Raw genomic sequence first — 65,673 nt, forward strand, 5'->3', positions numbered from 1 at the left:
TGTGATTCTAAGCTATGTAAGTAATTGAAGATTAAAGTGGCTTGTAATAATGCACTAAAATATGTTATAAGTAATAATTGGTCTAGACTTGTAATGGGCATATTATTGGCATATGAGTATGAAAAGTGGAATTATTAAATGATTAAGTCGTGGATATGACTTGATTAATTAATATGTAATTAATGATGTGGATGGTTCTTACTCTAGGTGTGCCTAGAGAACCGTGCACTTGAGGACTTTGTTGGAGCATACGTATTATATTGAAGTGTGGGATTGTGTTAAGCTCCCTAAGGTAAGCTTCTAGTTCTAGTTGACTCCTCTCTCTTGTGGCCCCACCATGATGATGTGAGTTATGGTTGTTTTGTATGAAATTATATGGTATGATGTATATGTGCATTCATTCACATTCATATAGATGTTATATGATCTTGATGTTATGATGATGCACTGATGATATATGTTATGAGGATCCTGGCCAGTGATCATGGTATGTAGGCTGCCTATGACTTGACTCTGGGAGCTATTTCATACTAAGGTTGTGTTGACTGTCTATGGCTTGATCCTGGAAGTCACACATGTGTCACCGTCTATAGCTTTAACCTTGGGGTTGCACAAGGATGATAGAATGATGCTATGTTTATGCTGTATGTCTGTATTTTATGCTTTATATCTGACTTGTCATGCAGGAAGTGGGCTCAGGGGTTAGAGGATCCTCTATGAACCTTGAGCTTATTGATATGTGGATATCTCACCCATTTGGGGACATCATTTCAGGTACCCATAGTGGTGGTGATACTTCTAGGGGCAAGGCCCCTGCATTGGAGTAGTTGATGACACAACTGATGATTTTATATTATGTTTAGACTTGATGTTGGCATGTAGACTTGTTAACATGCTTAATTATTTTACGGAGATTATTGTATGTATTTATTTAGGCTCATGATTGTATTCGTAGAGCCATGGATTATTTACTGATGCTTTTATACTTTGAGTTAATATAGACTTGATGCATATATTCAGTTAATTTGGACATGGAGCCTTATTATTCGTATTGACTCATTGAGGGGATTGTAGTTCGTGTGGTACTTGCAAGCCATGTGTTTAAATTACTGTATTAATTAGGTGATCTGTATGTGTGGGAGCATGTTCCCACTTATCCGAAATACAGACGTTATGCTGTCCGTGAGACTCCGTCAGGAATGACACTTGATGTCATATCTTAATGGTCAATGGCCACTAATACTGGCTCATGGGATTATTTAGTAGATGTATGTTTAGATTTACGCTTTTGCAGTATCTCACGTGAACGTTTTTAGAAATGTTTTCAGAAAAGGTTTTGGAAAAAGTTTGCTCGTATTTGTGTAAAACGCTTTATTATTTTTTTTAAATTAAGTTTTCCGCTGTGTAGGCCTAATATCATGTATGTTAACAACAGGAGTACTACGGGGTGTTACATTTATGGTATCAGAGTAGTTTCACCGAGACGTTCACTGATTTATTGCTTAAGTGTTAGAATTACCTGTTGAGTATCTCTTGAGCATCATGATATTGCATATTTCATCACTTGATTGAGCGTAGCTAACTCATACCTTGTGTAGTTGTGTGTAGATATCATGGCTCCTCGAGGGAGACCTAGACGGGTAGTTCAAAACCCACCACCGGACCTCGTTGTTGTTGCTGTAGCGGCACTATAGCAAACTTTGAACGAGACAAGGGAAGCTGGCCTGAAGAGGATAGAAGAGGCCAGAGAGCGCAATAGAGAACGGCTGAGAAAGGCCAGTGAAGACTTTATAGCGCAGAATAAGCTGGCCAGTGCTGAGATGATCTGACTACTGTTGACAGAGGTACGAGGAGGACCTCCCCCACTGCCAGTTACACCACATGTGCAGCAGCAGGCTGCACATGCTGCTGGTCTCATACAGATTCTTGAGCCTATCGTGCTGGGACGGGAAGGGGAAGGAGAGGTCCATCAGGAGGCGGAGGCATCGGTCCATGGGGGACGAGTGAGGCAGCCAGTTGTTGAGATTGATAGATCAGCCATGCCGCCCAGGTTTGACGAGAGACTAGAGAGCGTATGCTGAACACTTTCAGGAAGCATTCTCCACCTTACTACAAAGGTGGAAGAGACCCCATAGTAGCATTGGAGTGGATCCAGGAGATGGAGCGCATCTTTCTGGTCATGGAATGTGATGTCGAGACGAAGCTTTTGTATGTTGTGTACATGTTACAGGGAGATGCAGCAGACTGGTGGAGCAATGTCAGACACCCTTTGGAGTGCCAAGGTTATGCTATTACTTGGCCGTTATTTGAGAGGCATTTTCTGCATAAGTACTTCCCTGAAGAAGCCAGGAAAAAGAAGAAGAGTGAGTTTGAAGACCTCTAGCAGGGAGGCATGAAGGTGGATGAATATCTGAGCAAGTTCAACCGCTTGGCAAAATATTCTTGTTATGGCAGAGTTCCCCTCAGTTCAGAAGACAAGGCCTTTCGATTCAAGAAGGGTTTGAATGATATGATAGCAGAGAAGCTGACTGGTCATTGTACCAGAGATTTTGTGGAGCTGATCAAACAGTGTCAGAATATTTAGGAGTACTATCATACCAGGGGAAAGGAAGCAGCGAGAAAGAGCTTCAGTGAGAGGACTACGCCCTGGAAGGGTAAAGGAAAAGGTTTGCAAGCACAGCAGAACACCAAGTTTAAGAAGACTTCCTTTGTGAAAAATGGAAGCGGCATGTCTGGTGCAGGGAAGATTCCCACTTGTGTCAACTGTGGGAAGATGCATATAGGTGTTTGTCGACTGGAACAGAATGTTTGCTTCAGTTGTGGTCAGACAGGACACTATTCCAGAGAGTGCCCCAAGAAGACGGGGCAAGTTGCATCTATTCAGGCGATCCCGATTCAGTCTGTGCCTACTCAGAGAGCCATAGAAGAGCCTATGGCGCCCACTAGTGCCAAGGTATATACAGTGACACAACAGGAGGCTGAGAGGTCTCCAAACCTTATCAGAGGTACTATTCTTATCAGAGGATATGCATTTGATGCCATGTTTGATTCTGGAGCTACCCACTCCTTCATATCAGAATTTGTTGCTAATGGATTACATTTGCCCATTCATGAGTTTACGCCTCCCATGGTAATGAAGACTGCCACCGGAGACATTGTTTCTACTTCTTTGAAGTGCTAAGAAGTCAGATTCATATATGAGCAAAAAGAGTATATGGTGGATTTGATAGTGCTTGAGGGCATGAACCTACATATTATATTGGGTATGGATTGGCTGGTTCGGTATGGTGTGATGTTCAACTGTTGTAGCAGGAGGATTTTCTTTTCTTCAAAAGGAGAGAAGCCGGACAGTTTGTACTTGACGGTACCACAGTTAAATAAGGCTCTAGATGAGGGGAGATGCAGGATACATTATCCTGGGAGGACTCGTGGGAGACTCCAAAGAACCTACTGTTAATATTCCAGTCGTGTGCGAGTTTGAAGACATATTTTCGGAAGAAATTCACCATTTTCCACCTGAGAGGGAGATTAAATTCTCAATTGACTTAGTACCTGGTGTGGGGCCTATCTCATTGGCTCCATACCGGATGTCACCATTGGAGCTAGCAGAGCTTAAGAAACAGTTAAAAGAATTGTCTCGCAAGAATTTTATCAGACCGAGTGTATCTCCTTGGGGTGCACCAGTTATCTTTGTGAAGAAGAATGATGGGACGATGAGATTGTGCACTGATTATCGTCATTTAAACAAGGTGTCAATAAAGAACAAGTATCCTCTACCATGCATAGATGATTTGATGGATCAGCTCGGAGGTGCTTCTGTGTTCTCGAAGATTGATCTTCATTCCGGATATCACCAGATCCGGGTAAAGGCCGAGGATATTCCGAAGACGGCTTTTCGATCCAGATATGGGCACTATGAGTATCTAGTGATCCCATTTGGGCTTAATAATGCCTCATATGTGTTCATGAGTTATATGAATAGAATTTTCAAACCACATTTAGATCAGTTTGTTGTGGTATTCATTGATGATATTCTGATATACTCCAAAAGTAAGGAAGAACATGCAGAGCATTTGAAGATAGTCCTACAGATTTTAAGAGAGCATCAGTTATATGTCAAACCATCCAAGTGTGAGTTTTGGTTACATGAGATCCAGTTTCTTGGACACATCATCTCATCTACAGGAGTGGCTGTTGATCCGAGTAAAATTGAAGTTGTGCTGGATTGGGAGAGACCCAAGAGTGTTATTGAGATTCGAAGTTTTCTGGGTTTAGCCGGATACTATAGGCGGTTTATTAATGGATTCTCCAGAATCGCCTTGCCATTGACTAGGTTGACCCGAAAAGGGGTGCCATTTGCATGGACCCTTAGGTGTTATGTAAGTTTTCAAGAATTGAAAGATAAGTTGACTATCGCACCGGTTCTGATTCTTCCTGATCCAGAGAAGAGATTTGAGATCTATTGTGATGCATCCAAGTATAGATTAGGGTGCGTGTTGATGCAGGAGCGAAAGGTAGTGCCCTATGCTTCTAGAAAAATTGAGACCACATGAAGAGAACTACCCTACTCATGATCTTGAGTTAGCGGCCGTGGTTTTTGCATTGAAAATATGGAGACACTTCTTGTATGGTGCTACCTTCACAGTCTTTAGTTATCACAAAAGCTTGAAGTATCTAATCGATCAAAAGAAGCTTAATATGAGACAAAGGAGATGGATGGAATTCCTGAAGGATTATGAGTTTGACCTTCAGTATTAAGGAGATGGAAATTCCTGAAGGATTATTGTATGTATTTATTTAGGCTCATGATTGTATTCGTAGAGCCATGGATTATTTACTGATGCTTTTATACTTTGAGTTAATATAGACTTGGTGCGTGTATTCAGTTAGTTTGGACATGGAGCCTTATTATTTGTATTGACCCATTGAGGGGATTGCAGTCCGTGTGGGACTTGCAAGCTATCTGTTTAAATTATTGTATTAAGTAGGTGATCTGTATGTGTGGGACCATGTTCTCAGTTATCCGAAATACATCTGTTATGCTGTCCGTGAGACTCCGTCAGGAATGACACTTTATGGCATATCTTGATGGTCAATGGCCACTAATACTGGCTCATGGGATTAATTAGTAGATGTATGTTTAGATTTACGCTTTTACAGTATCTCACGTGAACGTTTTAGAAATGTTTTCAGAAAAGGTTTTGGAAAAAGTTTGCTCGTATTTGTGTAAAACGCTTTATTATTTTTTTAAAATAAAATCTTCCGCTGTGTAGGCCTAATATCATGTATGTTAACAACCGGAGTACTACGGGGTGTTACATGTTACATGTCTTATATTTAAGTATATTAATTTTAACTTCTAGCATAATTAAGCTAAAAAAAGTAATGTTGTATAACTCTAATAGATAGTCTACTTTTTAAAATAATTTAGCTAAATTCAAGTGTTCATTTAAAAAAAAAATTAGTTTTAGTACTGTGTTAACTTTTAACATAGTTCAGCTAAAAAGAAAGTTCTATAACTAAAATAAATCACACCACTTCCAATTTGTTATTGCCATTCGGCAAAGGCTAGGTGATGAGATGAAAGTGTTGTTTGATAGATAATGGGGAAATAGCCAACACATTTGAATCTGTGTGTCAAGAAGATATTGTAATTAATCCTACAAGTAAAGTGCATTAAAAATAAATAACAAACTCACAGAATGTAAAAACTAGATGTTAGTATGCAAAAAAAATTAAGCCCAACGTGTGTTGTTTGTTTAAGACAAAGGAAATAATTATCTCATGTTGCATGAGATAAGCAACAGAGACAAAATAGTGGAGTCCATCATTTTTTCTTTTTTTCAAAAAAGTAGTGGACCCCATTATCTTGTCTCTGTTGCATGAGATAATTATCTCATGCAACATGAGATTAATAGTTCCCATAAGATAATTTGTCCACTCTAGTCATGCCAAGGAATACGGACAATCATATTTCAGTATAGAGCGGATTGCGTCTCCAGAATGTGATGACACTATCAATTTGAAGCCCCAACGAACAAAACTAAATGCTTGAGGAATCACATTTTCTAACTATGGCAGAATACGGTGCAAGCATGCATGGACACGCCGAAAAAAATTTGATTAGTTTTTTCTAATGGTGTAACATGAATATATAGACACCGATAGAACACGATAAACCGCCAGCGGCGAACCGTTGGGACTAACAACATCGAACCATTACGACTGGTGACCGATTCGGTTCAAAAATAACTGAACAGACAGCTTCGGTTCAAAAAACGGAAATTAAGAAAGAATTAGTTCGGTTCAACAGGTAAATCGGCTCGGTTCAACAGGTACTGTTTGGACAAAAAAATTAAAATTAAAGATAATTAATAAAAAATTAATTTTTATCTCACACATGACCGACTGTACTATACATTGCTGAGCCGAGCCGGCCGGACTGACGGCGGTGGCAGTGCGCGCATGTGTGTGGTGGACCAAGGTCCATCTGCGTCCTCCCTCTTCCATAAAAGTGGAGTTCCCCAAGGGAGAAACTAGAAAGGTGATGTGGAGGCTTATAAATGTTGGATAAGTGGCTTCACTACTCAAGAAGGGGGGTGAACTGAATTTTATAAAATCTTTTTGCAAAGTGCCTCCTTTGATATTTTGAAAGTATTTCCTCAATTAAATGATTTAACAAGGAGAAATCCAGGTGTAGGAACATGTATGTGATCAACAAAATAAGCAAGTGAATAAATGAACACAAACTAAAAATGCAATTTCAAGACTAAAGTAAAGAGTTTAAGGTTAGAGAAATTGAAAACTATATATATCCTGGTTTGGTCACCACCACTGTGACCTACGTCCAGACTGAAGCCGCTCGATCAAACTTTTTCACTAGCTATCAAACTTGAGGGTGCTTGACAGACCACTACAATCTTTCTAGAAGTGTTCGCGGTCTAAATTGGATCGATTTTGAAAGCAAAAATATTCAATCCAATCCCTTCGGTTTAATCATGAAATCATCCATTCAGTTTGAATTTTTTTCAAATTCGATCCGATCCAATCCAATTTTATTCAGTTTGGATTAGATCGATTTTTGATTTTTTGAAAAACGTAAGATTTGTATGATGAATATTGTGCAAATAACTTATCTTTTGTATGTTTCAACTTTGTAAAGTTTGTATGATGATTATTGCGCAATTTAGAAGCATTGTACAAGAAAAAGTTGAATTACCATCTTTTACCTCCAACAAAAAATTTATAAAATGGTTGCTTAAGATACGAAGTAACCCAAATTTTCATCCTATAAAGGAGTTGTTGTACAATAATAACCCATGTAATAAATAAATAAATATATATATGTGTGTGTGTGTGTGTGTGTGTGTGTGTGTCTTACAAAAAAAAAAGCATAACATGGATAAGCACAACCCACTTTCTCCAACATGATGGGTTAATGGGTCTTGGATTTAGAATTTTGCTACATGATTTTTGGACTATCATTGGAGAAAGAACCAAGTAGGTAGATGGTAAGGTTGGGGAATCATTAGATCGGTTTGGATTGGATTGGATTTCACCAACCAATCCAAAAACCGATCCGATCCAATCCAATTAAATTTTGCGATTTTTTTACGGTTTTTGATTTTTCAATTTTCGGTTAATTTTTGGTTTTTCAGTTCGGTCACCGCGGTTTGAATCGATTTGTATCGGTTGATGAACACCCCTAAATCTTTCAAGACTTCGGGCTTTTAAGGCCTTACAATTTTTCACTCCAAATTTTCTTAGGAATTTGGTGACCTCTCAAGTATAAAGGGTTCACTCCCCTAACTATTCAAGAAATCAAATGGAAGTGTTTAACAAAGGCTAAGTACTCTCAAAGTACAGATTATACAAGTTGAAGAACTACGTGTGTTGATACTTTCACAAGAATGAAGCTCAAAGAGTATTTATGATCAAGATAAATGAGAATAAGCAAATAATATGATTTAAATGAAGAATAATGATCAGGAAGAAGTGTCTGATCGATGGAACTGTGATTCCTATTTGTAGAGGCCCCCATGAGTGTTTATTCAGCCATTTTGGCAAACTAGCCATTTTATGGCCATTATTTTTGTCTTCTGCATAGTGGGTAATCGATTACCATGAAGGGTAATCCATTACCATTGCTGGGAGAATCGATTACAATGAAGGGTAATCGATTACCAACCTGTTAAAAGGCTAGATTTCGTCCCAAAATGGTTTTCTCATGATCTAAATCAATTTCTAATATTTTTAATCATTTGATAAATATTTAAAAGTAGATTTTCATGCTAGGAATGAATTTAAATGTCAAATGATGATTTAATGCATGTGTTTGAAAAATGCTTTGAGCTTTGTTCACGCAAGAAATCAATTTCCCTTTCAAATAATTTTAAGTCCTAAAATATATTACTTTGAGGGTGCTTGGACTTAGAGTCTTGTCTTGAAGCTTGAGTCTTGATCTTCTTTTTTGCTCATTGTCTTGATGGACTTGGTAGATGTTGATTGATTCTTTAAGCTTCCTTTTTATTGTTGCACTTTGAAGCTTTCTTTCCATACTTGTTTGTTATCATCAAAATTCTTGAACTTTTATATTATTTTCATTGAGTGCATTGGTTCCACAATAAACTCTTTCACTTCTCATTTCTTGTCCAGTGTGGGACTTCTACCTACACACCCTTTTCAACTTCTCTCTTTCTCTTCTTCCTCAACCTACTTCTTAATTATAACCTACAGGATTTAGACACAAAATCAAACAATTCCCCACATGGATAAGAAGTCAATTCACCGTGACCAAATGCAAATGAGCATGAATGCAAAGTGTGATTCCTCGACGAGAAACAATTGCATCGAGATAGGTGGGGGGTCATCTTTGAACCTTCTCTAGTGAAACCTATCGGGTGTACTTGGTCAATCTATGGTCATGATGACTTGAACCGTCAGCCTTTTGTGTACACCAAGATAACAAGAGTCACACAATTGCTTCCCTAACATTGTTTGTCCTCATTGTTGTGCCCATTTTGGACTTGAACACCTACTTGGTTCTGTGAGTGTTATAGAGAATCGGCTTTTATAAATTCTCATAGAAGCGGCCCTCACTTCACAATCACATAGGTGATTCCTTGTGATATAACTCAACATACATCATCTAAATACATCATATTAAGAAACCATTAAAAGTCTAAATGCTTACCCTCATATATATATAGTCATGTCATAGAAATGAATATGAGTTTAGAAACTCCATAGTGTTAGCAGTTGATAATGACTTAGTTGTCTCTTTGAACCTAGTTCATGGGATCTCCATTCATCAAGGTAGAGTTACCGCAATGATCAATCACACAAATTAATGTTCTAATTGCACAGTAAACAATAAACATTATATAATACAGAAATATAAAATATAATAAACACATATTCAAAGCACCAAATTGTCTTAAGATTTTTATTTGATAGACAACGGAGAAATAATCGAGAGATTTGAATTCGTGTGTCAAGAAGATATTGTAATTAATCATACAAGCAAAGTGCAAAAAAAATAAAGAATAAACTCACAGGATATAAGAAACAGATGTCAGTATGTAAAAAAAAATCTGAGCTCGACGTATGTTGTCTCCTTAAGATAATTTGTCCCTTCTAACGGTGCCAAAGAATGCGGACAATCGTCTCCCGGGAAAGAATGGATTTTGTCTCCAAAATATGATAACACTATTAATCTAGAGCCCCAACGAACACAACCAAATGATTGGGGAATCACACTTTCTAACTATGGCAGAATGCGGTACCTATGGATCCATGGTGCACGCATGCATGGACACGACGTAAAAAAATTTGATTAGTTTTTTCTGATTGTGTAACATGAATATATAGACATCGATAGGACACGATGAACCGCCATTGGCGAACCATTACAATCAGTGACCAATTCGGTTCAAAAATAACCTAACGTACGACTTCGATTTAAAAAATAAAAAGAAAAAAGAACTGGTTCGATTCAACAGGTACCACATAAAATAATTTAATAAAAATAGGAGCATCTACTATTGAGAAACCATGCCAGACTCAGAGTTGTCAAATTGAACAACATCTTTTGTTGCCAACGCGTGAAATCAATTCCATTGAATTTTTCAGGCTTCTCAGTAGGAGTCGAAACAGAAGCAGTAGCGTTAACCAAACTTGTACTTGCCGAAGTCATTTCTGTTACACAAACAGAAACTCCGATCAACCACACAAATTAATGTTTTAATTGCACAGTAAATAATATATAATACAGAAATATAAAATATACTAAACAAAGATTCAAACCACCAAATTGTCTTAAGATTATTGTTTGATAGACAATGAGGAAATAACTGAGAGATTTGAATTCGTGTGTCAAGAAGATATTGTAATTAATCATACAAGCAAAGTGCAAAAAAAATAAAGAATAAACTCACAGGATATAAGAAACAGATGTCAGTATGTAAAAAAAAAAAATCTGAGCTCGATGTATGTTGTCTCCTTAAGATAATTTGTATCTTCTAACGGTGCCAAAGAATGCGGACAATCGTCTCCCGGGAAAGAATGGATTTTGTCTCCAGAATATGATAACACTATCAATCTAGAGCCCCAACGAACACAACCAAATGATTGAGGAATCACACTTTCTAACTATGGCAGAATGTGGTACCTATGGTTGCACATAGACACGATATAAAAAATTTTGATTAGTTTTTTCTAATGGTGTAACATGAATATATAGACACCGATAGACACGATAAATCACGTAGGTGAACCATTACTACTGGTGACCTGTTCTGTTCAAAAATAACCGAATACACCACTTAGGTTCAAAAAATGAAAAAGGAAGAAAGAACCAATTTTGTTCAACAGGTACCATATAAAAAATAATTTAATAAAAATAGGAGCATCTTCTGTTGAGAAACCATTCCAGACTCAGGGTTGTCAAATAGAACAACATCTTCTATTGTCAACGCCTAAAATCATTTCCATTGAATGATTCAGGCTTCTCAACATGAGTCGAAACAAAAGCAGTAGGGTTAACCAAATTCAAACATGTGTTCAGCATATTTTAGGCCAGACTTGGCCTATTACAAATAGTAAAACAAAATAGGCCTAGACTTTTAAAAAAATCTATTTAGAAAATAGGTCATAGGCTCTTTTGTATATGTCGGGCCTATAAGCCTACAGGTCGGTGGCCTATATCATATTATTTATTTTAAATAAAATAAATAAAATTATTATTTTAATAATTTTGAATAATAAAGTAATATTATTTTAGTTATTATTTTAATTATTGAATGTTTAATAGACTTAAACAGGCTAACAGGTCTAGGCAAATGCTTTTATTTTTTAAATGTAGGTCAGGTCAGACTTGTAATTTGGGGCCTACATAGGCTAATAGGCCAAACCAGATCTAATATTTTTTACACATACCTAATCTATTTAAGTCAAAGCCTAGCCCAACCAAACCTATTTACACCCCTAGTAACAACCTATTTTAATATTTTTTCATTCTCTTCTTTTATCACCATTGGTCAATCTTTACGTGGTTATGATTGTCCATATGACATTATCATGTCTTTTTCAACATGAGACAATCCACTCTTATATCTTACACATATAAAAATATGTAAAACTTATGTAAAATCATATAATGATAAAAAAGAATATATAAATTTTACATATTTTTACATGTGTAAAAAATTATATCCTCCTGTATAAAAGATATTAAACTCTTATATAATATAGGTTCTCAATATTTACGAATGAAGACAGTGAAAGTGAGACAAAGGGTCCCACTGTTCCCTTTTATTGAGCAATCAAACGTGTTTTGGTTGGCTGAATTTAACGGTGAGTGACCGACAACTTGTTCATCACATCACATGATTTTTGTACTGTCCACTCCAAATCAAGGTACAGTCCGTACTGTGCCGTAATACCTTCCTCGAAACATTTTAGGCACACTTCCCTTCTGTCTATCTGCCAATTTAAAAAATAAATTTATGTTTCCAATGAATTAATTTAAAACTTTTTAACTATCTAAATAAAGATATTGAATATTCCTTTTGTATTCCAAATATTATAAGTTTCCTTTTAATATTTAATGGTTAAATTTATTAAAATTAGTTCAGAAGAATCTATTACAAATTATAATATTATTTTGTCTCACCGAGTTATAACTCTCTATCTGATTTGATAGATGGATTGCCTTTCTTCTCAAGATCGATTCCGACCTGAGTTGTGGTGAAGGTATAAGTTAATTGGGTTAGATTCAAATTTAATAACGAGAGTCTTAATTTTTGGTTGGCATTAGGTCTCATTTCACATTAATCAACCTAATTTGATATCATATATATATAAATATATATATATATATATGAGAAAAATTATATTTATAAACTTTTTTTCTTTCAAACTATATTAAGTATGACTGGTCAGAATTTAATCAAGAATGAATGACCGGTCAGATACAGTATAATTTGTAAACAAAAAATTTGTAAATATAACATTTACATATATAAATATATATGAATTAATATTATATTTAGAATTAATGATAAATTATACTATTTTAAAATTAAGTTAATAATTTTTTAGTAACATGATAATATTTTATATTGATATAATTTTCTTGGATTCAATTAGGTAAAAGACCTTTGCAATATTAAAAGTTGGAACTTTAAGCCTGCGAAAAATCACTTATAGGGAAAGGCAAGCCCAGTTCTCTAAACGGGGATTAGTCTCTCACCTAAAAGTGTAATAATATCTCTAAGATCGTATAATTTTCTTCAAAATATAAAACTATAAAACATGTCTTCATTTTTATATGATTGAATAATATAATTCAAGATGATATTACATTATCATCGTACTAAATTTCATGTATCTGATTGTAACAATTAGGTAGCCAGTGCTGACATTATATGAGCTTTATGTAGTGTCGAAATATTGTTGCTTAAAAATACAAAAAATATCTCCTTCTAAGTTTCTTATTTAAAATTTTTTACGACTTACTTGTATAATTGTGAGAGAAACTTTATTACGAAAAAGGCATTTGAATGCTTAAGTAAATTTTTTTTAAAATATACAAGGGATAAATCATTTTTATGCTATAAAAAGGATTAATCTTTCAAGCGGAGTCAAATTATATACTTAACACGCGAAAGTACGTCAAGCAAAGTAGTAGAACGCCAACAGATACGAAGCCAGTAAAACTACTTAGCCCGTATTAAAAGAATGGGAAATTATACTCTTATGCTATATAAGAGTCCTATCTCATTTTATACTCACATAAAAAGACGTGCCTCTTTTTTTTTTCTTTTTTGTTTTTTTAAAAATTGATGGGTCCCACTTAATTTATCTCACAACATGAGATAGCTTCTCTCATACAACATGAGAGAAGTAAAACCCTAAAAGAATTTAGTTGGTATCAAATATTATATTCTATCCGTTTTATGTACTACAGTCTAACTATGGATATTTATTTGTGGGAAAATAGGCTCTCTTACTATATAGGAGAGATCGTTCTTCTGCCACACTCACATCAATACAGGAGATCCCACCATCTTTAAATAAATTAACAAAAAATAAACTTAAAAAAAAAAAAAAATCTTGTGAAGATAGCTAGAGATGATTTTTTTCAATAACATGAGAAAATCATCTCCCTTTATTTATAGGGGTTTTAGTTTGTCTTTTAATATGACAAGAAAAAATTTCATACACATAACATTTTGTGGGACCTGCACTTTTTAAAGCAACAAAAGAAAAATTAAGGCACGCAAAACGAATCTCTATAACATTACATGATCATTTTTTCTACAACATAACTCTCATAAAACCCTTATTTATATCGACTAATTTTTTAAATCCAACCAGTATAGTGGTTGGAGCCAACATGGCTCCGATAAAAGAAAAAATGAAAAGTAGAGAGAGCATCGTCTGTATTCCACTATTCCATTATGGTAATCTCCAATTACATTTCATTGGGCGGATCAGTTGACTCGGATATATATAGATATATAAAAATATATATAATATGAACATATAAATTCAATTATATTCTCCATATTTAAAATAAATTAAACAAGGTTCATTAAATAAACTCAAAAACATGAAGTATAAATAAATAAAAATACATGTTATATTACTATGTCAATTTAAATTCTAACTCAGAATCACCATAAACATACCTCTCAATGACATTGAACTTATATTTTTTAAATTCAACTACATTAAATGACATAGTTATATTCTCTTAATTTATTATTCCGCAAATTACTTCAGTATTATAAACTGAAATTTAATGTCATTATACTAGCAAATAAAATTACACAAAGTTTTTAAAATGGGTTATACATTTTTTTCTGACAAAATGAAACAATTTTAATTTTTTTGGTTTTTTTTATTAAAAAAAATGCATGACCTAGCCGGGTCACCGAGTTTGGCTGGTTTTGATTGAATTTGACCGGATCGATATAACATATTCAATACTTAATTCGAACCGATCCAGTAACCGATTTACCGAATTTTGAGTCAATCCGACTGAATCAGACCGAATATTATAACAGTGCCAAAACCAAAACCAATTTGTATGCACTGAATAGAGATAGAGGCCTACCTCTCTCCCTTATCTCTAATAAATGGGGGCCTGGTTCAACTCATTTCTGCGTTCAGCAATTAATACTAAGCTATCTCTACCACATGGTGAGCCTGGCTCCCACACATCTGCAAACTCAGATGCCATAAATAAACCTGCAATTAAATAATGGATCCTATGATTTTTTCTTTTTCCTTTTTAGATGCAATGCCACGAGTCAGTTTTTCTTTTCTTCTTTTTTCAGTCACCCAATATGTATCAATCAAAGAGGAAGATATATTTTTTTTTTTATAAATTTATAAATTATATTATATTTTACCGGTCAAACTTCATTCAAGAATATCTTATCAGTAAAATATAATATAATTTATAAGATTTTATAAATAAAAAATTTATAAATATAATTTTTCCCTCAATCAAATAAGAATTGTTTTAGGAGTCACCTCATATATATTAATCAAGTAAATGGTTAGATATAAATATGATCAATGATTAAAATTGATAATATAACTTATATCAATATAAAATTATGACTAACAAGTCTTTACATTCAATTTTAACTATTGATCTGACTTGCATCTAATGATTTTAATTTATTAATCTCATGATTCATTCGATGCAAATGAAATCAAACACTAAGATTAAAAATATAATTTATACTCATTTAAGATGATCTCCTTTCCCTCCCACATCTCTCTTTCTCTCTCTCTCTCTATATATAAGATTATTTTTGTTAAATTATAATTATAAAGGAAAAATGTTCTTACTTTTGCTATGTAAATTTCTTTTCTTTGTTGTTATATTCGCATAAAAGTGGTATGTTTTATTGTAAAAAAAAAAAGAAGAAAAAATATTGAGATTCGCTAATTTTTATGTGAATGGTAATTCAGAGATTTGGAAAAAGGTTTGGAGATGGGAAGGTCATCAAGTGGTTAGATTGTTCTTGTGAAAAGTCCTTCATAACAGATTGTCAACTAAAGATAGATTGAGTTCATTTGACTTAGGCCAATCTTATTGTCCAATTTGTTTAGTTGAAGCCTAAACCTCTCTGCATTTGCTTAGGGACTGTGTGAAAATGAAGATGCTTTGGACTGAATTAGTTCCACTCAGATTTGGTAATTATTTTTTTACTGATGATCTTCATGTTTGGCTGGAAAAAATTGTATCTTGTATGGACAAGTTTGCAAACAATATCCCTTGGTGTATTGTGTTTGGAACTACCTGCTGGTTGGCTTGGAGATGGAGGAATGATTTAGTCTTTGGCAATTCTGTTTCTTCCCATTTTTATAAGAAGAACACGGTTATTAGTACAGCTGAAGAATACAATTTGGCTTTTCAATTTGCCTCCTGTCATCAATTAGTCAAAGTCAAAGCTGAAATTTTCATTAGCTGGAAACCACCAGAAGAGAATTGGATTAAATTAAATACTGATGGAGCTGCTAGAAGATCTCAAGGTTTAGCAACCTGTGGTGGAATTGCTAGAAATCAAGAGGGTCACTGGCTTAAAGGTTTCTCATACAGGATTGGAAATTGCAATGCTCTAAATGTCGAACTGTGGGGCATGCTTAAAGGTTTGGAGATGGCTTGGGAGGAAGGCTGGAAAAATTTAATTGTTGAATCTGATTCAACATCTGCAATCACCATTCTTTCTAGAAAGGGTGTTGCAGCCCGTGAGTCCCACTTGGTGGTTCGAATACGGGCTTGGTTTCAAAAAGATTGGAGAATTTAGCTTGTCCATGCTTACAGAGAAGGAAATTATGTTGCTGGCTGGCTAATTATCCTCTGGACAATCCTACTGCTCCTAATATGTCTAGTTTTTGTTTTCCCCCTTTTCAGATTCAGTCTGTTTTTATTGCTGATTTAGCTTCTGTTTGTAGAGCTCGAACTGTTGAGGAATCTAAGTGTGAATGATTGAGTGAAAAAAGGTCCCACATTGGTTAAGAATGGACTAAGTGAGCACCATATAAGTAGAAGGACCTATGCACCTAATGCCTTAAGGTTTTGGGTTCAGACATGGTGTCAGATCCACTTGCTACGGTTGATGTGGCCTTAGCTCATTGGTGGTGGTCCCCCGCCACGGGCTTCCCCCTGGATCCGCCTGACATTGGTATCAGACCTAATGGTGGATTCACCTGTGGTGATCCGAGTATGTCTTGATGGATAGCCAAGCCTTGATGAGGAACCCCATGAATACTCGAAGAAAGAATGTGGGCCTTGGATTCACACTTGAGGGGGAGATAACGAGGAATCCAAGTGTGAATGATTGAGTGAAAAAAGGTCCCACATTGGTTAAGAATGGACTAAGTGAGCACCATATAAGTGGAAGGACCCATGCACCTAATGAGTGATTGTTTTGTAGTTTCTTTGCTGGGTTTCTCCTCAGCATACCAAAAAAAAAAAAAAAAATTAAGATTACCAACAAAAAAAAAAAAGCAAAAATATTAAACCCAAATTTTAAAAGCATAAAAAAATCCGTATTTTATTTTTAAAATATTGTAAATGATAAACTGATAGATGTATTTTTTATTTTTTTGTCGGCATTCACAAACTTAATAGAAAATTTATAGGACTGGGTATTACATTTATCATTATCAATCAACAGAATAATCGACAATTTTTATCAGTAGATTTTGGCTTTCCAAATGTGATTCATTTATCTTTAAAAGATTATGACAACAATGTTGTGTATCTTTTCCCATCGATTTTTTTTTCAGTGTTATTATGAATTTATGATTGTTGTACCTTCTCTTAAATACTTTGCATAATTGAATTCTTGAGGGTGAAGTTAATTTCATAACTCAACTTATTTATGCCTCAAAGTTATTCCTCGTGGATTCTCCAGTAGTCTTACTTTTATAGAAACAAATGTTGCTTATACATCATCACTTTCATCATATTATTTTTATATTAACTTTGTATACTAAAATAAGAAAAATATATTATTTAATATGCAATACTTTTTTATTTTCTCTCGAGTAGGTGTAAGCAATGTTGTTAAAACCAGAAAAGGATTAAAAAATCGTAAAACGTAAAATCGTAATGTAAAAAAATTATAAAAACGTAAAAACGTTTGGAATATTGGTAAAATCTTTTTGATGAAAAAAAATCGTAAAAACATAAAATCGTAGTGATAAATCGAGATTTTAACAACTATGAGTGTAAGAAAAAGACGTAAAAAAGTACTAGGTAATAGTAATTTCTCTTATGGCAATACTTTCCGCAGCACCTTTGTTTTTCTTTTCTCCATAATTGCTAATAAAAGAAATAAAATATGTTTATCCTATTTCACGAAATAATTTTATCTTATATAATACATAAAAGTCGATAGAACTCATTTTTTTTTCTCGCTTTCTCTTTTGTAGTGAATCCTATCCGTTTTTTGTGTTAAATTATCTCATAAAACGCATAAAAGAAACGTGGAATCGTGGAGCTAACTTTCTCGCATACGATATACTTTCCATGCACAAAGGAATCGTTCTGCAGAAAAGTCATTTGAGTAGGGAGAGAATCTCCACCAAAAAGAAAAAGCTTTGCTTTCCACAAGTGGAATCGTGTGTGGACGGGACGCCTTTCACTTTCAACTAGATCCTTATCATACTTCAGTTTTGCTTTATCACTTATTAAATAGTATGATATGATTTGAGGGATAATCTCCACCTTTATTCCAACTACAAAGAAAAAAAGAGGAAAAGATATAGCATCTTAAAAGTTAAAAAGATTGATTTCCCATATCACACAACTATAAGAAAGGGGGGGGGGGGGGGGGGGGGGGGTGGATATAGCAACGGTGGTTTGTCTTTGTATTTGCATTTTTCCACCACCAAATTGTTAGAAAAATATAATACAAATCATTAATCTCACATTCACTTAATAATATAAGTTTTTGGATTTAAATGATTTTCGACATAGTATAATAATTTTGTGATAATTCTCCAAAAAAATTATTATATATTTTGTGATTAAGTGATCATGAGTTTAATTTTAATTCTATTAATAAATAATTAAATATTATAAAATTTCATTGTACAAGTATGTGGGCATGTGTATTATTTATTTTTCATTTAACATAGCGCAAGGAATAAACTAGGAAATTAAAGAGAAATAATGATATATAAACGGGCTAATGAAATAGTATATATTCACCATCCCTGTCAGATATTATGACCTAGTCTATTTCTTGTCGTTAAATAAACTTTTCAGGAATTAATTGTCTTTGTGGTTAACATGCATATCTTATCTTATCTGTTATTTTTCTGGGTGTGTGGCTTTGTTTTCTTCTGCATATATTGAATCTACAAATACATACGGCAATAACGGTACATGAGAATATTAAAAATAAAATATATTGCGACTTAAAGGCTAAGAAAAAGAAAAAGAAAAAGGGAAGAACTTAACAGTAAAATAACAGAAGTGAAAGGGACGAGTGAGCATGTGACATGAGAATTGCTTTCAGAATATTATTGGCATTTTATGGCCAGTGGTCCAGGCAGGGAATCAAACCAAATTTAGTTAAATTTCTTGAGACTGAGACTGAGCAATGCCAATAAATTATACATCCTGGCTACCTAAACCTTCACTGCTAGTAACATGTAAGGATAGTACACCTGTAAATTATATAAGAATGGAAACAAAGCACCAATAAACTTCCGAAAATTAGGTTTATTTTTCCAAAAAAATCATGTGAGCTGTATTTTATGAGAAAAATATTTCTGCTTTTACTACAGAATTTTTTTTATCACATTCATATAAAAGTTAGTGAGTTCAATTGTAAAGAGAAAAAGAGAAAAAATTAGTAAGATTCATTCACTTTTATATGAGTGTGGCAAAAAATTTTTTTGCAACAAAACTAAAAATATTAAACCCATATTTTATTTTATTCTGCTAAAATAATGAGTTAAATTACAGTACCCACGTATTTTAACAATTTTATGTATAATTAAAGGGTTCGCTTTTTCTGTAGTTACTACAGATAAATTGTCTGCAGTAAACCCAATACGACGTCGTTTTGGGGAGGAAATTATGGTATTTTTATAATTTTAATTTATTTCAGGGTTATTATAGTCTTTATAATTATAATTTTTTAATCTTTCAATTTCAAAACGACGTCGTTTTGAAAGTAAATGCAGATAACTTATCTGCAGTAACTGCATAAATATTTTTCTTGATAATTAAATTAATAATCCATTTTCAGCAATTAGTTAGTTTACGATGAATTAAAAGTACAACTAGAAGATAGAAATAAATTTAATTATGTTAAAAAAAATTATTATAACATGTATCTGTAATAGTAGCGCTAAATTCAAATTGCATATAACGGAAGCTAGTTCAGTTTTTTCTTGTTGAAGATTGTTTCATTATTATCTAGAGATAAATTATTTTATCTATTTTTTTCATACTTACTTTACCTACTATTCTCTAACATCATTAGATCAGAATTTCAACTAACCTTTATCATTTTTCTCTTCTCTCGAGATAAGGTAAGCATGAATAAAGATAGGTAGAATAACACATCTCATTTATTTAAGGGTTATATTTATCTCATTTTACATAAGATAAACAATTTTCTTACACACTCAAAAGAGGAGTGAGTCTCACCACTCTTTTTTTCTCTTTCCTCTTACCTGTGGGTTCCACTTATTATTTTATTTCTACAATATAAGATAACTTCTTTCCTACTGCATAAGAAAAGTATTTCCCTTTATTTAATATGATTTGGTAGACCATCGGACGGAAAGACGGGCCCAAATCCATTTACCTCGACCTATATCAGAAAAGGCCCAAGAAGTGAACTATCAAGTATCATAGCAAAATTGATTAAACCACGGACCTGAGACAAAAATACAGTAAAAACTCGAACCTTGTTAAATTATTCAGCCGAAAGTATAGCACTATAGCAGAAGAAATATAAAAATTAATCTCCCACATATATGATGGTTAGTCGCAACTAATATAAATTATGATATTGAATAAATTTTATTTCTAATATTAGATATTTAAATTTTAGAGGTGTTACTCAAACAGACCTAATTATTATCCCTAACTTAAAATTATGTAAATAATTGTTTACAGGAAAAAGGAAAAAAAAAATATGTATACCCCTATATTTTGTGCTTATTACGTAAATGAAAAAAATATTTATCCTTTTAAGTGATGGTTATTTTAATTAAAATTTGTATTTTTTACTTAAAATATAAATTAAAAAAAACTCTCATTTCTATCCTTATGATTTTCATTGTGTATATCTTTTTTCACTTCAATTGACACAATTTTATATCATTTAAAAGGACAAATATCAATCTCTATGTAAATTACTTATTTGGTCATCAAAACATACCCATAAAATCTAGCCGGCACAAAAAATAATCTTCGTATTGATAAGAATGTCACTCCAGGTAATTTAAAAAGGGAAAAATGTTTCTGCAGTTAATGCAGATAAGTTATCTGCATTTATTCTCAAAACAATGTCGTTTTGGTATTGAAATCTCAAAAAATTATAAATATAAAGACTATTATAACCCTAAAATAAATTAAAATTACAAAAACATCATGGTTTTCGCCCCAAAACGACGTCATATTGGACTTACTGCAGATAACTTATTTGCAGTAACTGCAAAAAAAAAAGCAAACCCTTTAAAAAACCTATCGAGATTAATAGTTTTGTCAACTTAACTATTAGTTTATGGGTTCGCTTTTTCTGCAGTTACTGCAGATAAGTTATCTGCAGTTACTGCAGATAAGTTATCTCCAGTTAGCCCAATACGACGTCATTTTGGGCAAAAATCATGGTGTTTTTGTAATTTTAATTTATTTCAGGGTTATAATAGTCTTTATATTTATAATTTTTTAAGATTTCAATACGAAAACTACGTCGTTTTGAAAATAAATGCAGGTAACTTATCTGCTTTAACTGCAGAAACATTTTTTCCTTAGTTTATACAAGGTTCATGATCAAATGTTAGTCATATCCTTATTTTTCCATTTAAAATGACAAAATGCATTCATGTGGAGTGTCAGGTTAAGTCCGGCTTTGACTTTGATAGTCTAAGCTTATATAAAATATTTAGAGCCTATATTGGCCTATTAGCTTATTAAATGCTTAATTTATAGTTCTAGCCTGACTTATTATATAAAACTAAAAAGCCTAACACGGTATGTAAGGCCTACCAAGTTACAAACTAAAGTTTATAGACACAAATCAAATTGAAATATAAAAGATACTATACAAAAAAAAATAAAAATATAAAAGATAAAATTTCTTATTCACAAAGATCACATGAAATAATATTTTCATTATAACACATGAAATAATATTCATAAAGATCACATGTAAATATTCATGAAAATCACATGAAAATTTTCATAAAGATAACATGAAAATTTCATATATGTATATATACATATAATTCGCACTTTCTTTACAAATTTAATTTAATATTATATTTTAAATTTTAAATAAATATTTATTATTTGTTAAAATAACATCAATCCTATTACTTTGAAAATTAATGTTACAAATCATGATCATATGTTTTTAAATGAACAACATACATCATAAATATATTATATTATTAAAAAAATTAAAAGACTGACCTACAAGCTTCTAGACCAGGCTTTTTAAAGTTGGTTTATGTTCTAATTTTTAAATGAACTTTTTTAAAAGCCTAAACCTGCTTTATTTACTGCCCTAGCCATAAATATACATCACGAAATGGATGTTTATACATCACATTTTTTATAGCAGAATATATAAGGCCATAATAACAACATAGATCATGATCCCATGTTGTGCTTTAAATTTTAAAAAAACTGCATAACGAAAAAGTAACCTCCATAGAATAAACAACCAATATATACAATTTTAATGGTATAAACACATTACTCATTCTGGTCCTATGAAGACTACAGTAGTAATCAATATAATATTCTGCCATGAATATACATCACGAACTGGATGTTTATACATCACATTTTTTATAGCAGAATATACAAGGCCACAATAACAACATAGACCATGATTTCATGTTGTACTTTAAATTTTAAAAAAATTGCATAACCAAAAAGTAACCTCCATAAAATAAACAATCAATATATACACTTTTCATGGTATAAACACATTACTCATTCTGGTCCTATGAAGACTACAGTAATCTTTGAGTTTAATTAAAAGGCAAAACAAGCTGAAGCAGAACGATGAAAACTCAGTAGTATTTCCCTATATGTTTGAATAAGATAGAATTTTCCACTCATTTCCAAAAAGTCATTTTTGTTTCCTACCCTGAAAAAAAGTCCAAATTTTAAATATGGCTCACTGTATGTTAGCCCATAATACTCAATTTCACCAGAGTATGCCTGTTATTCACATGCATCCACTGCATGCACATGATATATCTACAATGTGCATTCACCAGTGACGCCAGACACAAAGCCCCAAACTCAAATATTTATGAGCTTCCACCTAAAACTCTCCTCAGATCAGATTTCTGTTCTGGAGTTAACCTTGAAGGATACTTAACATCAAGCTTGATTCTCAAATTCCCCTTCCTCCCAGGCTCTTTTGATATGGGCATTCCTTCATTAGGGACAACAACCTCAGCACCAGGTTTGACTATATCTGTCAATGGGATCACGAGACTCCTTCCATCCAAGGTGGTGAGGTCCAAGGTTTTACCTGTAAGCGCATCCAGAAGAGTTATCTCCTGGTTGATCACCAAATCACTACCATCCCTTCTATAAAGAGCATGTGGTTTCTCATCTATCACAAAAATAAGATCTGCTGGGATCACGCCAGGCTGCTGGTTACCCTTTTCTGGGAAGGTAATCTTTGTTCCTTTCTTCCAGCCAGGTTTAATCTCAATAGTCAAAATCTCCTCCACATTCCGACATTTCCTGAAACGGAATTGCATGTGTCAAACATTGTAAAATGACATCCATATACATTTCTTTAGATGAAAAAAAATCAAGGCAGAATTTTTTCTAAAAAAGGTGATCATGCCTATAGTATAATAAGGAAGTTCTTTCCCTGTTTTTTCAATGTAACAGAGTAGTTAAATTTACTATCACAATAAAATTTTCAAGATATTCTTTTGAACTTTTCATCTTTGGATTTTAGAAGACCTCCATGTATAAAGTATAAACCGATAAATCGGGATAAGAGAGGCTCCTACTCTACAAAAACAATAATAGGTTAATCAATCAAATTACTATATACTACCATAAAATTTTGTAAGAGAAAAAAAGGAAAGAAAACAGGCTTAATTACACTTTTGGTCCCTTTAGTTTCATGGAAGTTTGATTTTGATCCCCAAGTTTCAATTGCAACAATCGACCCCATAATTCCAAATTGATGCAATCAAGCTTCGTACTTAATAATATTGGTTACTCTTTTTTCTTGGTCAAGAAGGGCTTACTTTAAATATAAAGTAGAGCCCAAAAGGTGTCAGGTAAAGTTAGCATGTATAGTATTTTAACTTTCCAGAGTATATAATACTTAAGTAGTCGATTTGTCATAAACCGGAAAAGAAATAGTTGATTTGTCTTTTATTTGAATTTTCTGCTCAAACTTGAAAATTTATATGCGTATACATATTTTTTATGCACCTATAATTAGCATAAATTCGTGTGTGCGTCAGTGCGTGCGTTATATCTTATATTTTTTCAAAATTTTCCAAGATTCATGCAGTACTGAACATGATACACATAACAGTATCATGCTACCTTGACTTGCGTCCAAAAAGTGGCGCAATGCACAAGAACCCCATTTCGGTGGAGTTAAGGGAGGGTTGCCAGTATGCAACCGTACACTTGAGAGCAGATAGATAAGCTAGAACTCACGATGAACAGGTTACAAGGCAAACAACCTTATAATTGGGCCAAGGTAAACAACCATGCATGGTTTAACATTGAATGGACAAAGAATATGATATGCAGATTAGTTTCATATAACAATCTATATGATTATCTGCCTCCTCCACCTCCTTTCAAGTTTCCCAATCCCTTAATTAAACACCAATGTAAATACACCAAAATAGATTTAATTTGCAAGCTTACTTACTATGAAAAAGCCTTCGTCTGTCAAGCAAACCAAGTTAAATTTCAGGATGACAAATAAAGACACAGAACTGTCTCAAGTCATCTAAAAAATGTAAGAACATCTAGCAGATGTAGACTTCAATTTAACCACTTCATGTTTATTGAAACAGATATGCTTTAGTTTAATTTTTATTTTATATTCTTGCTCCCATATTTTAAGGGCAAAGTAGAAACCTCTTAGCTTGCCATGGTGGACCTAAGACTTCTCTTTCTTCTCCATATATAGTCATAGAAAAAAAGAAAAAAAAAAGTTATAAACTAAATACAAACTTAGGGGGTGTTTGGTTCGATTTGTTTTCATTTTCAATTCACATGTTTTCATTAATAATTAAAAAAATGCCACGTGTCTTCAGTATGCTTCTTGTTTTCAAAAATTTGGGAATGAAATGGTGAAAACAACATTTTCTTATTTTCACCATTTCCTTCACAAAATTTTGAAAACTAAAAACATAATGAATACAAGGTGGCATTTTTGTAATTATAAATTACATCAACTTAAAGCGAAAACAGAAAACAAAGCATACACCCCTCCTAATTGTTTTACTTTCACTATTTAGCATTCATCATACTACCTTTAATTGACAAAAGAAAGCTCAATATGTTATCCCAGAGTTAGCATATTTCATCTAGATAAATTCTGAAGAAAACGACCAGGTAAACGTTTGTTTCAGAAAACCATTTAGGCTACCAAAATTTAAACATTCTGAAAATGAACTTACACTATTTCAACTGTGCTTATGTTCTACAGATAGAATAACATAATTTCTCTAGGAAAAATACAAGAAAGCTCAGTGAAATGAATTTATAAATCCTTAACACTTCTAAAAATTAGAAGTAATAACCTACATAGAATCACGCAAGAATAAAAAAGAATCAGCTGCTTAGCAAATCCCGGATCAAAGTCCATTCACCCTTAAAAATGGTGCACAAATTCGATATATCCCGCAGAAAATGCCAATCAGATTCTCAAGCATCAGAAGAGACCAAAAATCATAATTGATAGCAGATTTGAAATTTATCACACTCAAGTATGTTTAGAGATAATCCTCAAAGCACATGAACTAGATATATAAACCATTATAAATTGTCTTTCAAAAGATAGGCAAAGCCAGGGCTGTGTCTATTACAAATGGAAGGTGATGAAATTGTTTTTGAAATCTAAGTGGGGAAGCCTAAAGTTCCTCATATAAGCAAATACCGACAGCAATTTGTTCAAATCAAAATCTCAGTCAATGCATTAACAAAATTCTAAGGTGGTACTGATAGTCTTAACATGAATACTCACTCTATCAAATAGGTCCAGCTCAAGCAAGTGCAAAGGGGGCACGACCCTCATTACCAACCTCTCACTGACAAATGTAAAGGGCACATCCTACTCCATTCCCTTTCACAATAATTTATCACGTCCATATGGCACAATCATAACAAATGAACACAGGGATAAGGTATACTTAACAGTTAACACTTATGAATTGCATCCTTTCATATGTAAATTAGAAACAGATTAAGAGGAATGGCTCATGAAATATTTCTGCTCGCTAGAAAAATTAGCTCTCCTAAGGTAGATGGTGGCGTATAAATAATAGATTCATTATGGCATTCATATTTTTTATATACATATCTCATTTATTTTGAATGATTTAATGACTTACAAAACCCACTCTTAAATTTCATGTTCATTGGTTAACCATGATTTGATGAAGCCACAAAGTCCACTTCAGACCTTAGTTAAAAGGTAGATCAAATACTCTGCAATATCTTTACACTCAAATATAGGATAAATGACCCAAGCATAGAAAGTTGATAGACATGAGAGAAAAAGTGAATGTTATCAGAGAGCAAAAGACAAAGAAAAAAAATCCATGAGGTCATATTACCTACCAAATCAAGTAATTGGACTTCAAGAACAATCAACCATTAAATTGCTCAGTAACCACTATAGTTAGGTGTAATATAGCTCTATTATCAATCAAGCAAAGTCAAAGGGGAAGAGGAGCAAGGGTAACTTGGGAGGAGAGGGTTGAAACTTGAAGGGCGAGACTTCATTTTCATAAACAGAATTTGACTTTTGCAACTAGAACTTACTAATGTACTTTATTTTTAACACTTGGTTGAAAATTAGTTTCAATCAACCACATCCTTAGGCTGATTAATTAAATTTTAGCACATTAAACGATGAAGAATCCACGAAACAATCTCAAAGAAGCACAACATTTCAAACATGCAACGTCATACTAGGTTAGGTTAGGGTTTAAAATAGATTTACCCAAAAGCATCATAGACATTCCTCGAGATCTTCATCTTCTTCTTGACACCTTTATAAAGGTCTTCCAAGCTACACGGCAACAGGTTCTCCACCGCGGCGGCCTTCCTTCCCGCTCCGCCAAACGCGGAGCCATTCGAGGTCCTAAAGAACGCGTCCCTGCGGGGACCGCCGCCGGCGTCGGCGCCGTCGGGACCGAAGAACTCGGCGTAAATGTCGTCGGCGTCGCGGGGGTTGAAGCGGAACGAGGTGGTAGGGTTCTGGCGGTGGTGGTGGTTCTGGTAAACGCGTGAAGACGAAGACGACGAAGAAGAAGAAGATTGCGGAGGTGGCGGGAACTGACCGGACTTCAGTGCCTCCTCGCCGTAGAGATCGTAGATCTGACGCTTCTGCGGATCGCTCAAAACGTCGTAGGCTTCGGAGATTCGTTTGAATTTGGCTTCGGCTTCGCTCTTGTTAACGGGGTTCTTGTCAGGGTGCCATATCATAGCGAGCCTCTTGTAAGCCTTCTTCAAATCTTCATCGCTCGCGTTTCGATTCACTTTCAATATGTTGTAGTAATCCATGCCCATCTCTCTCTCTCTCTCTCTGTCTATAAAGCTCCGGCACGGTGGCGGTGGTTGTGGCGGCGGAAGGAAAAAAAAAAGGAGAGGACCGTTGGAATGCGCGTAACGGCAAAAGGGGATCCGCGTGTGGATCCGACGGTTACGATTGGTGACTCAATCAAGATTGGAAGAGGAAAATAAAATGAAAATCATAATTATAAATGTGGGTCCCGTGCGATTATACCTACCCGGATTTTAGTTTCTGTTTTTTCGGGTGATTGATTTTTAATTATTAATATATATTTATTTTTTCGACGTGCAGCGCAGGAAACAACTGGGGAGGGATTTATCTGCGTTTAGGGTTTTCCGTTGATTGTGTCGGGTCTGACCCTGACCCTTTGGCTATTATGGAAAGGAGGAAAAAGAGTGTTTTACAAGAAACTCAATTTTTAATATGAAAAATCAATTCAGAATCTTAGTTTTGATTTTAATGTGGTATTAGATTTGGTGGGAGAATATTTCGGTAATATATACAATCAGAACGAGTTGAGATGGATTCTATATAGTATATAGCATGCGCTTTTCTCATATTTTAATATTTTTGGATATGATATATTGGATTTTCTTTTATTTGCCAGCATTTTTTTTAATTATTTTGAAGATTCTTCTTCAACCCTTCATGATTTTTTTTTTCGTGGGCCCTTAATTAGTTTATTGTAAAAAGTTTAAGATATGATGTGACAATGAACCTTAGAGGTTGGGAAAGTAACGACAGCATCACACACAACATATATAAAAATAGGGATACGTTATTTTGGGTATCTTTTTTTGTTACATACTTTTTTTTTTTTTTGGTAATCATTTTTAGCTTAATTCCACTTGTCTCTCAGTTTTTTGTTACATACTTTACCTACACTTTATCTCTTTATTTTTGAATCATAATTTGAAGAGAAGAAAAAGAAAGTGAAATTCTAATACAATGATATTAAAGATTATTAAGTAAAATAAATAAAATTAAATAAAAAAATAAAATATCATATCCCTTGAAATTGTGAAACATGTAATATTGAAAAAAAAAACATGCCAGAAAATTGTTTAGCTCCATTCACTCAAAATAATTTCCCAAAAAAAAAAATTGAAATTAAAATTAAAACACTGAAGATCCTACGATAAATAGTAAGTTACTCGTATCTTTTATTTTACCTTTCTTTTTCAGTAACATATGAGAAAAGACAGAAAAAAGTATAATTTTTTATTTGGTGATTGATATTTTTTAACTTAATTAAATTTCGTTTATATTACTGTGATTAAAATATCTCCCTATAATTTTTTTAAAATTTAATCCATCAATTTTTTTAATTACTACAATCAAATCCTTTGGTTAGTTTTTCCTTTTTTTTCTTTTTAATCTGTAAACCTCAAAATCTTTATTTTCTACTCTAATTCTTCACAAACTAAATTAATTAAGTCGTTTTAAACCATATTTTCTTCAAGCTCACCACTTAAAACATTTGATTTACCCGAAATCATAAATTTCGAAAATCTCCTCGACTACGAAACCCTAATCTCATTTATTAAAAAAAAAAAAAAACTAATTTTTTTAAATTCTCGCTATATTTTCATATTTTAAACTATTCAAATCACTTTTCATTCCGGATTCGTTATAAATTATTTGAGTAGAGAATGAGGAGTTGGGGTTTTAAATAGAAGAAAACTAATAAAAGAACTTGATTGTAACAATTAATAAAACGAGAGATTAAATTCAAATAAATAACTACTGAGAGTCTAAAATCCAACTTTAGCTACTCTAATAAAAGGAAAAAAAGCTAATTAGCAATATTAAATTTGCATACAAATCATGATTTTTATGTTATGTCATCATGATTTGTTTACATTAACTTAACAATAAACGGTAATTTTTGAACTCTTTGTTTACATTAACTTAACAATAAACGGTAATTTTTGATCTCTTTTGAATATATATATATATATATATATATATATATGGCAAATTATATTTACAATCTCTTTTCTATTATAATTAATTATAGTCATTTTTATTGTTTGATTAAAATCAAATTAATATTTATAAAATAACATCAAGTGAGAGTCGTTGATTTAATTTTAACAAAAAGCTTTATAAGCAAAAAGATGTTAAAAATATAACCTGCATATATATTAGACTAAGAAATCTTACGACTCGTCTCATTGTTGATTTTCGTCCATCTGACGATATTAATTTATTGTTTATAATTTATTTAAAATTATTAATTAATTAATAAATATAAACGTTAAATAGATAGAAATTAATGATTGAGATAAAGAATAAGATTTCATAATCTTACGTTAGAGTCGAAAGATCATGCATATATATATATATATATATATATATATATATATATATAAGGCTTGTCCTTTCTCAAGCTGCTTTAGATAATTTTATCTCCGGCTACTAAATCATAACCGTATAAAGATGGATCAATGGTGATAAAGGAAGAGAGAGAAAAAAAGAATCATAACCATTCAAAGGAGAATCAATTAATATAAGGAAATAAATAAATAAAACGACGTAGTTTTGGGGTAGCCGGAGATAAACTTATCTCAAGCTGCTTGAGAAATATTTTTCCCATATATATATATGGGGAAGGATATTGTAACAACCAAGTTGTGTTACTACCAAGTTACTACCAATCAATCTCACCGTTAGATCGATTATGTTGATCCAACGGTTATATTTATTTCCATCTTTGTATGGTCATGATTTTCTAAATTTAATACTTTATATTTATTTCCACCTTTGTATGTTTATGATTTCTTATATTTAAAGCTTTCACTTTAAATATGGGAATCATAACTATACAAAGATGGAAATAAATATAACCGTTGGATCAACATAATCGATCTAACGGTAAGATTGATTGGTAATAACATGGTACTAACACAACTTGGTTGTTACAATATCCTTCCCCTATATATATATATATATATATATATATATATGAAAAAAATATTTCTGCAGCCACTTTAGATAATCTTATCTACAGCTACCCATTTATAACTATGTTCTCCCGGGAGAACACAGTTATAACACTAAAATTGCTTTTTTTTTCCTCTCTCCACGTCAGCAGGTTCTGAAAAGTAAATGAGAAGAGAAAAAAAAAGCAACTTTAGAGTTATAACTATGTTCTCCCGGGAGAACATAGTTATAAAAGGTAACTGCAGATAAGCTTATCTAAAGTGACTGTATAAATGTTTACCCCTATATATATATATATATATATATATATGGGCTTATCGTTTCTCAAGCTGCTTGAGATAATTTTATCTCGGCCTACTAAATTATAACCGTACAAAGATGGATCAATGGTAATAAAGGAAGAGAGAGAAAAAAGGAATCATAACCATTCAAAGGTGAATCAATTAATATAAGAAAATAAATAAATAAAACGACGTAGTTTTGGAGTAGCCAGAGATAAACTTATCTTAAGCTGCTTGTGAAATATTTTTCCCTATATATATATATATATATATATATATATATATATATATATATATATATATATATATATATAGATAGGTAGGATCTTTTGACACCAGTGTCAAATTTAAGGTTTGACACCTCATTTAAGAGTCGTTAGATCAAAAAAGATCAACAACTCTGATTTGTAAGCATGTGACACCATTGATTTTTTTTATCTAACGACTCTCAGATGAGGTGTCAAATTTTAAAATAATCCTTATCTATATATATATATATATATATATATATATATATATATATGGGGTAAACATTTCTGCAGCCACTTTAGATAAGCTTATCTACAGCTACCATTTATAACTATGTTTGCCCGGGAGAACATAGTTATAACATTAAAAGTTGCTTTTTTTCCCTCTTCTCATTTACTTTTCAGAACCTGTCTGCTGACGTAGAGAGAGAAAAAAAAGCAACTTTAACGTTATAACTATGTTCTCCCGGGAGAACATAGTTATAAATGGGTAGCTGTAGATAAGCTTGTCTAAATTGGCTGCAGAAATATTTTTTCTTATATATATGGGATAGGTTATTTTGCCTACTCCCAATTTGCCTACCTTTGCCTACCTCTTTCATTATCGTTCGATTACGATCTCATCCAATGGTCAATATTCGCAATATAAAATAAGTCTTTTTTTCTCTTTCTTTCTCCTCACTTCCTTACACACCATTTCTCTCTCCTTAGCTTTCTCTCTTTCTCGGTGGTCAATTTTGAAACCTTACAATACTCTGATCAAAAAAGAACAAAAAAACACATATCATCGACAACTATCAGGAGCATCAAGAGCCATGGGCACGCCAAGGAGCATCAAGAGCCATGGGCACGCCAACACCCACTGCAGCGGTTGTATAAAAGCAGCACCTCACGTTTGGTGCCCTAATTCTCAAATTCCAATTCTCGATTTACCACCAAAAATTGTCACTAGAAGAAAGCAGAAGCAGAGTTTCATTTTCGTTAACTCTCTTCTCTGCAGCGTAGCTGTTTATCTCCATTGTTACCACATGATTAAGAACTCCCAAAGATCAAGAATACTGTTAAGAAAAGTTTCATCATAAAACAATTGATCACATTGTGCTCTTCCTTATTTAATTCAATTGAAGATCAACTCGCTGCAAACATATACTGTTAAGTAATTACTTGTTGCGAAAAATAAAAATCAGACCACAAATGTGTAGACAAAAATGTGGATGGATGCAGAGGTGCCGATGGAAGATAATATGAATAGGTATAGGTATATGACTATAGCTGCTAATAACAGTACCTAATTAGATGTGAAATTCCCATAATTTCTTTCGTTCCAAACAGGTTTTGATCTTTGGGAAATCGAATTATGGACAGTGGGAATTTTGAGGTTTTGGAGGAAGTGAGGTTTCAAGATTGATGGTTGTCGATGGTATGTGTTTTTTGTTCTTTTTTGATCAGAGTATCGTAAATTTCAAAATTGACCGTCGAGGAAGAGAGAAAGCTAAGGAGAGAGAAACTGTGTGTGAGGAAGTGAGGAGAAAGAAAGGGAGAAAAAGACTTATTTTATATTTCAAATATTGACCGTTGGATGAGATCGTAATCGAACGGTAATGAAAGGAGTAGGCAAAGGTAGGCAAATTAAGAGTAGACAAAATAACCTATCCCTATATATATATATGTGTGTGTGTGTGTGTGTGTGTGTGTGAGATAATTTATTCTACTTACCATTTCTTTGCCTACTTTTGCCTACCATCCTAAAACACCGTTAGATGAGAATCTTAAGAAGAGAGAGAAAGATAAATGTTAGTTGAGATTTTGATCTAATAGTGTTTTAGGGTGGTAGGCAAAAGTAGACAGAAAAAATAGTAGGTAGAATAATTTATCCCTATATATATATATATATAGGGATAAATTATTCTATATATATATATATATATAGGGATAAATTATTCTACCTACCATTTTTTCTGTCTACTTTTGCCTACCACTCTCCAATACTGCTAGATCAGAATATCAAGAAGAGAGAGAAATATAAATGTTAGTTAAGATTATGATCTAACGGTGTTTTAGTATGGTAGGCAAAGGTAGGCAGAAAAAATGATAGGTAGAATAACATATCCCTATATATATATATATATATATTTGAATAAATTAATATATTAAGAATCTTCTAATAAAAATAAGGTTTACTCAAGAAGAAATAAATAGATGAGTAAATATTATAAATCAATGTGCAGTGTGGATATATATTAAATGCACTCATGGCATACTTCTAAATGACCTTTTCTACATTATCTTTTTTTTGTAAGGAAAAAAATGACCTTTTGAACTTCCTAACAATTAAATTATTATAATAATCTTTTAATAAATAATTTCATATTTTAAAAGTCTTCTAATAAAAGTAGAGTTTACAAGAAGAAATAAATAGACGAGAAAAAATTGTAAATCAATGTGTGATATATATTCAATGCACTCTTGGCACACTTCTAAATGACCTTTTTTACATTATTTATTGTTTTTTTTTTTAGAAAATAATTGAGAGTGAAACCTTTTATGTGTTAATTAACATGATCATATCATATAAGAAAATTCTAACCATCCAAGATTGAATAAATTCTCCTCTCTTCTCTCCTTTACTTTTTTCTTTTAACATTCTTCACCTTCCTTCTTCATTCTTCTATTCTCCCTTATTGTTCGCAACTTCTCTGTTTTGTTATTCTTTATTTCGTTCTTCTTCATTGTTGTTGTTGTTTCTCACTTTGCTTCATTTTTCTACCGTGATTACAGGTAAATCCACTATCTATTCAATTTTTTATTTGATTAATTTCGATTTCTTGTTTTGGGTTTTTTGGTAGGAGTCGATTTAATCTTTGTTTTTGTTTTGATTTATTTAATTCTTATGTTGGTTTGGGATTAGGATCAATTTGATTAGGGTTTAGGGTTGTGGATGTTATGGTGGTGCTCTATTTTCTTGAGATTAGCTGTTGGATGTATTGCTAGTTGAATTCTAAAGCTATATGTGGCTGGGGTCATTTCTCGTTGGTGTTTTGGTAATCAAATATTACTTAAGGATGTGTTAATTTGATTGGTTTTGTGCTATATGTGATGTTGATGAGCTATATAGTTTACGAAGAGGTTAAAGGATTATACATTGCTTCTTAGACCATTATTCACTAGGCTGAGTATGTGCATTCCTAATTTTTGGTGTTATGGTTTATTTTCTAACATGTTATCAGTAAGGAGAATGGCATCCGAAGGATTAACAGCAAAATGGACTGATAAAAACACAAATCTTTTGGGGGATGTTTATGCAAGTCGAGATATGCTGTAGGAAATGATTAGGAACACCAAATTTTAGATGGAGATGGTGATAATATTGGCATTCCTATTGAGATGCCTACATAGACAAGAATATAAAGAAGATGAACATATGCTTAATAAAGATTTATTTGCATCTGATCCTGTTGAGACGCTCAATCCTATACTACATAGACAAGATAGGACTCCAAATACAAAACGTAAAAGAGGTAGTGGAAATTCAGATATTGCAATGGCATGTCAAGCCATTCAGGATCTGGTTAAGATTAGAATGCCACCATAATTTTGCTAATTTTGCTACTACAAAAGTGAATGAGGATCCATACTCAGTTAATGTTGCAATGGATGTATTGAATGACATGGTAGGATTGGAGAATGAAGGATACCGCAAAGCAGTTGATCGAGTGGTTAATAGCCAAGCATGGAGAGTAGCTTTTATAAAGACTCCACCTGAGAGAAGAGGCATCCGAAGGATTAACAGCAAAATGGACTGATAAAAACACAAATCTTTTGGGGGATGTTTATGCAAGTCGAGATATGCTGTAGGAAATGATTAGGAACACCAAATTTTAGATGGAGATGGTGATAATATTGGCATTCCTATTGAGATGCCTACATAGACAAGAATATAAAGAAGATGAACATATGCTTAATAAAGATTTATTTGCATCTGATCCTGTTGAGACGCTCAATCCTATACTACATAGACAAGATAGGACTCCAAATACAAAACGTAAAAGAGGTAGTGGAAATTCAGATATTGCAATGGCATGTCAAGCCATTCAGGATCTGGTTAAGATTAGAATGCCACCATAATTTTTCTAATTTTGCTACTACAAAAGTGAATGAGGATCCATACTCAGTTAATGTTGCAATGGATGTATTGAATGACATGGTAGGATTGGAGAATGAAGGATACCGCAAAGCAGTTGATCGAGTGGTTAATAGCCAAGCATGGAGAGTAGCTTTTATAAAGACTCCACCTGAGAGAAGAGTTTCACTCCAATAAATTTTTTTTTTTTGGTAAGCTTCACTCCTAAAAATTTTTAAATGAATGAAATTGTGTTGCAACTTTTTAATTTTGTCTTGTTTAATGGCATTGAAGACCATATTTTCATTTTCACATGACTATGATGAGAATACTTTTTAAATTTTCAATTTTCGACTATGATGTGGATATTTTTTTATAAATGTGATTTGTTTTTTGAAATATGTTAGCACATTATACGAATCCCAACATTGCATCATCAACTCATACATTTGTAACTATAAATGATGAGGACCCCTCAAATAAAGTGACCGAAATAAATATTATTAAGAAAAATATTGCAAACGAATTAGCTAGAGACTAGGGGTGTTCGCGGTCTGGATTGAATCGGTTTTGAAAGCAAAAATCATCTAATCTAATCTCTTCGGTTTGATCATGTAATCATTCATTCGGTTTAATTTTTTTTCAAATCTGATCCAATCCAATTTTTTTTCGGTTTGGATTGGATCGGTTTTCGGTTTTTTGAAAATCCTAAAATTTGTTTCATGATTATTGTGCAAATAACATCTTTTGTATATATTGGCTTTGTAGTTTATTTATTTTTTAAATATAAAAGCATCAGTAAACGATAATATAGTTTTTTTTTTAGCAATGAGAGATGAAGCTCTACACATGAAATTTTGTTGATCAGATGTGACTAGATTTTTTCTTGGGTTTAGTTGATGGGTCTTGGGTTTAGAAATTTTTGGGCTATGATTAGGGAACGGCCCAAATAGGTAGAGGGGAATTAATATATTGGATCAATTTTCATAAATCAATCCGAAAATCGATCCAATCCAATTAAAATTTGCGATTTTTTTCGGTTTTCAGTTTTTTGATTTTCGATTTATTCGATTATCGATTTTTCGATTCGTCACCGCAGTTTGAATCGATTTGGATCGGTTGATGAACACCCCTACTAGAGACAATCACTTGCCCTTAATATAATGTTGACAAATTAAGAGATATATTCAAAATACATTGGAGACTTGTCACATTTTTTGTTCAATGCAACATCAATTATTTTTGCTTTAACTCATTATAATATCATGCAAATTAGTTGAGCCACGTGACTTATGTATACGTATTTATTTATTCATTTGTATCATTAATATTAAGGTAATAATATGATAGAAATGGTCAAAGAAATAAGAAATAAAAAAAAATATGAATTGAGCCGAGGATGAAAAATAATGGTTAAAACTATATTTAGCATTTATTGTAAACAAAATTACACAATTAAATATGGGGTGTTTCTTTCTCCTTTTACATGAAAAAGAAACAATATTCCTACCCAAACATAATATGTGCGACCCACACGAGTCAAAAGAATAAAAAATATATATTAAACAACAACATTAAAAACCCATAAAATATTATAATTTTTTTTTAATATAAAATGTTAGCATTTTGGTTAAAATCTATTGCAATTTATTATATACAATTGATGAAATCTGTAAACAAAAAGTAAAGAAATAGATTAGTATTGTGTTATCAAACATAATTCTTATTCTCGAAATAAAAATAAAATATGTTAACAAACGTAATTTTAATTCTCAAAACTCTATCAAGGCACAGAATCATAAAAAATTGTTTAACAGTGCTTGGGAACAGAATGTTTGCCATGCACAAACTAAGAGATAATGTCTCCACCTCGTGCAAATTAACCATAATTGAGGACAAGAGATGAGATAGTGTCAAAACAAGAAAAAAACAGAAATGACAATATTGAGGGCTTAAGATAGCTACATTTTCAGACAAATTAAATTGCTTCAACTAGCAGATACCTAGACTTTCTATAAACTTTCTCGGTTCATGTCGCCAATGAAACAAGCCCTAACTAGTTTTCTGCACATAAGTTAGAAAAAACACATTTACCAATGGAATTATCAAGCACAATATAACAGGAAAAAGATATACAAAGAATATGCAACTTCTTTAGGGCATATAGGCTGTAGCACGTGCCCCACAGTTTTTGCTGACAAGCTATAATACATCTTTGGTAAGCAATTGCAATCCTCCAATGCATGCTTCAAGCATCTAACATCCAATCCAACCCTGAAACCTAAGCTAGCCAACACCAACTCAAGATCATTAGTATGCTTCAAATGCTCAAACACAAACCTGCCCGAAACTTGCTTTCATGGAGAGATTCCTCAAACGATATTTTAATCACAGTGAGTGGTAAAAGGGAAAAAAGAGTAACCAAGTGACCAGAAGGTTACAGAAAGAAATTACTTTGCACTCAAACCACTACAGCTTCACCACTAATTCCATCATGAAGCTGAAGTGAGCCGTCCTTCATTAAATTTAGGCTCAAACTCTTGAATCTCTCCCTTGAATATTGCCTAGATGCTTTTCTCCAGTCAGTTCCAGTTTTCATCATGGCCACAAACTCCTCATAACTGATGCAACCATCCTATGGAGTGAAAACAGAAAATTAAAAAACGTTGGTGATGTAACATGAGAGGCAGCAAATAACACTAATTTCACATGAAATTTCAACATTGTAAATACACTAACTAAACATTAGTCATTCCATATTAGTTTAACTAATAAAGTAAGCATCTGCAGAAAGGAAAACTAGAAACAAGTAAACAATAAATAACGAGCATGGAAGTCAAACCTTGTCAGTGTCAACTTCGCGCATGATGTCATTTATCACATCAGCATCAGTTTCTCCTGACTCATCTGTTAATGCTTCCTGTAGCTCACCTAACTCAATATACCCACTCCCATCTTTGTCAAAGAACTTAAATGCTTTGTGGATATGCTCATCATTCTCCATTTTTTGCAAGTGAATTGTTACAGCTACAAACTCTCCATAGTCGAGTACTCCATTCCCATCAACATCAGCCTAAGTAATTCACAGCAAAGAAAACCATTCTTGAATCACAAATTTGTATTATAAATACATTTGACAAGTCCAGGATTAGGGTATGAAAGGCAATTTAATTTATTCTCCTTTTAGATATATAAGTCTCACTTCATATGAAACAAGGAGTGTTCCACCAGCTTTATAGAAAATTAGGGAATGTTTCTAATAAGCCGGTGCCACTTTCCATAATTGAAAGAACCTCATTATTTTTTGAATACTAAATATTACTGTCAAACAAAGTCCCTATAAGTAGGTTTTAGACATAATTTACACCACACAATGACATTAAAAGTGGCATCTAATATTATATGATGTTATGCTACACCAGGTCCAAAATGGTGAGGTAAGTCACATTCATCATGGTGTATGCCGCATATGGATGCAGTGGGGTAAATAGGAAAGAAAAAATCTTCATTACAAAAGAGCCTTGCCCTGCTTGGTATAAAAGTGCATACTTCTAAGAAATCATGCAGCAGAAGTCCAGAAAAATGGTTCCAAAGAGCTCCATCAGATTGATTTATGTCTTTATCACGATAATGATCAAAAGAATTGATATTGTCTGAAGCAATTCCATTATAAATGATATACAAATATAGAAACTTACCACTTCCATCAGCATCTTTATCTCTGGCTCAGCCAATTGTGAACCAACTTTCTTCAACCCGGCCTTCAGTTCCTCATATGTTACTCTGCCATCTCTGTCAGTATCCATCAATGTAAACATATCTTTGATTATTTCTACCTCTTCAACAGATAAATGCTCCGCAATGACCTGTAGCATTAATTCATAGAAACCCAAATCACCAACATTCCAACTTCCTTATTATTTCAATCATACAAAGACTTGACTCAACAATCAAGCATAAACCAGAATAGATGCTAACCCGCAGAGCTTTCTTTTTGAATCTATTCATCACAGAAAACTGTTTAAGCCTTGACCTCACAATATCTCCTAATGGAACATTTGGAGCTTTCTTTGCATTTTGCAGCCAGGGATGTCCTGTAAGCATAATTAAGGACGGTAAATATTCACATGACTTTCTTCATCAGATAGATTTGATGTAAAGTTCAGCTTCCCAACCCAAGCCACAAGGATTCAAATATGTAACAATTTATTTTCCTTTTATAAAAGGAGAGGGGGCAATGGGGCAAAGGATCCAGGTGAGAATGAGAATATTCCTCTTAAAACAAAGAAAAAGTTGCAAGGTATGCATAACAATTTCAAAATGCTTAAACATTCTGATTTTGAGGCCCATGAGACACCGGTTTAGTTATCACAAGGCAAAACCTCCTAGGCACAAAATAAAACATAAATGCCACCACTGTTTTTATCAAAGAAAAAAAAAAACAATAAATGCCACTATTCAACTTCAGAGGAGTGAATGTTTCTTTCCTCCCCCACCCATATCTGTCTTATTCAGACAAACTGCGTGAACAATGTTACATTTCGAATCCAGAAACAAATACAAAATGAATCCATCTTAACTTATGAAGGATAGTTAAAATCCATCTTGTGCAAAGTTATAGACTTACTAACCAGCCCAGGAAAAGCAACAAGTAGGAGCCTCTTCAATATAAACCAAAAATGAAGAGTATGCTTGGTTGGGTAGGTGGAAAGTGGGAATGTGTGAAAATGATTTTTAACTGAAGTTATGACCTAGAAAAATGGACATCTTAGTTTCCCCCTTCTCATTATTGTCATGCAAAGAAAGTGTGGAGTGATTTTCATTCCAAAATTTCCACCTTCCCACTATCCACCTACTCAACCAAGGAGGCCCTAAAGGTCCTCAATCTCATTCTAGTACCTAACAATGCAACCTACTCTTTCCCCACTAATCCCACGACAAGGAATAAATTTCCCCAAGCCTAACTGTTGTGGAATAGTGTCATGTATAGCAGGCACATAGGATGAAATAAAGGTTAGGGATCACATTTTAAGGTTTCTTTCTTATATCTCCCATTTCTTTTTACAGCCTTTCCGCTGAAGATTTTCTCCACCATTTTTTGAAGTCCTAATACATGTAAGAATCTGACACAAAGGAGGAAACTAATGTTTATTAAGCATCCCTTATGGATGGATACTGATATCAATGAAGGAAAGTTACAGTGGTGCCTACCAGATGATTTATTGAAAGTCTATAAAACACATCAATATCTCAAACACACAATTGTCATACTCCTGCATTAAATCCCAATTCTAATGAAACCATAATCAACTTCACTGTTCTACTCACTATAAGTTAATCCTCTAGGATGATGACAAGCCAAAAAGAGAAAATGCTAAAACAACAAAAACTCACTCACTACAAAATCCAGCCTTCACTAAACAGTAATGCACTGTATTGTGAATGACTTACCAAGCACCTGTTCAGCCGTCAAACGCTTCTTAGGATCGGGCTCCAACATCTGCCGCACAAGGCTCTTAGCACTATCCGATATCTGAGGCCAAGGTTCCCTCTTGAAGTCAATCACACCCCTCAAAATTGCCAAAGCCACACCTTGTTCAGTCTCTGCCACAACCAAGCAAAACCCAAAATCAGAAGACAAAACACAAACCCTGACACACACACAGAGAGAGTAACAGTGTAAGAACACTACCTGCCCAAAACGGAGGAACCCCACATAACAAAATATAAAGAATCACCCCAGCACTCCACACATCAACCTCTGGCCCGTAATTCCTCTTCAAAACCTCCGGCGCCATATAGTAAGGACTCCCAACAATCTCCGAAAATCTCTCTCCTAATAAAACCAACCAAATTCATAAAATTACAAAAAATAAAAAACATAATTAAACACAAAAAAGATTAAAATCCAAATATTATATACCAGGCTTGAAAAACACAGAGAGGCCAAAATCAATGGCCTTAAGAGCAGAGTTTTCTTTCTTATTAGCAAAGAGAAAATTCTCAGGCTTGAGGTCTCTATGCATGACGCCGTTTGCGTGGCACATCCTAACAACCTCGGCGATGGTCCGAGCGACGGCGGCGGCGGCGCGTTCACTGTAATGACCCCTAGCGACAATCCTGTCGAAAAGCTCGCCACCTTCACAGAGCTCCATGACGAGGTGGACGTTCTCGTTGTCCTCGTACGTTGCCTTGAGCTTCACGATGTTTGGGTGTTCGGGCAGCGTGGACATGATCGCTACCTCGCGCCTCACATCGTCGATGTCGACGGCGGTTCGAAGCTTCCGCTTCGAGATCGACTTGCAGGCCAAGGCCTCATTCGTCTCACGGTCCGTGCAAAGGTACGTGATGCCGAACTCTCCCCGGCCCAGTTCACGGCCCAGTATGTACTTGTCGCTGATTCGGGTTCGGTGGCTCATTGGAATCACGTCCCTCAGGACCCGGATCGGGGCCGCAGACCGGACCGGTTCGTCCGAGAATGGGTTCGTTTTTTTGTGGTTCGTTTCCTTCTTCCGACCACGGTTGGTGTCGCTCGACCGGGTGTTGTCCTCCACCACATCAGCTCTCGTGCAAGCGTTGCAGTTTCCCATAGTGGGTTTTCTCGAACTTCACAGCATCAAAGAGTTTCTATGGTTTTTGTTCGACAAAAAAGAAGCGAGGTTTTTGAGTTTTTTATGTTGATGGCCCCGCCGGTGGGTTTTCCGGCGAACAAAGTGAAGGAAGGAAGAAGAGAGAGAGAGAGAGAGAGAGAGAGAGAGAGAGAGAGAGAGAGAGAGAGAGGGCCAGTTCAGTAGAGGAAAAATATGTCATATTGATTACTGGGAGTAATAATAATACTTATTATTAATTACCATGCAACAATTTTGTATCTCAGTCTTTCTTTAATGTATTGTTCGGTGCTAATATTTATTGTAATTGTAATTTTTTTAATTTTTATTTTTATCGTCTCAACCGATTTACCTTTGAGATTAGTCCAGTTCAAGTATTGTACAACTAAAGTGAAAGTTATTCTTTCAAAATTATTTTTTTGATTATGAGGGTCAAGGGACATAAGTTTCTTATCGCTTGTGTCAATGATATTTGATAATTTTTTTATTTTTTTATGAGTAATGTAATTGTATTTTACTTGCAATATATTCATGCAAACTTATATATACGTATTTTTTATATATTTTATATAAGTAACTAAATATTTTTTTTGAATTGTAGTAATATATTGAAGGAATTATTATTTGTCACATTATAGGAGATAATTTTATTTTTTATACATATATAAAAATATATATGATCTATATTTTTTTTCTCTTTTCTTTTCCTATGACTTCATATAAAGCACGTATAATTTTATGTGTGTAATAGATAAATTTATTTCTTAAAATACGAAAAATACATAATATATAATTGAAACGAAAAGTTGTGTCAATATCAATTCTCACTAACACACTTTTAAGTTTTAACCAATGTTATGAAAATTGAATCGGATCGGATGATCCGAAACTCGATGAATCGGTCATCTGACCGGTTCGATTATCATATTAGATCGGTCAAGTATCAGACCCGGGACGACCCGGCCGGTTTTAATGAAAAACCGCTGACCCGGCCCGGGTTTTTTCGAAAAAAAATCATAATTGACATATTTGAGTGATCTGTTACTTATTGACTTACATAAGTTATGTACCTACAATCTTAATATTATCTCAGTTATGCACTATGCAGAAAATTTTGATTTGATAGTTAAAGATGTCATTTACCGAACCTGAAACACCAATGTAACAAGTGTTATATGTTTGTTTGATCCTTTATTAGACAATAATATATAATTTATTATTTTTTATATTAAAATATTTAGAATTTATATTATTTTTTTCAACTATTTGAGTATATTTATAATTTTATTTAATATAAATTATAGATTTATATATAATCACCGGGTCATGCGGTTCAACCAGTGACCCACTGGTTGAACCAGTAACTCAGTACCTCAACCGGGTCATTGACCGAACCGATTTTAGGGTCCGTTTGGATGAGCTTTTTTTTCTCCAAAAGCTGCTTTTTTTTCTTGAAAAAAAGCACTTCTCAGTTTTAGTTCATTTAGATGTCTGCTTTTAAAAAAAGTAGAAGTCACAAAAAAAGTCAAAAACCTACTTTTTTCATAAGCTAAAAATTTTAACTTCTAAAAAAAGCAGAAGTCAAAAGTTAAATATTTTTTTTTAAAATTAAATATTTTTATAAAAATAAAAATAGCTCTAACTTTTGTAAAAAGAACTTCTAAAATAAGAAAGAGATAAAAGTTACTTTTTTCAGAAGTGTAAACAAACGGGCTCTTGATAACATTACTTTTAACTACAAATTAGCTCAACCAAAAATATAACTTTTTTTTATATTTTGGAGATCTATGTTTACTACTTTGATTTTGTCATGGACCATATTAATGTGAAAAGAAGTAAGTGGTAAATAATCGTATAAGAAGCATTATTCTTAAATAATGTATTGTTTAATTATAATTGATTAATTCATCTTATACACATATTTTTTATTTATTAATTTGTTCAAGTATACTTTTTTTGGTTGTAAATTACAAAGATATAGATTTGGGGTTACAATTTTTTTATTGTAGGCTCGTTGCATTAAGTATAGATTTATTTGCACGATGATTATAAGTTTTTTTAGGTATTAAATTTTTTTTTTTAAATGTTGAAATAACATAATAAATATGAATAAATGGAATTGTTTCAAAAAAATAAACTCTTATGGAAGAATATTAATTTACAAATATAATATTTCATACAATGTCATATCAAATATTATAAGATAATAAAATTTTACGCGCTTTGGATAATCGACCCTTATTATAGTACTATTATACATCCCAATGACCCTTGATGATTTTCAATGGGATGTGGAGGAAGCCGAATTTCAATTTGCCAACTCACCATAGCTTAATAATTGCCTGGAGCTTTGACACTTGGATATTCTTTTTTAATTTCAATTTAAAGAAAAATATAATTTGGCTAATGAAATTATTAGCCTTTGTTTATCGCCCCAGAATATAAAATTATAAGGCCCTTCAACGGTACAAAAGATCTACCTTGTTACATACTTTTGGCTGGGTCGCATGTACACACTTTAGACAAAATAATATACAGGTATAATTATTGATAGAAAAGTTAATAGTTGAAATTATTATAAAATATATTCATAAGTATGATTTATTATAATTTATTTTTTAGTCAATAATTATGAATTTATAGTTTTTCTTTTAAAGTATATCATTTAGTAAAATTTAAATCTTGCTTCATACATTAATGCAACTTTGCAAGTATGCAAGTCCGAAACGTATCTGGTGTGACCTAAATGCGAAAAAGAAGCTTCTGTTTGAACTCATTATTGTTTGTTTGGAGAGAAAAAATTCCATTAAGTACCAAAGAAAATTATCCACCAAAATTTAAATGATTAGGATTTAGAACTGCGTATGAAAATTTGACTCGAGTTAGCTCACGACGGCCCTTTTGGATTTGATGGATATATTATTTTAACTTCAGCGGTCGAATTACTTAAATAGACATTGTTTTTAAAATCTACGTATCTTTTGTATAAATATTTACATTTCATTAATTTAGTTGCTCACACGTGGCTATTATGGAGCCCGTTTGTTTGCGCTTTTATAAAAAGTAACTTTCATCTCTTTCTTATTTTAAAAGTATTTTTTACAAAAGTTAAAGCTAGTTATATTTTTATAAAAATATTTAGTTTTTAAAAAAATATTTGATTTTTGACTTCTGCTTTTTTATTAACTAAAATTTTTAGCTTCTAAAAAAAGCAAGTTTTTTGCTTTTTTGTGACTTTTATTTTTTTAAAAACAGACATCCAAACAAACTTAAAATGAAAAGTATTTTTTTCCCTAAAAAAACAACTTTTTAAGAAAAAAAAGTAACTTTTGAAGAAGAAAAAAGTTCATCCAAACGAGCTCATGGTGTGAGTGTTATGCATGAGTTTTCATGAAGTAGGCTTCATGGTGGTTGTTATGGTAAGCTTCTCCACATATTGATGAAAAAAAAAGGTGGTGAGTTTAGCACACATTTTGATGCTTAAGTCATTAAGGGGGTGTTTGGTAGGTGGTTTATTGTGGAATTGATGGATAAATGAGAGTGGGTATTTAATTACACCATGTTTAGTAGAAGTTTAGGAAAAAAATACTAGACAACTGTTTTCCCCATGTAATTCAGTTTTGTGTGTAAAGTGATGCAAAAGTCACTGTTTGACAAAACCACCTTGGAGGTGGTATTTGCAGATAACAAGGCAACTGAAAAAATGCTCACGATGGTCAGATAGAAATGCCATGTACATGGAAAATAGTATTTTGTAAAATTATCTATGAATCTTTGTGATCGAGATTTTCTGCTAGAAGCCTCTCCAACAAATTTTGACATTTTTGCCACCACTATGTCATTTGCCAACACTGTAGTTTTTACACTTATATATCATGGAATGATAAGTACCCAAAATCATTTTAGGGGAAGTATTGTTTTAGGAGACAAAACAAAAGAGATGAAAAATAACTAAATACTTAACCATTCAGATTAATAGTTCCAGCCCAGACTACTGAATCTGACTCTTTAGTAACAGGGAATGATTCTCCTGTTAACATTTTTTCATCAACTTCAGACTTTCCTTCCACCACGACTCCATCAAGAGGAATAGAATCTCCAGCCTTGACTGCTAGGATGGTATTGATCTCAACATCACTGACAGCTTTATCATGCTTCCTTATTGTGATGTATTTTTAAGTTTTTGATGACTGCTTCTTCTATAAGATGCCTTTTCCATCTTCTGTCGTGAACAATTATCTTTTACTTGTACCATTTCATATTTTACAAGTGTAGTACTCCATTTTTTTGATCTTCTGTATTTTTACCAAGACATCAGAAGAACCACATCTAAGTTGGTAGCTATCTCGATATTTTAAATCTTAGCCAATACTTGTAATCAACCAATAATGTAGTTATGTCTATAAAATCTCTGAACCACATTGGGCTCTTCGTAATGCGTACTGTCATACTTATAATTGACCCTCGATCCTAATGTCCAACCTTGTATATGGGTGTTGACTTACACTTCTCAAACCACCGCCTGACCGGACCCCGAGTGATGGTGCCTGACTTCCAAAGGAGAGACACACACAAACACAGATAAATGGAGAACGGAAGGTGTCCAACGAATGTTGCCTCCACGGGTCTATTTCAATTCAGATTCGAAATCTAAAAGGGGTATTTTCGGATTTTCAATAATTTTCCCATCAATATTTTAATTTCAACCAAACACAGACTTAGTAAATTTAAACAAATTTTCATGGTAATATTTCAGCCTACCAAATAACTTTTTTAAAACTTTCCTTCTGTTTTTCCAGTAATTATATTTACCTGGTTAAAATTTTTTACTCCTCTACCAAACGCCCCTTAAGAACTATAAATGCAATATGCAAGGTAAAAGAGATACCTTTATTACTTAATCAATGAGGGTGTAGCCCTTCCTTACATATAGCGGCTACCCAAGAATCCTCCAGGGATCTAGGATTTCTCATTTGATGAATAGGCTCAAACTATGAGTCAATAATAAATCATGTAGTAGCATGTATCACGCAGGAGTTGGCAGATATTTGTGGTTAATAATTAAGGAACAAAGCGACACCTCATACTTATGCAAATATTAGTCTTACTTGCTCTACGGTCTCTAAAGACCAAACGACACAACATTAATTACTGGAAGTTTAAGAGACTTATTTAAAAGACAAACTAAACAACCATCTTTAATCCTTCTTCGAAAAACAGAAAAGATACACACAGTTAAGACTTAAGGAGATTGAAGAGTCATTTTAATTCAATGGAATATCAATACACATGTCATTGCAGTGGAATTTAAATAGACACATGAAACAAAATGTGTTGTTTATTGCAAAAATTGAAAAATTTATAACGATTAAGTGCAACTTTAAACGATGTGTCTGCACTGAACGAGTACCAGAATATAATATATACAATTTCTCCTATTCCCTTTTTCGTAAACTGCACTTCAATCCGACCAAGAATTATGAAAATTTTCGAACCAAAATATCATGAAGAAAGCAATGGCCAACATCAAAACTCTTCCCGTGGAGTTGTTATTGAAGATTTTTTAAAATGTGGCGATCCATTCCATCGAGGACATTAGCAACATTAAAGTCAGTTGCAAAGATTTTTTGAATCTTGCAGAGCATGATTCAGTGTATAAACATGCATCGTTGGAGAAATTTGCATGTTTGCCAATGACTTCGGCTACCACGTAAAGACTGTTTCTCCACGAAGTAGTCAACACTTGTCACGGCGACCCTTAAGAGGAATACAAGGGGTTGTTTAAGTGGGTAATGACGCCAGAGGAATGGTACAATAGAGACTGCCAATTATACTTTTTGAAACGTTGCATGGCAACGCAAAAATTTTGTACTGTGAAGGAATAGTACAATATTACCAACAAAGTTGCTGTTCTTTGCGCGATAAGGTGGCTATTGAAAATTTCAACACTGCGACACTAAATGGTCACAATGAAGCCAAGTATGTTTATTGTATGCTTTGATGATTGGTAAAGATTAGGATGAACAAAATGTTGTATTTAAAATTTTTCGTTCTTTGAAAACGACGACGGATTTAAATCAAATCAGACAGCGCGTCAAATCTGTTATCCAAAGTATGTGGGTGCGTAAACATCTGGTTCAAAATCATGACAAATCTTGGTGCAATTCCAGAACCATGAAAAGGTTTCAAATAAACAATTAGAATTGGACCGAGATGAAGATGTCAATAATAATGATATTACATGTGAATATTGTAGTACGGATTATGAAATGAATGAATTTTGTAATATATAAGGTTTATTTTTATTGGTGTTGTTTGTAGTTTATGGTTGTACTAAGTTTTCAAATTTTTTATTTTTGTTGTCATGCAAAATATTGTTATTATATTTCGTGTTGCATCTTTGTATTATTTTATGAATTAACCCCTTCAAACCTTGATTTTGTGTTCAAACTTAAGCCAACTAGAAATGTTTCCTGAAAAATAATTTATCATTGCCCTTTGTGTTCACTCTTAAACAAAATGAGTTTTATCACTTTTGCAAGTGCAGATGTAAGTTAGTTATTGACACTTAAATTTGTATAAATAATTATTTAACAATTTCTCATTATTTTTGTACGTTACATGATACAATTATATGTTTTATCCTACAAAATTTTATTTATTTTTATTTAAAATTTACGTTAACTTTTTGTGTGAACACTGTAGCCTTTTCAAGTTCAAAAATAGCACAAAATAATAAGACAATTTTTTTTATTTCAGATATTTCTCGAGTAACAGATTTAGTTTTTTGGTTTTTTATTTCTTCATGTTTATACTTCCACCATAATACCGTTTAGAGCTTGATAGAAAGATGAAAATGTTGATTTAATGATGTGATAATTAACCATTAATAACAACAACACTTTCATTTTTTTCGCACAAGTAATTCATTAGTTTTTTTCATTAAAGATTTGGCCAACTGCCAACCTTGAAAATTGCATCAAGATTGGCGCGTTTCTATTTCCACGCGGAAGGTCTTTGACTCGCAGCAATAAAATGACAGCGCCTCAATGCCGTCCATTAATTTGAACCTTTGAGTCTTTGACCTTTTTTCACTTATATATTCTTTCTTGAGGCAGGATCCTTTGATACCGGTGTCAAATTTGAAGTTTGACACCTCATCTGAGAGCCGTTAGATCAAAAAAGATCAACGACTCTGATTTGTAAGCATATGACATCATTGTTTTTTTTGTCTAACGGCTCTCAGATAAGATGTCAAACTTTAAATTTGACACTGGTGTCAAAGGATTTTATCCTATATATATATAGGCTTTAATGTTTCTAAAGAGAATGTAGATAAGTTATCTACCTTCGCTCTCAAAATGACGCCATTTTGGGTTAAAAAATTATAATGAAAAAGACTATTATAACCCTGAAATAAATTATAATTACAAAAATACCTTGATTTCTGCCTCAAAACAACGTCGTTTTGGACTCACTGTAGATAAGTTATCTACATTAACCGTAGAAAAATCGAACCATATATATGGGAAAGTGACTCTACTATTACAGAAGAGTTCTTGTCTTCTGTCACTGAGAGAAATTTTTTTGTGGGATCCACATATGACAAAAAAGAAATAAGAAAAAATATTTGGCACAAAAATCAAACTATCAGCTGGAGATTGTTTTCTTTCCTGTGACATAAGACTAGTTTATCCTATATATATATATATAAAATTTACCTCAAAATAAAAATAATAAGTTTTACATCAAATTTTAATTGTTAATTTTGATATATCTAATGATTGTAATTATTTATTTGGTCTTATTAATTATTAAATTTTAATTTATTATAATCATTAAATATACAAAAATCAACGATTAATATTTAATATAATATTTATTATTATACTGACATAAAATTTGGTTGTTGAAGTTGTTCAACGGTGGAGGGGATACGTTAACAATACTTTGACTTAGTAGCCGGGCCATGTATGAATAATATAATATTGGTTATGTTGCAGGGTAGATTGTAGATTCTACACAACCAAAGATTCCAAACTAACCCAAAGAAGCGTTCCTCTCCATGGGTAAATTTTAGTGTCCAAGACCAGAGAAGTGTAATGAATACAGTAAATCTAACTATTGATAGGCAGCAACATTAGCACAAAAATATATCAATTGTATTACCAAAAAAAAAAACATATCAATTGGTTCAACAATCCAACTATTACTATAAAATCCGACAACCTTCTTGATATGAAACTATACAGCTTTCTCAATCAAGTGTATTATAAAAAAAGTATGCTTATACTTGGAACCATTTTATCTTGATTATTGGAAACCAATCGTGTGAAAGGAAAGGATTGAGGTCTAGAAAATTGAATTTGCGGTCTGGTTGGGGAATGCTTTCCATTGTTGACGTGGTCAACATGGAGAAGCTAAAGTCCTAAAGTTGCTTTTTATATCTAAAAGCTATGGGAAAACGATATTAAGCTATGACCCATTTATAGAGGAAAATGTTGAGATTCCTCGATCCCAATGTCAACAAATTACAATGACTTTTTGAAGAAAAAAACAAAAGAGTGAAAAAAAAAAAGGTTTCAACTCTTTTTCCTCTTCAAAGTCCGAAACTCTGGACAGTTTATAGAACCCTATAACTCAAAATTTATTTCGTCCAGGTATGATTTATTTAATAAGTAAATTAAATTTATGCTTGTAGAATGACCTATTTCATTGTATAGGTTATTCCGTTTTAGAGGGCAATTATATATTAACTGTACTAATTTATATTGTATTATGTTATTTATTAATATAGGAGATATTCCATTTATTGTGTTGATTTTCTATTGAATGAATATAATAAAACCTTTGAGTAGTAAGTTGAACGCCATGTGATATTAAGTGGGAGATATTATTGGACAAAATGAAAACATCATTCTTTAATGTCCATAATCAAGTACTATTGTAAATTGTGACAACAATACAAACTAGGAACTAATAAGAGTGAAATATTTCAAACTTTTTTTTTGGTGATTACAAAAAATTATCAATTGTTCAATACTTTTATATATTATGATAAAATAATTTATATATATATATATATAGGTAAAATCATTTCTGCAGTCGCTTTATGTACAACAACGACAAGTGTATGGTTATGATTTTCCACATTTAATGTTTTCAAGTATATATATGACAAGTATTTGATTGTGCACGTATAGCAGCTGCAGAAATGTAAATATCATATATATATATATATATATATATATATATATATAGGGAAAAGTATTTCTCCAGTCACCGGAGATAAAGTTATCTCCAGTGAGCTCAAAACGACATCGTTTTGGGTTATAAGATTAAAAATTTATAATGATAAAGACTAATATAACAATGTAATATATTATAATTACAAAAATACTTTAATTTTTGTCTCAAAACGACGTCGTTTTGGGCTCACTAGAGATAACTTATCTCCGTTGACTGGAGAAATCCTTTACCTATATATATATATATATATGTATGGGAAAAACATTTCTCAAGCAGCTTGAGATAAGTTTATCTCCGGCTACCCCAAAACTACGTCGTTTTATTTATTTATTTTCTTATATTAATTTATTCACCTTTGAATGGTTATGATTTCTTTTTTCTCTCTCTTCCTTTATCACTAGGGGTGATAAACAAGCCAGGGGCCTTTGGCTCGGCTCGTGAAGGCCTGAGCTTACATGTCTAATATTGATTGTTGGAACCAGGCTTGGACTTGTATAAAAGCTCGTTTCGTAAAAAGGCATCATGTTCCAATTCAAAAGCTCGGCCTTGGAGCTAGGGGTGTGCAAAAAAACTGGTTCACTCGCCCTGCCCTTGATCTGACCTTAACTTGACCCATAAGTACCTACTTTTTTTGAACTAGTTTAAATACTGACCCATTTTTATTTGGGTCAGTTTTAGACCTGACTTGTTTTAATAATGACCCATTGACCCATACCCATTTTGTGAAAAAAAAATCACAATTACATTAAAAGAAAAGTTTTAACGTAAAATAATTACACCAAAAATTTGTACGAAAAAAATTTTCATCAAAATTTTTCGCAAATTTTTTTTTGTCAATTTTTGTTATGGAATCTAAATCTCGTCAAAATATTTCACCAAAAAACAAATTCATAAATTTTTTTGACAAAACACATTTCCATCGAAATTTTTTGACGAAAACAAATTCCATCAAAATTCTTTACAGTATTCAAATTTCGACGAAATTTTTCGACAGAAACATTTTCGTTAAACTTTTTGACAAAAAAAAATATTTCGTCAAAATTTTTAGCGAAACACATTTCCATCGAAAGTTTTCGACTAAATATTTTCGTTAAATTTTGACAAAAAACATTTTCATCAACTTTTTTGACGGAAAAAAATTGTCATCAAAATTCTTTACAGACTCAAATTTCGGCGAAAGTTTTCGACGAAATCATTTTCGTTAAACTTTTTGACAAAAAAAAAATTCGTTGAAATTTTTAGCGAAACACGTTTCCATCAAAAGTTTTCGACTTAATATTTTGGTCAAAATATTTTCGTTATATTTTGATGAAACACATTTTCATCGAAATTTTTTGACGGAAAAAAATTTCATCAAAATTTCTTATAGAATTCAAATATCGGCGAAAGTTTTCAACGGAAACATTTTCGTTAAACTTTTTGACAAAAAAAAAAATTCATCAAAATTTTTAGCGAAACACATTTGCATCAAAAGTTTTCGACTAAATATTTTGGTCAAAATATTTTCGTTAAATTTTGATGAAACACATTTTCATCGAAATTTTTTGACGGAAAAAAATTTCATCAAAATTCCTTACAGAATTCAAATTTCGACGAAAGTTTTCGACGGAAATATTTTCGTTAAAATTTTTGACAAAAAAAAAATTCGTCAAAATTTTTAGCGAAACACATTTTCATCAAAAAATTTCGACTAAATATTTTCGTTAAATTTGGACGAAACACATTTTCATCGAAATTTTTTTACGAAAAAAAATTTCATCAAAATTTTTACAGAATTCAAATTTCGGCGAAAGTTTTCTACGAAAACATTTTCGTTAAACTATTTGATAAAAAAAAATTTCGTCGAAATTTTTAGCGAAACACATTTCCATCGAAAGTTTTCGACTAAATATTTTCGTCAAATTTTTTGATAAAAAACATTTCCATCAAAATTTTCAACGGAACACATTTCTATCAAAAGTTTTCGTTAGAGAAAAAATTTCGTCGCTTTTTGACAAAAAGTATTTCGATGAAAAAATAATTTTGTGACGAATTTTTTGTCTTTTGCAACGTAGAAATTTCGACAAAATTTTGTGAGGGAACCAAGTCAAAAATGGGTCAGGTCAGATTTGACCCAGTTTAGAAACCAAGTCAGACCCACATCAGAAACCAAGCCAGGTCAGATCCGAACCGGTTCTAAACTAGTTCAACAAAATCCAATCCAAGTCAGACCTGACTTGGATCAAATTAAAGCGGGTCGGGTCAAAATACCTGACCTATAAAAATCAAGTTGGGTCGAGTCGGACAAAAACCTGACCCGACCTGACCCACGCACAGCCCTACTTGGAGCCTCTCAGGCTGACCTAGTATATTAATTTTTATTTTTATTTAATTTTTTATACTATTTGTAATAGCCCTCTCTCTTCTCTCAATTCTTTTCACCCCTATTTTATTAGTTAAACAAGCTTTTTGAATGATTTTGTTCTATATTATGCTGTTTGTTATATATTGAATTTATGAATATTTATGAAATTACTAGTGTTGTTGATTGTATATTCTGTTTGGATAAATTTTTGTTGTCTTATTTTTTTCTAACAGGCAAAATCAGGCTTTTATTTTTCATAAATAAGGCAGGCCACAGGCCGATAACTATATTTGTAACATGTAACAGGCTTGGTAAGACCGACACATTTAAACACATGCTTAGCCTTTTAAGATCAAAGCTCGGCTCGGCCCGTTAACACCCCTATTTATCACCATTGATCCATCTTTGTACGGTTATGATTTAGTAGCCGGAGATAAGATTATCTCAAGCAGCTTGAGAAACGATAAACCTTATATATATATATATATATATATATATATATATATATATATATATATATATATATATATATATATATATATATATGACTTTGTATCTCTGCCGTCGTTACATAGCTTTTTCTTCTCCCGCTAAGACAAGGATATGGTGGGGCTTACCATATTTTTATTAAAAAAGTAAAAATTTGACTGAGTGTGTCGCATGAGGAGAACACTTCTGCAATAATCGGAGAAATGTTTTTCCTATATATATTGGGAAAAGTTATACTTACTACCTTGTTTATAACCATTGTATAATGGTCAGCAAAACACAATAGAAAGAGAAAAGTGAGAGAGAGAGTGGGGTGGAGGAAGTGGTTGAAGAGAGAGAGAGAAAAATTTGTATCAAATGACATCGATAGATTTGATTTCATCATACGGTTATAAGAGAGGTAGTAAGAGGTGGTAAACTTACTTTATAATAAGTATAATCTCTCCCATATATATTTTTGTTATTAAACAAAGAGTTCGCTTTTTCTAAAGTTACTTTAGATAACTTTATCTAATGTTCGTCGAAATGACGTCGTTTTGGAGAGGAAATCATGGTATATTTGTAATTTTAATTTATTTCAGGGTTATAATAGTCTTTATTATTCTAATTTTTTAATTTTTCAACTTCAAAACGACGTCGTTTTAGTGAACATTAGATAAAATTATTTAAAGTAACATTAGATATTTTTTCCCTTAAACAAATTATACTCTCTTTTTTGTTTCATCCCTGTCTTAACAACATTAAATCTGTAAGAATAATACATATTTATTTTAATTTTCTAGCATTACAAACTATAATTTTGTTTAAAAACAAAAAATTTAACACTAAATTGATAACGTGCGTATCTTTGGGAGAATAAAATAGGATTTTCTACTGGACTTAAACTTACATATTCTTTTTCCTAATTACTGATATTTAGGGATAAAAGAAGATGTGTTATGTTATCCCTAATACATAAGTATATTTTTGGTGGAATGAAAGTAGGTATTTCTTTACAAAAAAAATAAAAAAAGATATGAGAGAAAATAACCATAAAAATAGAGGTAGTGTAAATGTGTTATTTTTTTCTATATTTGATAAAGGATATACCAAGCGATATATCCATAGTATCAAAAATATTTTCCTAATATACAAACCATAATATTTTCTCACAGTCAACAAAAGGGGTAAAATTTTCACACAAAAACGGGCAGATAAATAAATGGATCACTTTTTTCTCAGTAGGAGAATTCTTTCTTCTACCAGTGAGACATCAAATTATATGCTATACTTTTTTTTAATAGATAGTGGGATCCACCATATCTTATGTCTATAGTAGAAGAAATAATTCTTCTATAATATAAGAATTATTTTCCCCATATAATAATGATGAGAAATTGGAAATGCCTCCATTCACGCATAGGGGAGCAGTATCATTACGTAGTGTCATGGCTTTCCAGTCTTTTTGGTGGGTGAAAAAGAACGAAACAGCAAAAAGCCCATGTTGAGACGATGATTATGCTGGCCGATAGGCTTGCAAAGAAAGCGAGAGAGTTTTTTAAGCTACGCCAATTGCTCAACCCCTCTTTTTTAAAAAAAAATTCCCCATTTCTTTTGTTTCATTTTCTATCTCTCTCCAGCTTCATTACCGCAAATTTGTCCATGATCGATTAATATCATCTTACATAAAAATATTTATTCCAGTACTTAAGCATTGGATTGGGGATTTGGGGTATAAGCATTTGATATTCTAATTGATTCTGAAGGTAGTTATATTAACGTATAGATAAGTAAAAAATAAAGAATTGATTGCTTCTCTTTTTTCATGTCACATGAAGTAGCATCTCTTATGTCATAGACACAACAAATAATGAAACCCATCACTTGTTAAAAAAACAAAAAGAATAGTATAAATTTGGATGTCTCACAATATTTATCTCCAATTACATGAAAAAATGACTTCCCATGAACTTTATTTCAAGTTGTCGACGCTATTCGATATTCTTTGAAGTTTAAGTATAAACATTATTCTGGTCCCATGTTACATTTCCCCTCCTAGTCCCTTGGACCGCAGCAATATTAAAGTAATCGGTGTAAATGGAATCTTAGATATGATCTAGAGCTATAGAGTGTTGCCTTTTTGCTTTAAATATTTTATGTACAGAGTTCCCGGGATAAATTTAGACTTGCAATATAATCTACTAGTGCACTTACAAATTTTAATGTCATTGAATTAGATTTGCGGAAAAAGAAAAAATAAGAACGGTTTTCTTTTATATGGGAGGAAAATAGAGAGAAATCATATATGGTTGTACTATAATTAGATTGAAAAAGCTAAATGCATTATTTACAAAAAAAGAAAAAGAAAAAGTATAGTTGAAATTCTTTTAACCATTCATGTAGTTTCTATATCTAAAAAATATATACCTATCGTTACCCTAATTAACTAGTCACTAGTTCTTAAATTAATGGCGTAAATGTTTAAAAACTTGTAATCATTATTATTATTATGTGAAACAGCGGTTCACAGACCCAAAAAAAAAAAACTAAGAAATAAGAAACTATCGTCCTCTCAAAGAGAGGCCCTAATTTATTGATTATTACATAATGGTTTCTTTCTTTTTCTTTTTAATTTGTGACTTGCATCTTTATTATCGAATGATTTCTTTATTAAAACTTAAAATGATGACTTTTTTACTAATAATCTATGTACCACCGATACCAACACGAGACACGTGACACGACACGACACTCCGACACGTTAATTCTAAAAAATGTTAGATTTCAACACGTTAGGACACGTTTTGAGATTAAATAATATTTTAATTTATGTAGTGTATATTATATTTAATATTCAATAATTTAACAAAAAAATGAATCTAAACTTATAATATTCATAATTTTGCAAAGAAACATAACATATTCCAAATATTTATATTAAACTCAAGAAAATAGTAATCGTAATTCAACGAATCTAATAGTTGGAACTAAAAACTCAACGCAACGTAACCTTTGAACCTTTTTGAATTTTTATAATGCGTGTTGGAGTGTCGGAGTGTCCGATAGTATCAGGAAGTGCCGGACATGACACGTCAGAATCTTTAAAGTGTCGGTGCTTCATAGCTAATGATCATGTAATACCCTTTAAAACAATAAAATAATGCTTTTAGAATTACATAAATTGGAACATTTAAATAAATATTAATTTGCTTGCATTTAATCCTTTTCTGACTCCTAGTATATTTTAATTGAATTCATAAAAAAATTATATATTTAATTTTTTTCCTATTTCGTAATTTATTTAGTAAATAGGTAAAAATTATAACTTAAGTTCTAATGCTCATGGAAAAACTATGTTTCCAATATAAGATTACTCTAAAATGTAAAATCTATTTGAAATAATGTAATTGGAAAAAAATAGAATAATAAGAACATGGATTCATTTATTATAAAATGGGGAGTGCGTGCGTTTAGATGAAAGAAAAGCACAAAACAGAGCTTTTTTAGCGTTAGAAAATTAAGAAAAGGGAATAAAACTGGTGCAACGAAATCAAGAGCATATCCCACCTTCAAGCCTCCAAATTAGTTAGGAAATTCCGTCCTTTCTTTCACAAAACTTGGCTCTGTCTATGTGGTACTACTACTGGTTTACTCTGCAAATTGTAACTTTTTTACTTCTGTTCTTTTTGACCCATGATTTTGAACATGCTTTGAGTCATGAAAATATATTGTTTATGCTATATTCAGTGGACTTTATTCACATCAGGGGTGTAGCCGTGGAGGTCACTTCCTTGTATATATCATGATTTTAGAGAAGGGTTTTTCTTTAAAAGTATGAGCACAAAGGTTTGGTGGAATTCTTAAAACAAGTTGCCATTTTTTAGGGGGCCTTTGGTTGAGGAGAAATTTTTTGAATACTAGGAAAATAGTTGAAAAGTGAGTTTGGTAGGAAAATGTAAAAAAAGTTGTTTGGTTGTAAAAAAATTTACCGGACAAATTAGGTAAGATTTATAAAGTCTATGTTTGGTTTGAGGTAAAATATAGATGGGGAAATAAGTGACAATTACGAAAATATCCCTGTGTGAAGATGTGAAAATATCCCTGTGTGAAGATGTGAAAATATCCCTGCTGAAAGCTTGTCACTTGTAAAGATGTGAAAAATCACTCAAGTTTGTGTATATTATATCAGAAATAAATTATATGTTTACATTGCATTGTGTCATTTGGAGCTCATAAAACAACTTCATTTCAAATATGCTTCCTCTGGACATGTCATAATGTTCAATATATTTTATATTGTAACCTTGGTGGTATCTCAATAACTTTTTATCTTTTTTATCTTTTCCTGAGTCATTTTGATGGCGTGAAGTATCATTGAATTTGATGGCGTGAAGTATCATTATATAATTTTTATACTTACGAAAATATAGATTTTCATACCATACATATATTATTTATGATGCAAAGCGACTCATGAATAGAGATAGTTAGTATTACGAACTACATTTAAATATTATAAACAAAAACACACTCTGCATTCAGTAACGAATATTAAATACAAAAACTACAAGTTGGGGGCACACTTCAGACAACTATTTGAAGAATACATATTTGATGGCATAATCATTCTGTGTACATGAATAATCTTTCATTCTCAGGCAAAGTCAATAAATACATTTCAGGTTTAAAAAATGATTGTTTTGGATCCTGATGACATCCATGTATGATTATTGTTGCTGCTCGCGTGAATGGAATCCATTGCTGGTCTTTCAGGAGTACCAAGGCTTGATACTGGACCAGCAACTGTGTTCATTTCAGGCCAATTAAATGCAGCAATGGAAATCCTCTCGTTCTCTGAGTTGACAGTTGCTCTATGTTCAATGCTCCTGTAAATCCCATTTGTAAACATCTGTGAAATGGGATTTATGATAAGGGACAAATTTGTTGTGCGTGTGGTCCATGTAAGATAAGCTTCTGCACTCAAACAAAGACAAGAGCGCTGAAGATAATATCTAGCATCTGTCTTCAAGAATCAGAGGATATTTTGGTCTGTTTTATTTTGTCATTTTCCAATTTACCCAGCTATCCACAGAAAATCACCACCAACTTCATATTCTAAACAGTGACAATGGCTGGCTTTCTATGACCAAATGGAGAAATGCTATGCAAATAACATAGATGGAGAACTTCAATGAATCTCTCTACCAAACAATAACTTTCTGGATTGCCAAGTTCATTTGTATGGGGAAATTTTCAGATCTCTTCAACCAAATACCACCTTAGTGTTTTTTGCACACACATAGAAATTGTGTGAGACTCATATGGAGCCATATAAAGAAAAAAAAAATCATAAACTCCATATACTTTTATGTATATAAGAAATAAAATTATCTCGTACAACATAAGAAATATTAATTTTTTTTTTATCGGGTGTAACCGCGGGATTGAGGTCTCTTAGCTGAATTCCTTTATTGACTTTGAACTTCTGACTTGCTGGCTATGAATCTATACATGCATAAATTTTGGGTTCATTAGATATTCAATCAACTCGATCTTAAACCAACCTAAAAACCACGGTACCATCTGCCCCTAAAATTTGAAATTGAAGTCAAAGAAGGACGACAACCTTGTATATAAAGGTGGAATACTGATACTGTTTTTTTTTTTTTTTTGATAACAATACTGATACTGTTTTGATTGCTGGAAACCGTGACCAAAAACAAATTTTCGATTAAGTATGCTTTTATTTTTTGGCTATATCTTGAGTTTTGGACTTGGCAAAATCTGTTCCTAAGAGATAGACAAGATTACGAAAAGCAAAGAAAACTAATCTATGAGTTCGCTTTTTTCTATATTCAATGTAAATAACTTATCTACAGTGAGTCCAAAACGACGTCGTTTTCGGGCAAAAATAAAGATATTTTTGTAATTATAATTTATTTCAGGGTTATAATAGTCTTTTTCATTATAATTTTTTAATTTTTAAATCCAAAACGACGTCATTTTGAGAGTGAATGTAGATAAGATTAAATCCTATACTTATACTGACAAATATTGACAAATATTAATTCTACACCTTGGTTATTAATGCTTTTCTTTCATATACTTATATATATATTGAAAGGATCCGTTTACAATTTTTTTTTACAAATTACACTAAGTATAACCTAACCGGTCATACACTCTTGATTAGTGTATGACCGGTGTCAGACATAGTGTAATTTGTAAGAGTTTGTAAATATAACTTTCAATATATATATATATATATATATATATATATATATATATATATATATATATATATATATATATATATCAGTCCTTCTTAAAAATATGGGTTATCTATGATTAATTTATGTCCTACTTGCTTACTTTCCATGATTAAACCTTTGTTGATATATAGATATGCTTGCTGCATTGGTTGTCAAGTGTACTGCAATCTAGTATTTTCTATTTGTTGTCTCATTTTTTGCTATTTAAGCTACACTTGTTGTCTAGTAATTCCTGTTAGGTTTGATAGCTACTAGTATAAATTAATAGACAACCACATATAACTTATGGATCATGTACTGTTATATTTAAGGCGCATATGAATATATATACCTAACCTATGGCTATAAGTATCCTTGCGGTCCAAAATTTTGATACATGAACTAATTAGATTTAAGGCGAACTCGGTTTGCTAACGTGTCACATTTTTAGTGGATAACAAGTATCAAATTAAAAAAAAAAAAAATGAAGGTCGCCTACATGGTAGGCGAACTTAGTTAAAAACAGAGGTCGCCTGTGTCAGAAACGAACTCTGACACCACCAGCTTCATGACACATCATCATGCATAGTTCGCTACTGCTGCAAGCGACCTTGCCTGCGTGACAGTTTGAAAAATTAGTTTAGGAGCGTAGCATTTAAGTAAATTTGTGTGAGAACAGTGGCACAATGGTCAGTGTTTCACTATTTTGGTTCAAGACCTCAAATTTTGTAGATGGTGTCAACGCAATGTAGAAATTTTGGATCTAAGGAGTAGCATGAAGAGGACATTTTGGAATAGCAAAAGTCTACTAAGTACTAACGCTTCACGCCTCCCGGTCTTATTTTGTCGGGCTAATCCATTTAACTCGGCCCATTTTGACACTTTAGTTTTAGTTTAGAGTTTGGAGATTTTTATTTATTTATTTTTAGTTGAAGTCTTATTTTTTTTTTATTTGACTGATTTGACTTTTGGTTAACTCATAATCCTTTTCTTTACCTTTCTGAAATCGATTTAGTTATTTACTGGGCTATGGTTAATGGGCTAATATTAGTTAGTTGGTATTTGTTTGTAGTTTATTTTTTAATTTAAACAAGTTTTTCTTTACACAAAAAAATTAAAACTAATTAAATGATTAAATAAGTTGGGTTAGTGGAGAAAAAAGGGAGAACTAAGAGAATTGTGATTTGTTTTTAAGAAATAAGAAAATATATTTCTCATATTACATAAGATAAATTATCTCATGCAACACACACAAAAATATGTGGAATCCATTTTTTCTATTTTTTTTTAGTGGGTCTCATTCACTTTTTTATATGTTGTTGTCTGTAACATGAAAAACATATTCTCCCAAGAAATAATATCAAAAACAAAAAGTAATAATAATAAAAAAAAAGTAAAAATATTTTTGAGTTCTTTTCTTTAAGTTATTTAGAATTACATTACCTTTTATTTTTATGCTTTCTTTGCTCAATGATATGATTTTATGTTAACTAAATTATTGTCACTTGTTTATCCTAGTACATTTGCTTGCCTTTTGGTGATTAATGCTAAAAAATAAAAGAAAAAGAAAAATTAATCGATCCCCTAACTTTTAGAAAAAATCATTTTAAAACTTTTAATCCGTGTAATAATTAATGCCATTAATTAAGTTGTGTTGCACGTGCTAACTTCACTCGAAGTCATAAAAATTTACTGAGTAACTCTGTTCTTACTTTAACCTTACGCAGTATTGAATTTGTTTTCTTTTAAAAAAGAGCAATATTTTTATTATGTTACGTAAAAAAATATTATTTTGGATAGAGACATAATCAGATAGGTTCTATAACTAAATAAAAAGAAAAGAAAAAAAAAATGTTCGCTCGAATTTTGATAGGTGTGTAACATAAGAAAAGCTTCCTCATATAACATGTGAGAAAAACATTTTTCTTTAAAAAATGTAACAAAATATTTTTTCAAAAAATATCTTCATTAATAGAATCAATCGATCTATAATATTCTCCACACAACAAAATTGACCTATAATATTTTTGGGAAAGAATCTGTTTACAATTTTTTTTAACATTATGTACTTCGGAAATACATAATGTAACCTAGTATATTTCTGGGAGTACATAATATAATTTGTAAATAAAAATTTATAAATATAACCCTCCCCAATTTTTTTTGGTAAATTAGTTTCTTGCTTAAAAGAGATAATACATTTGTAGAATTGACTTGTGGTTATTGTTTAAAGTCGGGTGTAAGGGTATTTACCAAAAAAATGAAAATGAAAAAAGTCAGGTACTAGGGTGATGTAAGATTAAATTTCTATATTTTTGTGTACATAAATTTATCTCCTAATCATGCTACTTTTTTGTAAAATATTTTTATTTTCTTAAAAGTAAATAATATTTTTCTCAAAAGAAATTATTATATTAAGACTGCTTGTATCAAAATTTTATAGTCAATATACTTAGGAAAAAACTATTCTCACGCTAAATAATTTTTTCCTTCTAAATATCTTTCGATAATTTTGTTATTTTTTTTCAGGTGATGAAGTCCATAAATTTATCTCTATGATATGAGATAATTTATCTCCTTTAAATGAGATTAATAAAACTCATATACTTCTCGTTGAAATTAACGAATAAGGTTGCACTATTATAAAAGAGTCATGTTGTTTTAAAATTTATAATAAATTTTGGTTAATACTTTTCGCCGTTTTGTTGCGGTTCTGATCATGACACTAAATTTGCCAAAAATCCCTTCGGTGGGGAACATGTTCCTGATTTGAGTATCAGTCTAGTCAAGTTTTGAAACTATGCATTATCGGCGAGATTTGGGTTGGGGCTATTTTTTGCTTTCGAACGTATCCTTCCGTCGATAGTTGAAGACTAATTTTTTCGATACGGGAGATCACATTGAATGGGTACACTTCTCCTAACAAAACATTTTTCATACGCACGGTCAGAGATCGAAGCCCTGTCAGCATGCTTAAAGAATCCAGCTGTTTACCAACTATACTGAACTTTGTTAGTTAGTGGGGCTATTTTTAGATGACTCTGGTCTGGCTATGGTTGTTACTTGTTAGGAGCACTTTTTTTTTTTAAGATTATTTCTGGGTGATTTCTAGATTTTTTATAGACTAATCCGGAGTTTGGTTCATGTTCAGAATTAAGGCTTTAAATTTAAATACCTTTTAAAAATAGTACAGGATAAGACAGAATACATGTTCTCATTCTCACATCTTATTCTTATCTCTTAGTTCCCGTATTATTCTCACCCCTATCATAATTTGGTGGAATTCATTTTCGGTATAGACAAAAAAAATAAAAATGAGACATAAGTGAAAATAATGTAAATATATTATTTTTGGTTATATTTAATAAATGATGTACCGTTGAAAATATTTTCGATTCTTAAATTGGATACCTCGAAGATTTTATTTCTGATTAAAATCTTTCAAACTCTCTTATTCGTTTTTATTCCACATTTCTGTTACCTTTAACTAGGTTGAAAGTGGTTGTTGAACAAGATAATATTGTAAGCAGGATGCAACCAATGGCGTACCTGTATATATGTGTGTACGTGTACCCACAAATTTTTTGGGACAAAAAAAAAGTAAAATATATTTCGAGTCGTCAAAATTATGGAACCTAATTTAATCCCTCGAAAAAAAGTTATCTCGTGGTCCCTCTAAATTCTAAAATAAATCCATGTTAGTTCTTTGGAGGACTATTGTGAATCTTTTTTAATTTCAGAGGACCACGATTTTAATTATCTAGGACTATTTTTGAATTCTGAGGGACAACGAGTCGACTTTTTTTTTCTAAGAATTAAATTGGGATCCATAATTGTTGGTAAAGACCCAAAATTTTCTATTGTAGAAGTTTAGTTGACTCTTGATTACTTTTTTTTTATGTTAAGTTAAATTTTCTTTTCTTCTTCTGTTTATATTCTTTTGTATTTTAATATATTTAAAAAAATTCTTTATTCTTTTATTCTAAGTGTGCAGACATAAATAAAATTTTCTAAGTCTACCATTGCATGCAACCATTCGAGAACTAACAAACATATCGACTTTTGCTATTTAAATAATCACATTATGTACAAAATTCAATATTAGAATCATTTTTTAATCAATTTATTTTTATATGAACTCGTATAAATGGTTTCATGTTATACTGTTTTAAATTATTTTTTTAAAATCGCCAGACACCCCCATTTTTTAATTTTGTATAATGACAATTATTATCCTTTATTACATGGAACATTTCTTATTTTTGACATGTCATAACTTATCATTCATATCTTATAATTAATTTTAGGAAATCATGTAAAATTTGAAAGAAAATAATAAGGGTTCGCTTTTTCTGTAGTTACTGCAGATAAGTTATATGCAGTAAGTCAATACGACATCGTTTTGGGACGAAAATCATGGTGTTTTTGTAATTTTAATTTATCTTAGGGTTATAATAGTTTTTATATTTATAATTTTTTAAGATTTCAATACCAAAACGACGTCGTTTTGGGAATAAATGCAGATAACTTATCTGCATTAATTGCGGAAACATTTTTCCCAAATAATAAATATGAAAATTTCACAATTTTTAAGTATAACGTGTGATGGAACACAATTGTTATCTAGAATATTACAAAATAATACGAAATGTCTTATCCAAAAAAATGTAAATTTTAATAATTATGACGTCATCTTTTATTTTCAAATTATTAAAATAATAAAATTTAAAGTTTATTTATGAAAAAATGTAAACTTGAATTGTTTTTTTATAAGGGGTATTTATCAATACCATTCCCTGACTTAATGTATTAAAGAATAAGATCGGAATTTGGAAAGTGATATCATTTTAGAAGTCACAAAGAATCGAATGGTAATAAGTATTTCATTTTAGCAAATTTTTAAAAGATTTAATGTCTCTCATATTATAGGAGATTTATATAACCCTATAATGACTACATATATTTTTATGTGTATAGGAGATAATTTTATTTCTTACGATATAAAAAATATTGAATCCATTTATAAATGTGAAAATGGGTCAAATTAGATGGATCTACCAAAATAATTCATCAAAATGTGTGAGTTGAATGAATGAAATTAATAAAATTAAAACTCGAATGAGTTTTAATCTAATTGGCCTAACTTAATTTACCCTGACATTACGCAAGCACAAATCTAAAAAATGTCAAAATCAACTGTTATAATTATTGAATATATCTTTTTCAAAATTACTAAATGTCATTTAAAACAAATATTAATCTATTTGAATTATAATTGCATGAATAACAGAAAAAATAAATGAGACATAAGGCAATATATAAGTCCAAATAACCTGCCGGCTACCGTGCGTAACGGATCAAGCTGTATTAACAATTTGCAAGTTCAAATTATAATTACACTTGACTCAAATCTAACCTAGTAGCCTAACTTGAACGGTGCAAAAACTAGTCTTGAATTGGCATCCGTACCATTCTTATTTCCACGATATCTTTGATAGTAGAGTAGGTAGGTACTCTTTTATTAAAAATAAAAAAATATGAGAGTTAGATGACAATAATTATAAAAATGATAAATAAAATAGATAAAATTAATTATAATATTTTTTTCAAATTTTAATAAAAATTATATTC

At 32.0% G+C, this 65,673-nt stretch overlaps 2 protein-coding genes across 4 annotated transcripts; both read right to left on the reverse strand.

Annotated features, from left to right (window-relative positions):
• Nucleotides 1-22,498: 22,498 nt before the first annotated feature.
• LOC133315824 (uncharacterized) lies at nucleotides 22,499-27,664 on the reverse strand. 3 transcript variants are annotated; one of them, XM_061517494.1, is made up of 2 exons: nucleotides 27,105-27,664; nucleotides 22,499-23,485 (listed from the first exon to the last, which is right to left on the reverse strand). In XM_061517494.1, the coding sequence occupies exons 1-2, from the start codon at nucleotides 27,521-27,523 to the stop codon at nucleotides 23,041-23,043; spliced, it is 864 nt and encodes a 287-aa protein (XP_061373478.1). In that variant the 5' UTR covers nucleotides 27,524-27,664; the 3' UTR covers nucleotides 22,499-23,040. The 3 variants fall into 3 exon arrangements, with proteins under 3 accessions (XP_061373478.1, XP_061373477.1, XP_061373476.1); XM_061517493.1 differs by having other exon boundaries at nucleotides 22,499-23,466; nucleotides 27,047-27,664; XM_061517492.1 differs by having other exon boundaries at nucleotides 26,955-27,664.
• Nucleotides 27,665-36,954: 9,290 nt separating this feature from the next.
• LOC133315836 (calcium-dependent protein kinase 10-like) lies at nucleotides 36,955-41,878 on the reverse strand. Its single transcript, XM_061517515.1, has 7 exons — nucleotides 41,046-41,878; nucleotides 40,815-40,958; nucleotides 40,574-40,726; nucleotides 39,101-39,216; nucleotides 38,821-38,988; nucleotides 37,965-38,195; nucleotides 36,955-37,757 (listed from the first exon to the last, which is right to left on the reverse strand). Exons 1-7 carry the CDS (start codon nucleotides 41,710-41,712, stop codon nucleotides 37,584-37,586), a joined length of 1,653 nt encoding a protein of 550 aa, XP_061373499.1. The 5' UTR covers nucleotides 41,713-41,878; the 3' UTR covers nucleotides 36,955-37,583.
• Between the last annotated feature and the right edge of the window lie 23,795 nt (nucleotides 41,879-65,673).

The sequence above is a fragment of the Gastrolobium bilobum genome, unplaced genomic scaffold (assembly GCF_033153095.1).
Source record: "Gastrolobium bilobum isolate Gb01-03AN ecotype WA unplaced genomic scaffold, APGP_CSIRO_Gbil_v1 utg2673, whole genome shotgun sequence".
NCBI lineage: Eukaryota > Viridiplantae > Streptophyta > Magnoliopsida > Fabales > Fabaceae > Gastrolobium > Gastrolobium bilobum.

Coding starts and splice junctions, on each gene's coding strand:
- LOC133315836 (XM_061517515.1), bottom strand. CDS start 41,712: ATGGGAAACTGCAACGCTTGCACGAGAGCTGATGTGGTGGAGGACAAC. Junction 40,727..40,814: donor GGTTCCTCCGTTTTGGGCAG/GTAGTGTTCTTA, acceptor TGGTTGTGGCAG/AGACTGAACAAGGTGTGGCT. Junction 38,196..38,820: donor TAAAGATGCTGATGGAAGTG/GTAAGTTTCTAT, acceptor TGAATTACTTAG/GCTGATGTTGATGGGAATGG.
- LOC133315824 (XM_061517492.1), bottom strand. CDS start 27,523: ATGGGCATGGATTACTACAACATATTGAAAGTGAATCGAAACGCGAGC. Junction 23,486..26,954: donor AATGTCTATGATGCTTTTGG/GTAAATCTATTT, acceptor ATTCCGTTTCAG/GAAATGTCGGAATGTGGAGG.